This window comes from Myotis nattereri (genome assembly GCF_964212035.1).
Source record: "Myotis nattereri genome assembly, chromosome: 3".
Lineage (NCBI taxonomy): Eukaryota > Metazoa > Chordata > Mammalia > Chiroptera > Vespertilionidae > Myotis > Myotis nattereri.
Window position 1 is genome coordinate 828,955 of NC_138077.1, and position 70,121 is coordinate 899,075.

The 70,121-nt window shown below is 60.2% G+C and overlaps 4 protein-coding genes across 4 annotated transcripts; all 4 read right to left on the minus strand.

Annotated features, from left to right (window-relative positions):
- Positions 1-4,093: 4,093 nt before the first annotated feature.
- On the minus strand, positions 4,094-4,363 carry LOC308516592 (uncharacterized protein; the record flags this gene model as incomplete). Its single annotated transcript, XM_081087617.1, has 1 exon — positions 4,094-4,363. One exon carries the CDS (start codon positions 4,361-4,363, stop codon positions 4,094-4,096), a length of 270 nt encoding a protein of 89 aa, XP_080943743.1.
- Positions 4,364-37,987: 33,624 nt separating this feature from the next.
- Positions 37,988-38,182, minus strand: KRTAP8-1 (keratin associated protein 8-1; the record flags this gene model as incomplete). The annotated part of the gene is made up of 1 exon (XM_081086673.1): positions 37,988-38,182. One exon carries the CDS (start codon positions 38,180-38,182, stop codon positions 37,988-37,990), a length of 195 nt encoding a protein of 64 aa, XP_080942799.1.
- A 5,840-nt stretch (positions 38,183-44,022) lies between these two features.
- On the minus strand, positions 44,023-44,286 carry KRTAP7-1 (keratin associated protein 7-1; the record flags this gene model as incomplete). Its single annotated transcript, XM_081087616.1, has 1 exon — positions 44,023-44,286. One exon carries the CDS (start codon positions 44,284-44,286, stop codon positions 44,023-44,025), a length of 264 nt encoding a protein of 87 aa, XP_080943742.1.
- A 13,622-nt stretch (positions 44,287-57,908) lies between these two features.
- On the minus strand, positions 57,909-58,322 carry KRTAP11-1 (keratin associated protein 11-1; the record flags this gene model as incomplete). Its single annotated transcript, XM_081088342.1, has 1 exon — positions 57,909-58,322. One exon carries the CDS (start codon positions 58,320-58,322, stop codon positions 57,909-57,911), a length of 414 nt encoding a protein of 137 aa, XP_080944468.1.
- Between the last annotated feature and the right edge of the window lie 11,799 nt (positions 58,323-70,121).

Genomic DNA, 70,121 nt, shown 5'->3' on the forward strand with positions numbered 1-70,121 from the left:
TCTCTCTCTCTCCCTCTCCCTTCCTCTCTGGAATAAAAATATATTAAATATAGGAATACTAGTAGCCCGGTACACAAAATTCATGCGCATTAAAAGGGAATTAATTGCCCTAACCAGTTTGGCTCAGTGGATAGAGCATTGGCCTGTGGACTCAAGGGTCCCAGGTTCGATTCTGGTCAAGGGCATGTACTTTGGTTGCGGGCACATCCCCAGTGGGGAGTGTGCAGGAGGCAGCTAATGGATGTTTCTCTCTCATCAATGTTTCTAACTCTCTATCCCTCTCCCTTCCTCTCTGTAAAAAATCAATAAAATATATTTTTTTAAAAAGGGAATTAATTAGCAGAGATATTTTAATACTGCTATTTGCCCTTTCTCTATAATAGAAGTGTGAGAGATGAAAGGAAATTAGTAAAATATATATGAAAATAATATATAAATTTATTAATAAATAAACAGTAACAAAAGGAGCTGATTCCATGAGGAAAGGGGCTCCCTCCTCCCTCCTGTCAGGGTCCAGGGTGCAGGAGAATGGTGTTCCTGGCTGGCAGGCCACTAACAGCAAGCTATCCAACAGCGGACTCTGTGAGGAATGGGGTTCCCTCCTTTCTACTGTCAGGGTCTGGTTTGAAGGTTGGCCATGCCCCCTGTGGGGCCAGACCCAGAGTTCTACCACGCCGTGGCCTCCACCTCAGCAACCCAGGACTGACTGCTGTTGGGCGCTCCTAGCGCTCTGAGGGTGGGTTCTTCCCTCAGGCCACAGGGGAAACAGCTGGCGAGGGCAAAGCCCTTGGCAAAACGACCCAGGATTCAGTGGGTCCATGCTCCGAGGGCGGGTTCCTGCCTCAAACCCTACCCTCACCAGAAACAGCTCGGGGGAGGGCGCAGCCATTGCCAAGACAACCCCTGCAGGACTGACTTCCTTCCTCTTGGTCGCTGCGGTTCAGGTCGTGATGAACACCACCCATGGCTTTTATATAAGTAGATTTGTATTTTTGTATCTGAAATTCAAATGTATCCATCTTGTGTTTTGCCTGTCAGCCCTAAACATTCATAATCACAGAAGTAACATCCTATCATCACCTTTGCCAAGGTTAGAAGCAAGTTACAGGTCGCTCCCACCATAACGGGGAGGGACTCCGGGGAGGGGCTGTGTGCCCTCGGGGACCATCTTGGACTCTCATGCCCGCCCCTGAGCATTCGCTCCTTCAGCACCACGAACGATGGCATCGTCCAGGACAGGCGATGAGCTGCTGCCACCAGGCTCAGCACCTGGGCCCCCTCCACGTGCTCCCTCCTCCTCCCCTGCTCAGAGGCCATTTCTCTTCTGTGGTTGACCAGCTCCTGCCCATCGTGCATATTTAACCTGGAATGTTGTCCTTTTTCCAGAACCATTCCTGACCTTCCTCTCCACTTACTCTTAGTCCCGCCTCCTAGTCGTTTCCGCCCCTGCATTTCCCAAGCACCCCTGTGTGTGACTGTCTCCTCACGTCCTGGTCTGTGTGTCTGAGGGCTCCCTGCCTTTCCCCCACTCCAGGAGCAGGGGTGTGACATAGGTCAGCCCTCCGTTCACGGCTCGTAAGGTGCAGCAGCCACAGCATAGTCACATTACTTAATATCATGATTTATTACAACCCCGAAGTAAACCACCCGCGTCAGAAGCTCGGGCCACGTGTGCCGAACAGGATGACGCGCCCCTCTCGCTCACAGGAAGTGGTTCTATTTCTCCAGGAAGAGCTGTTAACTCCTCCTCTGCCCTTTCTCCTCCCAAGACAGCAGAGTCTCCGATCCCAGGGATCCCGGGAACGAGGGCCTTTAAGCTGTGGCTTCAGCGCCTGAAGTCTTTGCAGGTCCCTCACGGAGATGGGATTTCTAACGTCAGAACAGCCGTAGAGACGGGCCTCCCTCCCGGATGTGAGAGCCTCTGGTTCTGTGTTTCCCAGGGGCCAGCCTCGCCATCTGCCACCGGGCGACAAGCTCCGCTCCGTTTCTCACCTGGTGCACCGGGCGCAGGGTGGGGGCAGAGCGGATGCAGAACACCGTTCGCTCCACCCTCTCCCCTCAAACACCCTCGTGGTGGGGACCCTGCCTGGGCCCAGACACACCCAGTGAGGATGCCCCTGACGAGGGCATCGTCCTCATCGCAGGGGGTCGGGGACGAGAGAGAGCTCTGCGTGAAGGTTGTGTGTCCCCATCGTCCTCCCCGCCCGCTCAGAGTGCAGACAGACAGACACGCTGCAAAGCTGGCCGCCTTTCCGTCTGTAGCTGGGCAGACCCCCCGATGCCCGCACCCAACGTGCTGAGAATACAGACTTTTCGGAGATGATCTTCTCTAGGTTTCCTCCCTGCGATAAGGTCGGACAGGTCCCCCTTCGCCGAGTCCCCGATGCTCACCTGTCCCCTCCCATGACCTGCCCACACCCAGACCCGGGCTCCCCTGGCCGGTCTCCCGGCCACTCTCACACAAACTCGTGAGCCTGTGTGGGAAGCGCGCCGGGGTCCCCGGACAGTCCGGGCCAAGGGGAGCACAGAGCCTTGCTGTCAGGACACCGGAATGGCCAAGGCCGCTCGGAGCAGGAGCCTCATCGGGTTCCCGAGGCCAAGAGGCCACCAGCGGGAGCAAGGACACGGCAGACTGTGCCCTTCTCCGCCGATAGGATGGCCGTCGCTGTGGGCAGCTGGCCTTCCTGTCTAAGGAGTCATGTCCAGGCTCCTGACCGGAGGTGTGTGTGTGAATTCTGCCAGAGAGAGAGCAGCCGGGCAAAGCAGAAGAGAGAGAGCTCAGAGAAGAGCAGGGAGAGGCACAGAGAATGTAGCTCCTGTGTGTGCAGGAGGGGAGCTCAGGCGGAGCTGAGAGCTGGGACTGCTCTGCCGTAAGGCTGAGCTCACAGAGAGCTCAGGGACAGCTGCCATGTTCCCCAGCCAGGGAGGGGCAGGGAGGGGCAGGGCGCCGGGAGGAGCTGCTGAGCCGGAGCTCAGGGAGCTCAGGTGCAGCCACGATGTGAGGCAGCGAGTCTGGGGCAGTGTGCAGCTGCTCGGATCACAGCTGTGGGCACAGCGACGGAGCTGCTGGGCGGGGAGAGGCGCATGTTCACCAGTGGCGTCCGCTGCCTGCATGGACTTTGCTGTAAAGAACCATTTCGTCTTGATGGCCGTGTGGCCACCAGCTTCTGCCATCAAGACTCATCCTTCTTTACCTGCAGCCTCTCTGGCTTCTCCATCTGCCCACCGCCAAGTAGGGGCCGCTGTCTCTGAGGCCTGGCGCCTGGAGCTGGTGAGCAGGGGATGAAGCAGGAACTTGGACTAGTTGCCAGCCGTCGGTACAGGGGGCAGGGTTCGAGCAGGAACCAGCCCTGAGTGTCGGGGAGAACTGAGGAGAACACATGGACTCAGAGAGCCCAGAGCAGCCTCCCGTCTCCCCTCCAGCCCACTCCTCACCATTAGCGTTTTCTCAAAGCAGGTTTCCTGAGGCGCACACATGTGTGAGTGTGTGTGCATGTGTGTGTGTGTGCATGCACACACATGCATTACTGGGTGTGCTGAGTAATGTGGAGAGACATGGACAGACCCAGGGTCATGGGACACACGTGCTCAAGAACAAACCCTGAGGAAAATGAAGTAACAACACAATATGCAGCCAAGAAGCGGCCACCTTTTCCAAGATGAAACCCAGACGCGTCAGACTCCGTGTGTGCCAGGCACCGACCACGGGGATGGAAGACACGCAGCTGGGGTGACAGCGGGCCCCGGGTGGGCCCCTCCCTGAGGAGGTCACGGAGACAGAAGATAAAGAAGTGAGTCTGCCCGACACAGAGGATCACAGCCGTGTTAGGACCAAAGACACGTTTATTTGAAAAGTGCTGCAACATGGAAGCACCGGGCGGGCTGGTGGGCCTGCATGTGGCTTCCGAGCAACACCAGGCCCTCCACCTGCAGGAGCGTCACGGAGGGGCTGGGGCCCCTGAGAGCACCCAGACCTTCAGGGCGACCCCGTCTCCTTCAGCCTCGGACCACCCTCTGCTCAGTGGGTGGTGAGACACAAGCAGAGATGCCCAGAGAGATCGCTTCCGGGGAAAAGGTGAGGGGCAGGTACATCCTAGCAGCAAGAATAGCATCTTCTGTAGACAAACGGGCGGTACCCACAGCAGCCAGAGCCACAGCCGTAGCCACAGCCATAGCCAGATCCATAGCCACAGCCATAGCCAGATCCATAGCCACAGCCATAGCCAGATCCATAGCCACAGCCGTAGCCAGATCCATAGCCACAGCCGTAGCCACAGCCATAGCCAGGTCCATAGCCACAGCCATAGCCAGATCCATAGCCACAGCCGTAGCCACAGGAGTTGCTATAGTAACGGCCACACATGTTGTCAGGAGGAGAGAGCTCGGCTGTGCTTGGGGAGGTGGTTTTGGGGTGTGAGCCTCCCACTGCCCTGGCCTTTATATCCCATCAGGAGCTGGCACGCATGCCATTCCTCCCTGACTTAGCCAACAGCATTCCAACAACTGCACGCTACGCGCCAGGCACGCTGACAGTCCAGTCGCTTTGCTTGGGATGAGCTCATTACTTCGGAGACGGGTTTTGTGAAAGAGCATCATTCTCATTTGCTTTGTCTCCATGAGGCCCTGGACAGACCGGACGGAGCCCCTGGAAGGCACAGCCGCGGCGAGCTGCTTCGATGGAGCAGCCTTTCCACCGAAGGTCCAAGAGGCCCAAGGGGCAGGGAGAGAACCTGTTTGTTCGGGTCTTCAAATCCCCACTGCTCCCCGGAAATGTGTAAGCCGTTTAACTCACTTCTTTATTTTCTCTAAATACTTTCTAGTTTTATTTTTACAGCCCTAGCTGAACCATAGCAATCGGCAAGAAGATGCCTGTAAATTAGCGATAGATAGATGATAGATAGATAGATAGATAGATAGATAGATAGATAGATAGATAATAGGTAGATAGATAGATGGATAGATGATAGATAGATGTTAGATTGATGGATGGATAGATATATGGATAGGTAAATAGATGATAGATAGATACATAGATGAGATAGATGATTGTTAGATAAATTAGAGATAGAGATGATATAGAGATGATAGAGACAGAGATGATAGAGATGATAGAGACAGATACAAAAATAGAGACAGAGAAACAGAGACACATGATGGAAGCTCACGATTGAGTCCTTGCATGACCATATACTGACTCAGCTGCAAACTCCCACGTGGCCCTGGGATTCTAATCTAATCACGAGAACATCTTCTATCTTGGTTGCATTATTTCTCCTATGTCTGTTCAGATCTCGGGCACTGACCGGTCATGGCAAGACACAGTCGCTACTCTGCTCGTCCCTAAATCGGCTACTCCGAGTGCAGGGTCTGGCACACAGTTTGGATTCCATCAGTAACCCCTCCCCCGCCCCCAAAGAAAAGATGATGACGCTCACACACAGGTCGCTGCTTATCATCTATAAGATACACGGACACAAGCTTGAGTTCTCTGGGCACCGGGCTCAGCATTCTACATGACTGCCTCTGGTGAGCCTCATGCCTCGTCCATGCTGCTGGTGCAGAAACTGCTCAGGGCACGTGACTCCCGTCCTCTCATTGTTTCGCACGGTGGTTTCACCTCCTCACCTGACAACCATGTTCAGAACTCCACACTTTGCACTGAGACGCTGGTTGTGGTGGCCTTAACGTGACAACTTCGCAGCGTGGAGGTCGCTCCCAGCACATGTATGTGCTCCCCGCGTGGCCTCTTCATGCCCTGACGGAGCCCGTCTGTACACTGATCTGTTCCTAAGAACACAGCATCCACATGACACCCCTGGACACGTATTTCCAGTTCAGCAGTTAGAGGACGGCTTTGTGTTGTGCGTATAAAGCATCTTATTTGGGAGCCTCAGGTCCGTGTCCTGTAAGAAATCGGCTGATATTCCTGAAATTCCAGGAGCGGCGGAGGCCGGGCCACGGCAGAAGCAGATTTTACTTTGAGGACGACGTCTGTTTTGACACTTGATTAAGTCTCATCATATAATAGAGAGATTTTAGTCAAAGACCCACTAGGCAGTGAACTCTCACCGTGGGTGTGAAATGTCCTCTAGAATTCCCGCCATCTGGGACGTCATCATTCCCCTCACGCTGTAGCATTTTCCTAACCTCCAACCCAAACAGCGCTTCCCACACAGGCTCGGTCCGCACGGCTGCGGGACGCGGAGCAGACTCTTCAGACCAGAGTTTGGAGCGAGAAGCCGAGGCCGGAGCGAGGCGGCCACTCACCTGAAGTCACGGGGCTGCGGGTGGGAGCCAGGCCCTGTGTCTGCCCTCAGCTCCGCGCCCAGGCTCCCGGCCCCTCCCCTGCTCACCCCGCAGGGGGCGCTGCCCTCCACACTCCTGAGAGCAGGAGCCCCGAGTTCCTGGCAGGTCTGATTTGGGGTCCCAGCCCTCCCAGCCGTGATCACAAAGGCACGAGGCCTCCTGACTGATCCCCCATCTGACAGACACTCCCACTGACGCCTCAGCCTCAGCCAGCACCCCCTCTTGGCCTGGATCCCGACTCTCACCCCGTAAATCACCACCCTGCCTTTTACAGCCTCTGTGACACGCCCTGGGAAAGCAATGACCTCACTCCGTTTCCCATCTCACCCACTGCGCCCACAGGAGACCATGACTCCTCTGAGAACGGGGCTACGTGGAGAGAGAGGAGGTGGGCCAGACAGACAGACAGACAGAGAGGTGCGGGCCACACCTGCCACCACAGCTTTCCCTCCCTTTCCTCAGCCTCCACGTCGGATAGCCACCCCTTTCTTGCATGACTGAGCATCTGGAAGCCCCGGGTTCATTTGAAGAGAGAATGATGGAATTCACAGCAGCCACCATGTTCTCTCCTATTTTCCTACCACACTTTGCAGCATGAAGAGCGCCCTCCTCCCTTTACCCACGCTCCCGGCTCTTCCAATAAATTCAGGAGACAGCAAATGAGGGAGTGGGGGAGGGAGGGAAGGAGGGAGGGGGGGAGGAAGGGGGGGAGGCAGGGAGGGGGGTAGGAGGGGGAAGGAGCGCACAGGGGTAGCAACGCGTGGCATTTAGGACGTGACAATGAGTTGTGAGCTGGAGGGGGGGGGTGTCTGCAGGTCTGAGTGTTCCCCCAATTCCAGACCCTCCTGGGCAGTCGGAGGTGTGGGGACAGAGTCTGCCCGTTGGAGGAGGGCGTGTCCCTCTCCGGGTAACACTGAGCCTGGAATGGAACTGCCTTTTCCATCACCCGATTCTGGTGAGGACACCGCTCCAGTGACTCCTGGCTCCAGAGGCCCAGTGTGTGCTTTCTATCCGGGAAGCCTAGTGGCTTTGAAACCTAGGCGTACATGTGCATGTGTGTGTGTGTGTGCGCGCATGTGTGTGTGCATGTGCGTGTGTGTGCATGTGTGTGCATGTGTGTGTGTGCGTGTTCGTGTGTTTGTGTGTGATGTGTGTGGTATGTGCATGTGTGTGCACGCGCACATGTGCTCATGTGTGTGTGCATGTTCATGTGTAGGTGTGTGCATGCGTGGGTGTGCGTGGTGTGTGCATGTGTGTGCATGTTCATGTGTAGGTGTGTGCATGCGTGGTATGTGCATGTGTGTGCGTGGGTATGTGTGCGTGCATGTGCTCATGTGCGTGCTTGTGTGTGTGTGTGTGTGTCCTTGCTAGGCAAGCCTGGTATTGTTAGCATGGTTCTCATTTGGTGGAAATGGTACAGGATCCGTGGGGTGTGCTCCAAGGCCCCCTAGGATGCCTGGACTTGGGCTGGGACCACCCCGGGTGCGTATACGATGCTTCTCCCACGCGCACGCCTTTCCCCTGAAAGGGCGCATTCGGCTTCTCTGTGCTGCGCCTGCATTGCCGGCCGCGCGGCCCTTGCACTTTGGGGCCGTCATAGAGGGAAGCCAGGGTCCCCCCAGCACAGGCCTTGCCGACCCACCACGGCCGTCTGATGACCGAGGCAGCTGCTGGGAGACGCGGGGGTGGCCACAGCGTGGAGACGGGGGGGCGGGGGGGGGAGGGACACTTCACGCCCTGGTGGGGCGGAGTGGGATTGGGTCATGCTGCCCAGACCCGCACACGAGTTAGACCATGAATTGCCCATTTCTAGAATTTCCCGTCGATGTGCCTGGGCTGTGGTTGGTCAGGCGTCACTGAACCAGAGTGAAACTGCAGATGGCGGAGGGGGGTGGGGGGACGGAAGGCTGCAGCTGAGGCCGCAAACGCAGGCAGGTGACGTGGCCAGAGCCCACAGCCGCGCACAGGCAGGCGGGGCGATCACGGGACTCCCATGCGCGTTCCTCATGTCTGTCCCCATGAACGGCGGCCCAATAAGCCCGTCGTTAACACGTCACATGCCAGCTACACCTCACCAGCCCCCGCCCCCGCCGAGCTCTGCTGGCAGCTCACCCCACAGCTCACCTGGCCTCGTGTTCGCATAAACCCACGCAGGCGGCGGTCCTGCCCGCGGTCCCGTGCGTGCGTGTCCCGTAGGGAGCAGGTGCCTCCGGACCGGCCGCTCCCATCAGGCTGCCCAGGGCCGGCCGCCCGCTCAGGATGGCCCGCCGTTCTCTTCCCAAAAGGAAGGAGGGAGCAGCAAACGGCTGTTTACAGGGCTCTGCCGCTGATGTCAGCTGTGTAAAGGGCATTAACGTTATTTCACGATCCTATAAAATTAAGCCGTAAAGTGGAGGCCTGTTGAGGCTCAGAGCTCAGCGTCGCAGTCTGTGCCCCTCCCGTCACAGAAGGCCCGGCACCTGCAGGCCGTAAAGCCCCCGTTCCGTCTGCACAGCCCTCCCTCCTTCTCCCCAGCAAGGCTGCAGGGAGGGTATTTACTCACAGAGTTTAACTGGATTGTTCACAGGCAGCCGCTAAACAAATCAACTCCACGAACCGTGTCCCGAGTGCCCCTCAGACCAGGCACAACCAGGCCCAACGTCCCAGGTGTGACCAGCGGGCTGGCACTCAGAAGGGGCTGTGTACCTGGTTAAAGGGCCGTGTACCTGGGTTAAGGGGCCGTGTACCTGGTTAAGGGGTCGTGCACCTGGTTAAGGGGCCGTGTACCTGGTTAAGGGGCCGTGTACCTGGTTAAGGGGCCGTGCACCTGGTTTAGGGGCCGTGTACCTGGTTAAGGGGCCATGTAGCTGGTTTAGGGGCCATGTACCTGGTTAAGGGGCCGTGTACCTGGTTAAGGGGCCATGTAGCTGGTTTAGGGGCCATGTACCTGGTTAAGGGGCTGTGTACCTGGTTAAGGGGCTGTGTACCTGGTTTAGGGATGTGTACCTGGTTAAGGGGCCGTGCACCTGGTTAAGGGGCCGTGCACCTGGTTAAGGGGGGGTGTACCTGGTTAAGGGGTGTGTACCTGGTTAAGGGGCTGTGTACCTGGTTAAGGGGCCATGTACCTGGTTAAGGGGCCATGTACCTGGTTAAAGGGCCGTGTACCTGGTTAAGGGGTGTGTACCTGGTTAAAGGGCCATGTACCTGGGTTAAGGGACCGTGTTCCTGGTTAAGGGGCCATGTGCCTGGTTAAGGGGCCGTGTACCTGGTTAAGGGGCCATGTACCTGGTTAAGGGGCCGTGTACCTGGTTAAGGGGCCATGTAGCTGGTTTAGGGGCCATGTACCTGGTTAAGGGGCTGTGTACCTGGTTAAGGGGCCGTGCACCTGGTTAAGGGGCCGTGTACCTGGTTAAGGGGCCGTGCACCTGGTTAAGGGGCCGTGCACCTGGTTAAGGGGAGGTGTACCTGGTTAAGGGGTGTGTACCTGGTTTAGGGGCAGTGTACCTGGTTAAGGGGCCGTGTACCTGGTTAAGGGGCTGTGTACCTGGTTAAGGGGCCGTGCACCTGGTTAAGGGGCCGTGTACCTGGTTAAGGGGCCGTGTACCTGGTTAAGGGGCCGTGTACCTGGTTAAGGGGCCGTGTACCTGGTTAAGGGACCATGTACCTGGTGTGGGGGCCGTGTACCTGGTTTAGGGGCTGTGTACCTGGTTAAGGGGTGTGTACCTGGAGTGTACTGCTCTGCGCTCACCGTCTGTAAGTCCTGTCCCTTCATCTGTAAATTGTGTCTGTAATGACGTCTGCTGGACATGGTGACAGGAGCTGGGACTTGGGGTGTCTCTCCCCCTCCCAGGACGGCCCTCAGTTTCCCAGTGCCCCCCCACCCCTGCCCACTGCTGCCCCTCCTCTGCCCCAGGGCAGCCTGGGCACGGGCATCGGAAAGGCTGGGGTCCCGCCCCTGAGAGGGCCCAGCTCACTAGCAGGGGCCTCGGCCTGAGAGAACCTGACAGCAAACAGAAAACCCGGAGGCTCGAGGGAGAGACGGACGCAGGAACACGGCTTCTGGTTTCAACAAAGGCGCCAGCTTTTCCGGCCGCACGGGACCCAGCACCCTGCACAGCGGCCAGGACACGAGCCAAGGACCGGAGGATTGGGGGGGGGGGGGGGAGCTGTGGTCAGGCGCCGTCAGTATCTCAGAAATGTGCTCTCACCCAGCCCGGGCCCTGCTCTCGGCTCAGCTCCCGCCCAGCACGGCCCCCCACCCCCCCCATGAGCAGGCTGTGCCTGGCTTTCCCCTCACCCACTGCCGGCTGCGGCCCAGGACGCAGGTCAGGCGCCCCCAGGGCTCCTGTACTCACCCCACGGCTGGGACGGCTGCCCTACAGGGAGGCTGTGACATCCTTCCCAGGAGGAGACATGACAGGGAGGCGACATCACCCCCGGAGGACAGGACTTCCTGCGGAGAGGGCGGGGCTTTTGTGGGTGCCATTCCACTCCCTGATGGGCTTAATTCTAGCTCATCCAGAGGGAGGGGATCTCGGGTGGGCCTCGCCTAATCAGGCAGCGCCAGGCAGCGTTCTCTCTCTCTCTCTCTCTCTCTCTTTCTCCCTCCCCTTCCCCCTTCTCTCTCTCTCTCTATCTCTCTCTGTCTATCTCTCTGTCTATCTCTCTATCTCTAGCTCTCTCTCTCTCTCCCCCCTCCCCCCTTCACTGGCTTTAAGGAACACATAAACTCTGCAGCGCCAAGGACACGAACTCCGCCCCGAATCTGAGGGAAGTGGGAGCAGGTGTCCAGTTGGGCCTCCAGCTGGGATTCGGGCGCCGAGAGCCCGGGACTCGCCCTGGGGAGCCACACCAGGACCCAGGCAGGCCTCCCAGCCTCTGACCTGCTGGCTAGAGGCGAAGGCTGTTTAAAGCTCCTGGCTCGTGGCCGCGTGCTGCCCAGCAGTGGGTCCCTCATGCACGTGCAGAGCCCGGGCAGTGGACGTGGAGCACGTGTGCTCTGGTGTCGCGTGACAGACACGGCTTCTCGGAAGCTCCCCCTTCACCCGGCATCGCCGGCGACCACTCCGCCTCCTCCTCCTCCTCCTCCTCCCCCTCCTAACCACGGCGCGTCTCAGGGCGGCCGTGCTCTCCTGCTCACCCCTGCATGTCCTCCTTCCACGTCACCACTCTGCTCACACACCCAACCTTCCCATCACAGTCACAGGACAGCCCGGCCGGCGTGGCTCAGTGGTGAGCGTCAGCCCGTGAACCAGGAGGTCACGGTTCCATTCCCGGTCAGAGCACGGCCCTGGCTGTGGGCTCCATGCCCAGTAGGGGGCGTGCAGGAGGCAGCCGACCGATGTTTCTCTCGTCAATGCTCTCTCTATCTGTCTCCTTTCCTCGCTCTAAAATCAATAAGATATTTTTCAAAAAGGTCACCGTCATTGAACCGATCGTCAAACCCAACTGATGTGTTGAAATGATCGCTATTATTTTATGAAGAAGCAGAAAGCGAAAAGGGCCGAACCACGGAAACGTAAGCTCTCCTTCCACTCGCTGGCGTGCTCTGTGCACCGGTCCATGATGAAGACGCCATGACACCCGCCTGGCGTCACCCGGCGGCCCAGGAACGAGGCTGGGCACCTGTCCTCGGGCACCTGTCCTCGGGCGCAGCCGCGGGGGGCTCCTCGCGGGGGGGGGGGGTGCTCCTCCTGGGGAGGGGCGGGGGATGTGAGCAGCTGTGCTTCTTCCTTGAAACCCGTCACCACTGAGAGAGCGTGAGGACGGGCGGTGACAGGCTGAGGACCGTCAGCCCTGCTCTGCGAGCGCGTCTAACTCTCGCGCCCTCTTACAGGCGGGACGGTGACCACCCACCAGTTCTCTTCGAAAATACAGTTTGGGGAAGAAAGTGCATTTTTCAAGATCACAAATCAAATGAACGACAGAAAGACGATTAAAGCTTCGAGGTCGGCGTTTTCATGCCAGACCCTGGGAATCGCATCACTGCGATCCAGGCTGGAAGGTCCCCTCTCCGGGAACGGAAATCCCTGCTTCTTGGAACGGGAGATGCTGATGGTAATCGGGGTTTCCTGGATATTCCTCTCGGAGACAGAGGTGCCCGTGAGTCCTCGGACCACAAACACCTGCCCATAAACACGTGCTCCGCCTCCCACTCTCCTCCTCGCTGGCCAAGGACTGTTTTAATCCGCGTCAATGCCTATTTGATGTGAATAATTCCGCCATCAATCTCACGAAGCAAAACGAATCTTCCCTCTGCCCCCCGAAGGCTACCTCTCAAAGGTCCCACCGTTCACACTGCGGCGCGGTCACTGCCAGGCCCTCGGAGGAGGCGGGGGGGGGGCGGGGGGGGAGGGCTCATCTTCGGGACATGACGGCTCCGGGTCCGAGACGGGCCCGTGTGGGTTTTTATTGTTAGTGAGAAAGGGAAGGCCCTGGGGCCATGACCCCCGTGGCGGATGCAGAGAACCAGTGACTGCACAGTGAGGGAGGGGGAGGGAGGCTGTGGAGGTGGGGGCGGGCACAGAATGAACGGCGGTCAGAGAAGAGGGGGCTGGCCAGACAGAAGCCCCAGGCGCAGGCGGCGGGTGTGTGTAAGCCCTTCATGGCGTCGCAACACTCAGGCGCGTGCAGATGTGAGTGTGCTGCTCGGTGCGTCTGCCCAGGGAGCGCCTGTGTGAGCACCGTGAGGCGAAGAGATGAAGCATCGATTTCTCGGAGACGCCGCTGCCTCCTGGGCACACCCCAACCTCATTCTCTCCCCAGAAAGGAAGCCACGGTCCAGGCCATAGACTGACTCCCAGTGCTGTGCACCCGCTCTACCTGGTTGTTGTTTGTTTGTTTTTAAATATATGTTTATTGATTTCAGGGAGGAAGGGGGAGGGAGAGAGAGAGAAGCATCAATAATGAGAATCATGGACTGGCTGCCTCCTGCACGCCCCCACTGGGGATCGAGCCCACAATCCAGGCCTGTGCCCTGAACGGGAATCAAACCCAGAATCCTTCAGCCCACAGGTTGATGCTCTATCCACTGAGCAAAACGGGCCAGGGCTAGTTCTACCTGTTTTTAAATTTTACATAAACAGAATCATAGTCATCCATTTCTTTTGTTCGCTGTGATGTCTGTGTAATTCTTCCCCGTTTTGCATATATTGAGATGATACATGTGTGCTCATTGCTTCGTAGCATGTAAGTACTTTATAAAAATACGACGTTTTATTTATGCAGCTCACTGTTGATGAACACTTGAGTTGTTTCAGGCCTGGGCCATGAAAGATAACGCCACCAGGAATGTTCCTGTTTGCGTCCTTAAATAAGGACGTGGATTCATTTCTCTGGGGAATGGTCTTCAGAGTGTGAATTACTTGATCGTGGGATGTGCATGGGTTCGTTCTAAGAGACTCTGCCCCAAGATGTTTCCCTGAATGGTACCCTCAGAGGCCCCTCTGACAGGAGTGGACACGCGTGTACCCACATCGCTAACAGCCTCGACGCTGCTTTCACGCTCACTGTCCCGGTGGGTCCGGGACGGCCTCACACGGCAGTTCCCATGCGCATCTCCCTAAGGACTGAACGTCCGCTGGCTGTCGGAACACCCTGTCAGGTGAACTGTCCCAGACGTGGGTCCATTTGTCTACTGGGTTATCTTTTTTCTAACAAGTTTATCAATTTGTATATGGTTTGGACACAAGTCCTCATCAAACACAAATAGATATCGCAGGTACGTCCCATCAGCCTGCCACTTGCCTCTCGGTCCCTCCCTGTCAGCCTCTCTGAGGAGCACATGCAGGAACTTTCGCTTCTCTGTGGCCGCCAGACCCGGTGAGCGTTGGTTATGCAGGAAAGCAGGTGCCTGGATACTTGGTTTATCCTCCAGGCCTCGCCTGACGCCTGATTTAAAAAGGCCCTGAGATCCTATAACAGGCATCGGGTGCTGCATTTCAACAATGAGTCCTGCACTCTCGCTCGGTCTACATTCCTGTCTCAGGAGCTCCCCTGGGACCCCAAGGGCCGCCTGTCTGGCACTGAGGGGCACCCCTCTTTCTCGCGGTCACTTCCACTTCGCCACTCCGGCCCCTCCCACAGCGACTGCACCCTTAAATCTCCAGGAGCGACCCCTGGCCCCATTCTCAGCCATCCCCCCTTTCCTGCATCCTTTCCAGGGCCCCAGCCTCCTGCGCTGAAAAGTGTTCCTTTTTCATCGGCTCCTCCTCAGCTCTACTTCAGGGCAAATTCACTCCCTTGTTCCTCAACACAAATGCACTTCTATTTCTCAGGCCTCCTTCTCACGGAGTTCACTGGGGTGACACTGGTTCACAAATCAGACGGGTTTCAGGTGGACGGCGCAACCAAACACATCTGCACATGGCGCCTGTGCCTGCCTGTGCCCGCCTGTGCCCGCCTGTGCCTGCCTGTGCCCGCCTGTGCCCACCTGTGCCTGCCTGTGCCTGCCTGTGCCCGCCTGTGCCTGCCTGTGCCCGGCTATGCTCGCCTGTGCCCGCCGCCCCAGCACCGTCTCTTCCCATCCCCACCCCCCTCCTTTCGCTCACCTCTACCCCCCTCCTCTTTCCATCCCCACCCCCTCCACCTACCCTGGATAGAGACCCTGAATAATGTCAGAAATCTCGAGAAGAAAGAACGAAGTTGGAAGGATCACACCACCTGATATCAAACTGTGCTACAGGCCACAGCAATCAAACGGCCCGGACCTGGCACAAGGGCAGGCACGTAGATCCGCGGAACGGACGGAGAGCCCAGAAACAAGCCCACGTCTTCGTGGCCATTAATATTGGACAAGGGAGCCAGCACCTACCGCGGGCGAAGGACAGTCTCCTCAATGAACAGAGCTGGGGAAATCGGACAGGGACGTGCAGGAAAGCGAATCTCGTATCTTCCTTTATCAAAAACACACACCCTCCTTTTCCTGCATATGCAGACGCTGAGGTCACGATGCCCAGTAGCCTTGCCACAATATGACAGTGCTTAACCCCTAGGACCCTAAATTCCTAGTGAAAATAAGTAAACACGCGTAGACTGGCCAAGTTCGTTTCTGTGCAATAAAAAGCCGTAAGTAACCTATCTTTAGTAATCAATGTGTTAGCATTTTCTCCTGTTGGAGAATCATCCAAAGAGTCAATAAAATTCCATGACTTGATTTAACTTAGCAAAACTCTCCAGTTTTAAGTTACCCAAAAAGGTTTGGGGGTTCTGGGTTTTAAGCGCACACACCGTAAAACATAGGTATTGCACCTACGACTCTCCCCCCATTTGTATCGATTCTGAATCCTTCGTTTCGATTCTATTTAGATCAATCACAAAAGCTTTCCTGGACACCAAGCAGCCACCATCTCTCGAGAATTTCCTCGCCGACAAATGCTGTGACGTGACCGTGACCAGGGCGCCCAGATAGAACCTCATGTCACACGGACGCGGGGGAGTCCACAGGCACGCCTTCCGGTGCAGGTCCGGGTGGGGGCTGCGCTCTGCCGCGGGCCACACAGAATCGCCAGCTTCCCCGTGCGCCCGCTCCCCTCGGTCAAACACTGAATCAGCTCCCCCCACGGCCTCGGCAGGGCCAGCCCCAGTGACCCCCCGGGCCGTATGGGGCCCGCGGGCTGGACACTGCCCGCTCCTAATTAAACCGGCAAACGAACGCTCATCCTGAGTATTTCCTCGGGTCGCGTGCACCTGGAAAGCGTTTGGGTGAGTTTCCGTGATCTTTCTGCGGGGCTCAGGGACACCTGACGCTCACGGGCACTGACGCTCCTGGGGCCGGTGAAGTCACTCTCCTCGCAAACAGATGTGGGCACCGCACCCCAGAGGCAGGGGGACAGCGTGTCCCTGTAACGTGCACACGGACGTGCGGGACCCGCAGACAATCTCCCGGCTTCAGTGTAAAGACCCCAGTCACCCCTCAGGCCCGGACTCCAGAGACCAGTGGGAGCCGCACGGTCCTTCCAGTGCAGGGACGATGTGAGGTCACCTGCTCAGGCGGCCAAGGTTTTGGGCTGTGTGTATTTTTTAATAAAGGTTTTTTGTTTTTCATGTTGCACAAATCCATTTCGAGCTGTTTCTTAGTCATTTTATCTTTAAGTCTTTTCTGCATGGCATCAAAGAATGTATCCTTTGTCTCCGATAGGTCTGGGGCTCTCTCTCTCTCTTTTTAAAATATATTTTTATTGATTTCAGAGAGGAAGGGAGATGGAGAGCTAGAAACAGCCATGATCAGAGAGAATCATTTGATTGGCTGCCTCCTGCACGCCCCCTACTGGGGATCGAGCCCACACACAACCGGGAATCAAACCCTGACCTCCGGGTTCATAGGTCAACACTCAACCACTGAGCCCCGCCAGCTGGACAGGGGCTCTCTCTGAAGGGCGCACCTGCAGGTGGACCTAAAACCCAGCTTCCCAGGACGGCCATTGACCCTCAGATGCCCCCAAAGTCACCGCTTCCCGGACGCACACGAGATGCCGGGCCCCGGACCAGCTGGCCCATCGCACCCTGGGGGTCCCCGGAGCATCTTAACCACCAGGGGCCTGTCCCCCAACAGCTGCTCTGAGACGCCGGGACCGGGGTGCCTCCCTTCCAACCGAATGGTGCTCCAGAGGCTCCCACAAACACAGCCACACACAGGAAGCAAACGAGTACTCACCAGGAAGGGGGTGACTTCATGAAAAAACAAAACAAAATTCCAAATCAAGACAAAGCTCAAGACGCAACGGGAGTGGAGCCTGGGTCCCGGAGAGACGCCCCTCACACCCGGGACAGCAGAGCGGGAGCTCGGGGGCTCGGCCGCACCTGCACCCGTTCGCTCACCAGCCTCCCGTGTTCTCGGGCCTGAGCACCCCGTCACGTCGACTTTAACTGTAAAACGGCCAGTGATCTTACCAGCAAAATGGGTTTGTTCAGAAGTAGGAGAATCGCCGTTTGGGGACAAGCGAACTCTGGCCAAAGGCACAGGCAGGTCCGACAAGCAGGGAGAGGGACCTGCCTTTATAGAGAAAAGGGAGCAGCTGTTTTGCATGAAAGCCCATTGGAGGGAAGGAGAGTGTGGGGCTTCCGATTGGCCGGCTGTTGCTGGGCAGGGGGAGTGGGGCCTGTGGAAGTCTGCAAGCACCTTCCTGCTGGGTCTGTAACTGAGGCTTCCTGCTGGGTTTTGTGATTGGCCCAGAGAGGCCATGCTCGAGGGCTCCCCCTCCTGGCCTTCTGTACGTTTTTTATTAAATTTACGGGTTTCCCAGGCTCTCGGGGAACCCTTCCCTGGCATTATTTTCCTGCAGAGAGGTTAATGACGTGGTCAGCGTCCCCTGAGGCTGCTTTGCTGTGTTGTTTAGGTCCCTGCTGTGTGACACAGCCGCTCAGGGTTAGAGGGGCTTTATTTTTACAGCCGTGGGGATTATCGCTGTTATTGCTGCTGGTCGATATCGGCTGATTTCGGATTCCGGCCCTTCCTGTTAGGTTAACGAGAGCAAAAGCAGCTTCTGTGGGTCAGAAAATGAAAGACGTTCCACTCTGTGTTTGAGGAAACCGTCTCTTGGTTGCTTATGTTAAAAAAATAGATCTGTGCCAAAATCATTTTTATCCCCGGGAAAGAAGTATAGAAATCTTAAATGGAAAATAAACCATGCTTATGTGCCCCCCAAAAAATTATTGGGGTGACAGTGGTTAATAAAACCATAGGTTTCAAGTGTTCATCTCTATCCTCTGTATATTGGATTGTGTGCCCTCCACCCAAAGTCAAGTCATCCTTTGTCACCATATATTTGGACTCCATTTAACCTAAAATTTTAAAATATTTTTATTCATTTCGGAGAGAAAGCGAGAGATAGAAACATCAATGATGAGAATCATTGATCGGCTGCCTCTTGCGTTCCCCACACTGGGATGGAGCCCGAAACCCGGGCATGTGCCCTGACCGGGAATCAAACCGTGACCTCCTGGTTCATAGGTCGACACTCAGCCACTGAGCCACCTGGGCCTGGCGTGGACTCATGAGTTTCCTTTATTCTGTGTCACACGCCCAAGCCCCACCTTTGAGAGTCCTGCTTCACAGTAACATCCCATCGGCCACCAGCATCCACGCCATCATCAGGCCTGGACCTGCCTCCTCCATGGACCTCTGGGCTCTGCACCATCCCCTCGGGCCATGCTCAGTGGATAGAGCATCAGCCTGTGGAATGAAGGGTCCTGGGTTCGATTCCAGACAAGGGGGCGTGCAGGAGGCAGCCAATCCATGATGCTCTCTCATCACTGGCGTGTCTCTCTCTCTCCCTCTCCCTTCCTCTCTGAAAACAATGAAAATATATTTTTTAAAAGGGGGGGAATGAAAGGGAATGGATTGGATTGGAATGGATTCGAAGGGAAGGGAAGAGGAAGGGAGGGAAGGGAACAGACTTAAGGGCGGAGATGGAATGTGGTTGAATTTGACTTTGCAGTGATGTCTGGTGTGAAGTTGGTAAGAGAAACACTGAAGTCACCGAGCTTCATGAGGTTGTGGCACCAGATGGGAGGCAGGGGTTTCTGGCCTGGAGCAGGGGGAGGGCCGCTGGAGAGGGCAACACTAGAGAAATACAAACGCTGTGGAAGGGGCTGGCCCCAGGGGTGAGGGAAAGGAGAAACGGGCCAGGAGGTGAGCGCCCGGCCGCGGCAACGGGGCGACGACGGCATCAGGCCCGTGTTTGTTATGTTTGCTTTACAGCGAGGACGGCTGTCGCTCTGTTTGCGAGCCCTTGGGAATGAAGGAGGGTTCCCACGGACAGAGTGGGAGCAGGGCCCAGGGACGCGCCCGGGCAGTCCCAGGGCTCCCGTGAGGGACGGAGACCGATGTTTATCTCACTGGCCGTCCCCGCCCCGGAGACGCTCGTAAAAAGGAGGATCCAGTTATTGACGTTACACCTCTGGCTGCGGTGGCGGCCATTACAGCCCCTCACTATCCGCACAGTCGGCCGGCGTTGTGTCACTGACTCTGTTATCCTGGTGCAGCCGCGCGTGGGGTGGGCGTGCACACGTGGGCGCCATCTCCTGCGGGGACACTCCCACCGGCTCAGCATCGGACGGTCCCCCCAGGAGCTCGGGATCAGCCGACACCTGCAAAGCCTCCGTGTCAGGAGGACCCAGATTCCAATGGAAACTGGAAATTACTTTCTTTTTAATGTTGTTATTGGTTTCAGAGACAGGGAGAGGGAGAGGGGGATGGAAACATCAGTGATGAGAGAGAAATGGATCGGCTGCCTCCTGCTCGCCCCACACGGGGTCCAGCCTGCAGCCCGGGCCTGTGCCCTGACGGGGAAGCGAACCCTGACCTCCTGGTTCAGGGGTTGGTGCTTCACCACGGAGCCACGTGGCCGGGCTGGGAATGACTTTTGCAGGATCACAGGCCGTCCCGGGAAGCCGGCGCTTGGCTGGGTTCCTGACCCGTGCAGCGCGGAGCCCGGGGCAGGGTGGCGGGGGGGGGGCCTGCCGAGGCCGTGCCAGGCTGGCGCTGACGCTGGGCACACAAGACGCGCCTTGTCCACAGACCGAGATGGTCCACACCGCCGTCCCCGGGCGAGGGGCGAACGGGGCGCCTGCCAGCCCCTGCCTGTGCCCACGGCGCCATCCGCAGGTGCTCCCAGAGACGAGAGCAACAGCCTGCGTGTGATGCTGGGAAAAAGGAAATTATCTCGTTTGAGGATTAACAAAACAAAACAAAAGGCAGACCCTTGGGAGAGGATTAAAGAAAAAATCAGAACAATCGTTTCTGGGGGTGGGATCTGGGGAAGCGAGAACAGAGTCCCGCTGTCCAGGCCCCGGAGCCCTGGTCCCGGAGGTAGACGGCTCCGCGCACGGAAAACGCCAGAAATCGCTGCATCGGGACCGGCCACGGGACGCTACGGACTCGGCCGTTTTCGCTTCTGCGGAGTCGGAGTCGCATGCTCTCCGGCGTCGCTCTGGGCGGCGACGGCTCGGTCTCTCACCCCCTCTCCCTCTCCGTCCACCGCCGCCTCCGCCCCATAAAGAACCGACCCCGTCCCAGCGGGGAGCCCACCCTCACACTGTTTCTCCACCTCCCCTGCGACGGGGCGAGGCTGCCCCTCCCCGCCCCTCCCTGCCTTCGCTTACACTTACCCGTGGAACTGATACCGGGTCACAGGTATCCCGCAGTCAGGGCTCCGTCACATAAAGAGCAACTGACGTAGATGCCGATGTGACTCCCCCGGCCCTTCCATCCCCCGCGTGGGGGCCCGGCGTGTCTCCAGTGTGACCAGGACACGCCCAGCCCTCGTGTTCACGTGATCGAACGTCTTAACTGAAACCTGAAGGAAAGAAAGACAGTATCCGAGCTACTTCAAATATCTGAATGTGTAGCTCTTACACACCAGCGCCTACATTTGCAGAAGTTTCAGACGTTTGTTTTTTAAAATCATTGTGGTCGTGTGACGGGAAGCTGCGTGTTTCTAAGGCCCCCTCGGCCTCCGTGACCACAGGCAGCTGCGAGGGAAGCCACGCGGGGCCTCTCTGGGGTCAGTGCCAATGTAAGCGCCAGCCGGGTGCCGAGGAGGCGTCTACGAGAATTAGATCTCCCCACCTTCCTCAGGAGGGAGGACGATACTCGGTCCTCGGTCCCACTAGCCAGGGGGCAGTCCACGGGGACGGGCATCTGGAACAGGCGCACGGAAGATGGCAAATAGAGGGACAATCGCCCACAAACACGGAGGTTAACCGGGGTCTCGCTGTGGGGCGACCCCTTTGGAACTCAAATGCCAGTGATGCCAACATACCTCAACCCAGGCTGCTGCTCTCGGGACCCTGGCAGCTGTTTCAGAGTCTCCCCTGATGGTCCCTGTGCCCTGTGCGGGGGAAGCGCGAGCTACAGCAAGAAAGCGCCCGAGACCCAAGAAACATGTGACAGGAGGGGACACGGAGGACGGGGAGGGCTGGGCTGGGGGAACCACCCAGGGGTTGAGGAGTCAACTCCTGTAAAACGGAGTCATCCTATTAGCCGAGAGCCTGCCATGGCGAGGTCGAGTGAAACAGGGACGATGCAGGGGGAGCCCCTGGACCCCGGCTGCCCATCCACGTCCAGCTCCTCGCGAGGCTCCTGCGGGGACGCGGCGCCCAGGCCGTGCGCGATGCTCCCTGCGGCTGTGAACACGGGTCCAGCTGCCTGTCACTCCTGGCGCCCGGGAAGCAACGGGGTTGCCTCCTAGATGAGCTTTGGTTCGGATCCTGCCGGCAGCAGGGGGAGCAGCGGGTCATCCGCGAGCATCTGCTCCGACCCCCTCCCAGTGGCCGGTTCTCTGCGCACGAGGGAGAGACAGCCTCGTGCAGCTACAAGTGCAGCGTGGACAGGGCAGGGGGGCCCGCAGCCCGGCCTTCAGGAGCTCAGAGTCGGAGATCGAGGGGCTAATCATCTGTGATGTTACACTCAGCTCAGCCCGCGCCTGGGCCCAGAGGACGGTCAGCGTTCCTGAGAGAAACCCCCGGAGGGGGTCAGGGTCCGGCACAGCCACCAAGTCAAAGCGTGTCCCGACCTTGTTCTGCTCTCAGATGCCTTTCTTCTCTGAGGCATGGACCCACCGAGGCATTTTATCTTTTCACAGCCTCGTTTCCTCCTCCCGTGCCCCCGGGTCTGTCAGAGAACCTCTCGTCTCTGGTTAGTACGGTGGATATTATTAGACAGCCGTGGCTCTATGCCTATTACCTGCCCCGCCCACTGTCACCAGGGCATGTGGTGTCGTCTTGGGTTCCCACTTCACTCCTTCTACAGTCAGTGGTGTTTTTTACAAGGACACACCTCGTTTATTTAGCCACTAGAGGCCCGGTGCACAAATTCGTGCATCGATGGGGTCCCTCAGCCTGGCCTGCGCACTCTCGCAATCCGGGACCCCTTGCGGGATGTCGGAGAGCCGGTTTTGGCCCGATCCCTGGAAGAATCCAAGCACCAGGCATCTGGTATGCATATAAGATCTTTGGTTAATCTCTTCCCACCCTCCCCACTTCCCTCTGAGATTTATCAGTCTGTTCCATGTTTCCATGCCTGTGCATTGAGCGTCTGCCCCCTGGTGGTCAGTGTGCATCATGGCTACTGATCGAACAGTTGAATGGTGACTTAGGCTTTTATATATAGAGACTAGAGGCCCGGTGCACAAAAATTTGTGCACTCGGTGGGGGGGGGGGGGGAGGGGGGGTCCCTCAGCCCGGCCTGTGCCCTCTCGCAGTCTGGGACCCCTCGAGAGATAATGACCTGCTGGCTTAGGCCTGCTCCCAGGTGGCAGAGGGCAGGCCCAATCCCTAGGTGCAGCCCCTGGTCGGGCTCAGAGCAGGGCCGATAGGGAGGTTGTGGTGCCACCCCCTGTCACGCACAGAGCAGGGCGGATCAGGGGGTTGGGGAGCTCCCCCCTGTTACCCACAGAGTAGGGGCGATAGGGGAGTTGGGGCACCACCCCCTGTCACACACAGAGCAGGGCGGATCAGGGGGTTGGGCACCGCCCTCTATCACCCACAGAGCAGGGCCGATCAGGGGGTTGGGGTGCCGCCACTGTCACACTCAAGGCAGGGCCGATGGGGAGGTTATGGCTCTACCCCGTCACACACAGAGCAGGGCCCATGGGGGGGTGGGAGGGTTGGGGCGCCGCACCCTGTCACACACAGAGCCACAGGGCAATCAGGGGGTTTGGGCACTGCCCCCTGTCATGCTGATCCCGGTGCCGGGAGGCCTCGCGGCTCCGCTGATCCCGGTGCTGGGAGGCATATTACCCTTTTACTATATAGGGTAGAGGCCTGGTGCACGTGTGGGGGCCGGCTGGTTTGCCCTGAAGGGTGTCCTGGATCAGGGTGGGGGTCCCCACTGGGATGCCTGGCCAGCCTGGGTGAGGGGATGATGGCTGTTTGCAGCTGGTCACACCCCCTTCAGGGTGGGGGTCCCCACTGGGGTGCCTGGCCAGTCTGGGTGAGGGGCTGAGGGATGTTTTCAGGCTGGCGGGTGACAGAAGCTCCCAACCACTCCTTTTTTTCTTTTTCTTTTTAATTCGGGGCCAGCTTTAGCTCTGAGGCTCCAGCTCTTAGGCCTCCGCTCCTGAAAGCAGGTATCTGGTTTGTTTTAGTTCTATAATCGAAACTCTGTATCAACTCCAGCTCTGAGATCCTGGCTCGCTGAAAGCTGGTTTCTGGGGTTTTGTTTAGCTTCTATATTTGTTACTATGTTTCTTAAACTGCAAGCTCAGAGGCCGGCAAAGCAGGCGGGAATGTTGGAGTCCTCCGTCACTGAAGCAAGCAAGCCTCATGTTAGTTTCAAGCTGCCTGGCTGCCGGCCGCCATCTTGGCTGGCAGTTAATTTGCATATTGCCCTGATTAGCCAATGGGAAGGGTAGCGGTCGTACGCCAATTACCATGTTTCTCATTTATTAGATAGGATGCCTCGGCTGCCAGACATTGGTTTGCCTTCATGGTTTGGCTGATGTGAATCCTGCTCTGTAGATTCAAGTACATGGTTTTGTGTGGACATGTTCTGACTCCTTTTGGCTCTATACCTAAGAACTGAACTTCTGGGTTGGAGGGTACCTCAGCTTTAAGATGTTTGAGAAACTACCAGAAGGTTTTCCGAAGCACCTGCCCCATTTTAGGTTCCCACCCGCTCTGCGTGCGGGCCCAGCGCCTCCCGGACAGGGTGGGTGTCTGGCCCGCGGAGACAGCCACGGCCGTGGGTGTGAGGTGGCAGCTTGCTGGGTGTGCCTGGCATTTCTCAGAGCTCGAGAGGCCAGCCTCTTGGCCAGGGAGGACTGGCCACTCACTTACCGTCTTCAGAGAAATGTCCACGTGCTCAGATCGATGCCCGTTTTCATTGGGCTGTTTGTCTTTGCGGACGGGGTGGCCAGCGTTCCGCTCAGATATTCCGGGTAAGGTCCCTCGATGACACGTGAGGTGCCCGTGTTCCTCCCTCCGGCTCAGGGGCTGTGTTTCCCCTGCTGATGGCTTCCCTGTGTGCAGAGGCCTTGTGTTCGAGGTGCTCCCGGCTGTTTTCTGCTTTTGCTGCTTTTGCTTTTGGTAGAAATAGAAACACACACATTCGCGGCCCCGGGTGCGGCGTCGTGCGTACACACGTTTGGTGCCTGAGTGACTCAGCTGTGAGACCCATTGCTTACCGAACGGAGAGTGTGAAGCACCAAGAGAACTCCCTCTGGCGTTTTGCCTTTAATATGCTTTTTTTTTTCATTCACACGCAGAATCTCACTTTATCTTTTCCAAGATCTGGGCTCACTCGCCCGAAGCGTTTCCTGTCCAGGTTCCCCGAAGGGTGAGCTTCATTTCAAGTGTGAAAACCGGCATGAGTCAGGGAAGCGGTGAGAACAGACGTCCTCGGGTACGAGGGAGCCTCGCAGTTTGTCTCCTAAGGGACTCGCCACACTACCAGCCACAGCCCTGCTCACACGGTAACTGGGCTCCAGGGCAGGGCAGGTGACAGGACTTGATGAGCGCAGTCATGGTTTTATTTTTTTAAATATGTTTTCATTGATTTCAGAGAGGAAGGGAGAGAGATAGAAGCATCCACGACAAGAGAGAATCACTGATCGGCCGCCTCCTGCACGCCCCACACTGGGGATCGAACTCACAACCCGGGCACATGCCCTGACCGGGAATCGAATCCTGACCTCCTGGTTCATAGGTCAACACCCAACCACTGAGCTGCGCTGGCTGGGCCACAGCCGTATCTTCGTGTGTTACAGGAGAGCAACGCCTGTGATTCTTACGAACACTGTGGTAGCGAGGAAGCAATCATTGTTCCACACTGTAACCCAGGCCAAGCGGATTTCTCAGGTAACACTGCTCTCTAGCGCCTGGGACGTAGAATTGAGCACCTGAAACGCTGAAGACTCAGAGCAGAGACCCAAACCAGGCGAGCCCCGCTGTCTGGCCTGGGCCCCCGGGGCTTCTGTGTCCCGCTCCCCAGGACACAGGGCAGTTCTGCGGGAACACACGGCTCTATGAGGCCAGGCCCCTACGTGGTGCGAAGGACCACAACCTCTTTCGCAAACACCAGCACAGGAATGTCTTGGGAGGTGGTTTCAATGCCGCTGCTGAAACAGGCTGGTCTGTGAGATCAGCAAGCAGGGGCGTGGCTGCCGCAGCTGACAGAGCAGAACAGATGCATAAATGCTGACGTGCCCAAGTGTTGGAGACTCTGCCCTGAGGCTGAGAATAAGCTGCAATGTCAGGGGACTGCCCCCGCTCCCTACCCCTGTGATGAAGGAAACCGGCAGGAAAACACCCCTGTCTCCTTGAAACCCATCCCGGTACAAGGAGAGGCATCAACGCTTTGAACGCCAGAAATTAGCAGCAGGATGGCCAACAGCTATGGGAATAAGATGGTCCATAGAGAGCAACCACAGCCATTGCTGGACCCACAGCCACGGGATGGCCCACGGCCACAGGATGGACCACAGCCACGGGGGTGGGCCACGGCCACGGGATGGCCCACGGCCACAGGATGGACCACGACCACGGGATGGACCATGGCCACAGGATGCATCTCACGTGTGCTGTTTCGGCAGCGATGGCGGGATCATGGTGCGGCCACAGCGGGACCTCCAGGGAGCATGTGCTCAGCTGGCTGGTGTGATGCTAACATGGCCACTGCTTGCTCCCCGGTGGGGCACTTGGCATAATAAATCAGATCAGTGTCCTATTATCCATGACTTGAGGGCCAGCCTGCAGGTCAAAGCCAGGCTCAGGCATGACCGCTTGGCTGAATGTGGACAAGGCCCCTCTCTCCCAGCTGCTTCCTCTGTCCTGGGGACAGTGATGTGAGGCCAGGACTGAGTGCGCTGATACGCAGGGAGCATGAGAACAGTGCCTGGAGGTGGGGTGATCGCATTAAGTGTTAACTCTGGCTGGGAGGGCACATGTTAAATTGTGCATTCAGAGGGAGAGTGGGAGAGGGTGAGAAGGAGGGAGGGAGAGAGAGGGGGAGGGGGAGGGGGGGAGAAGAAAAACGCGGCCTCATGGCCGCAGGCACTTCAGTGTAAAACAAATATGAAACCGAGAACCGACTGAGCAGCTGTTGGAGCGTCCGTGGCGTTGGGGGCAGAGATGCCTGCAGCGGGCCTGGGGCTGCAGACCTTCCAGGAGGAAACGGTTATTAGCTTCGCTCCTGTTCCCGGAGGCGACGTGCAGGCTAGTATTTCACACAAATGCTCACGGGTGGACTTGCCTGTTAGCTTAGCCGCCATGGGCGGACGGACAGGTGCCCCTAGAGCGCTCTGGGGTGAGACAGATAGAAATACGTTTCTGTAAATATTGGGTCGTTTTCAATTAAGGGCTTCGCGCATTATTTTATTTCTGAAAGAGAAAAGCAGAAACTGAAAGACACTTTCCCCGGGATTGCAAAGGCCCTCAGGAAATGGGAGATGAACTGAATCCTTTCCCAGCAGCGTCCCCTCGCGGATACAGCCGCCTGCTCAGCCCCGGGCGGCAGCGCTCAGGCGTGTCTGTCCCACGGCCTGGCACGGGCTGCCCTGCCATAAGCGTGACAGGCTGAGCATGAGCAGAGCGTGGGCTTGAGCCACTCGCTCTAAAGGCAACAGAGGGCTGGGAACAGTTCACCCATGTGGGTCTCCTGTGAGGATGGCCGCGGGCAGGTGAGAGCGCATGACCCTGACCGCCAGCCACGTGTGACCATCAAACACATCACACGCGTCTTCCCACACGAGAGCCGGGCCGGGCCTGCATCCGGGGCCACGGGCAGGAGGCCCCAGGGACCAGGCGTCTCCTACGCTCAGTGGCTCCCTGGGGTTCAGTTCCCGGCAGAGAAGTCAGCTGTGCCAGGAAACAGCCAAGTCACAGTCCTTAGAGCAGCGGTTCTCAACCTGTGGGTCACGACCCCTTTGGGGGTCAAACGACCCTTTCACAGGGGTCGCCTAAGACCATCAGGAAACACATCTATAATTACATGTTGTTTTTGTGATTCATCACTATGCTTTCATTATGTTCAATTTGTCACAGTGAAGTTGGGGGCCACCACAGCATGAGGAACGGTATTAAAGGGTCGCGGCATTAGGAAGGTTGAGAACCACTGCACTAGAGCAAACGTTTCAGAAATCGCACCCCCTTAGCAGATGCTCCCCAGACTGTGAGGCAGCGGTGAGGAGATGCCTGGGCCGTCCTTGGAGATCGAGCCCCAGCCTGTGTGGCTCAGTGGGTAGAGCGTCGGCTCAGGGACTGAAGGGCCCCGGGTTCGATTCCAGTCAAGGGCATGTGCATGGTTTGCGGGCTCATCCCCAGTGGGGGGCGTGCAGGAGGCAGCCGATCCATGGTTCTCTCTCATGGATGGTTCTGACTCTCATCTCTCTCCCTTCCTCTCTGAAAAAAAAAGAAAAAAAAATCAATAAAATATTTTTTTAAAAAAACGCAGGAGATTGGAAAGCGCTTCCCGGAGGCCATGTCACAGCAGACGGGCCTGGAGGAGACCCGGGTCCGCTGCAGCGCGTCCAGGGAGCAGGGACCCCGGGGAGGCCGGAAGCCGGGGTGCTCCCGCCCGAAGGCCACGCTGCCCCAGGCCCAGCGGGTCACAAGGACCTCGGGACAATCCCTGTGCTTCCCTGAGAGAGAGGCGGCCCGACTCCCCGACTCCCTGACTCCCCAACTCTCCCGACTCTTTGCAGCCCAGGGAGCGAAGGCCAAGCCACCTCCACCCCCAGCGCCAACCAGGCTCCAACCCCAGCGTCCAACTCCTGAGCGTCCCCCCTTCATCCAGAGCCCATCCTGCACCTCCAGAGCCTTGGCATCACCAAGGCAGGGATGGGGGAGGCGGGGGCGGGGGTTGCTGAAGGTCTGAAGGTTAGGGGTGGCGGGCAGAGGGGAGGGACAAGGGCTGCTCCCGGCTGATTGAGCGATGGTCCCCACCAGGGACCTGTCCCCCCACAAAGCACTGCCCTGGGCAAGTCCCAACAGGAACCCCAACCCCAACCGCCCTTATCTCAGCGCCAGGCCCCAGGCAAGCCCGGCTCCGGCTCCTGTGAAGTCTTTGCAGACAAACCAGCGGCACTTCCCGTTTTTCAGGATTTCACAGCGAGCGAACCTGTGCCCTCCGCCAGGCAATTGAAACTATGGGTTCCACATCACAGAGAGAGTCATTGATCACTGCCTCCTGCACGCCCCCTACTGGGGATTGAGCCCACAACCCAGACACGTGCCCTTGACCAGAATGGAACCAGGACCCTTCAGTCCACAAGCCGACGCTCTATCCACTGAGCAACACCCGCGAGGGCCGCTGCCCATCTATGGAACATGCCAGCTCCTCCCTGGGCTCCATCCCAGGAACTGTCCTTGTTTTCTTCAAAGTTCCTTCACCACGTGACCAGGCATCTTATGTATTATACCCCTTCCCCTCCCAGCTGAACGTAAGCTCAGCCAGGGCTGCGATTGTTTTACTTATCATTTTATTTTAACCTTTATCCTGAAAGGGATTACATGCCCCCATTTGCCCTCTGACTCTCCCAGTTTCGTCATTGTCTGGGGAATAGCCATGAGCACGTTTCCAATTGTAGGCGTGGAAATAATGGCTCCTGGGTGACCAAGGTGAGGGGTGGGCCTGAAACCTGAGCCTTAAGCACAGGAGGGACAGGACGACAGGTGAGGGAGCGTGTGCACAGGAGGGACGACAGGTGAGGGAGCGTGTGCACAGGGGGGACGACAGGTGAGGGAGCGTGTGCACAGGGGGGACGACAGGTGAGGGAGCGTGTGCACAGGGGGGACTACAGGTGAGGGAGCGTGTGTACAGGGGGGACTACAGGTGAGGGAGCGTGTGCACAGGAGGGACTGCAGGTGAGGGAGCGTGTGCACAGGAGGGAATACAGGTGAGGGAGCGTGTGCACAGGAGGGACGACAGGTGAGGGAGCGTGTGCACAGGAGGGACGACAGCTGAGGGAGCGTGTGCACAGGGGGGACTACAGGTGAGGGAGCGTGTGCACAGGAGGGACGACAGGTGAGGGAGCGTGTGTACAGGAGGGACTGCAGGTGACGGAGCGTGTGCACAGGAGGGAATACAGGTGAGGGAGCGTGTGTACAGGGGGGACTACAGGTGAGGGAGCGTGTGCACAGGGGGGACTACAGGTGAGGGAGCGTGTGTACAGGGGGGACTACAGGTGAGGGAGCGTGTGCACAGGAGGGACTGCAGGTGAGGGAGCGTGTGCACAGGAGGGACTACAGGTGAGGGAGCGTGTGTACAGGGGGGACTACAGGTGAGGGAGCGTGTGCACAGGGGGGACTACAGGTGAGGGAGCGTGTGCACAGGGGGGACTACAGGTGAGGGAGCGTGTGCACAGGGGGGACTACAGGTGAGGGAGCGTGTGTACAGGGGGGACTACAGGTGAGGGAGCGTGTGTACAGGGGGGACTACAGCTGAGGGAGCGTGTGCACAGGAGGGAATACAGGTGAGGGAGCGTGTGCACAGGAGGGAATACAGGTGAGGGAGCGTGTGCACAGGAGGGAATACAGGTGAGGGAGCGTGTGCACAGGAGGGAATACAGGTGAGGGAGCGTGTGCACAGGAGGGAGGACAGGTGAGGGCCCTCTCACCTGGGACGTCTGGAGGCGCCGCGAGGGCTGTATAGGGACGCGCCTCCTTCGACCTCTAAAGACGGAATTGTCTCCTCGACTCCCGGGTCTCATGGAAGGAAGACTCCTGGCCATGGCTGCAGGAGCCGGAGCCTGACTGCCTGCCGGTCACAGAGGACCCTCCTGTCGGCCGGTCCCCGGGATGAGGAGCTCCTGTCCATCTTCAAAGTCTTTGGTGACATCAGACTCCTGTTCAGACTTCGCAACAACACAAACCTGGCTGGTGGCGACACCAAACTACGAATTTACTGAACTCCCCACCCTCCTCACGCCCTCACCTGGGCTGCAGGGTGAGATATTAAAGAGCTCGCAGATCTAACAAACCTTTAAAACGAGGAGCAGAGGCAGAGCAAGCCTCAATCAGCAGCAATGCAGGCAGCCGCCCGCCATAATTACAGAGCTGAGAGGACGCGGTCCGGGCAGGGGGGCGGGATTCCGGCGGGGCTCAGGCATCGGGCTCAGGCATCGGACGGGGCGGGTCGGAGAACTAAACTGCACGGTGGGTGTTAGGACCAAGCAGAGTGCAGCTCAGCACCGGTGGCAAAGGAAAGTCCTCTTTACAATATAAATTACAGAACAAACGTGGACGCAGCAGGAACACCGAGTGCTGAGATGGGTTCAAGCATCACCCAGGACGCTGGTTAAGACAGAGGCTGCCTGGGCTCAGGGCGGGGCCACTGCAGGGCAGTCGGTGGACCCTGGACGGGTGGGGAGATGGGGCTCAATTCCGAGCACAAGGAGACGTGGGCACGGACAGCCAAGGAGCAGGTGGGAGCCGGTGGGTGGGCAATGGCTAAGAGGAGGCCTCGGGGGAAGGGCTGGGTTCAGGCTAAACCAGTGGCGCCCAGCCTGCTTCTGGCCACGCCCCCCGAGCATCTCTAACATCCTGGTGCCCCTGTGACGCAGAGTCCTTACTGTTCAAAAGTGACTCCTGCTCACATGGAGGGAGCCTAAAAGGCCATGAACTTGGTCTAGACAAGCTTCCAAAGAAGCTGGCAGCCATGAAAGAGAAATAAAAGAACGAAAGGACAGTGGGAGGACTGAGGAAGAAGTCACTAAGGACTTGTTTAAAAAATAATAATATGCAGTGACATGAAAAAAATAGCAAATTAAGTTTCAAAACATATAATACAGAACTAAAATGCATAAATATGTCACAATATCTACAATAATAAAAGCATAATGTGCTACTTAGACCGGAAGTCCTTCTGGACGACCTTCCGGACAAAGCCGGGGCTGCAAGGGAAGCCGGGGCCCCGGGTGCCTGTCAGCAGCCAGAGGGAAGCCGGTGCCGGCAGCCGGGGAAGGGAGGCCTACTCTTGCACGGATTTCGTGCATCGGGCCTCTGGTACATTTATATGCGGTATGTGAGGCCCCTAGAACCATAAGAAATGCAAAAAATGTACAGTTAATAACGCATTCTCCAACTGCCCCCCTCAAACAGCACATTGCCCCCCGGTGGGTGCCCCACATTGGGAACCACTGGGCTAAACCAGCGTAACAGGAATCTCATGGAGGCATCGGCATCACCTGGGAGACGGTGGAGGAGGAAGAACCTGACCGGATGGGTGGCAGGGATGGGAGTCCCGGTGGAGCTGCCTCAGCGGGTTTCTCACCACATTAGACGACGCGGAGACACGTGGACGCACAGCCTGGCTGGGCAGAGTCGGAGCGGGACTGGGTGAGGTCAGGGGAGCAAGCCTCTCTCCCTCCCGTTCCCCCTCCTTCGCCAGCTCTGCCGCTGCCCTGGGTGGGCCTTCCTCCTCCTCCTGAGGCAAGTATGCGAGTCATTCTGGACACGGATGGAGACGTGTGCTGAGCACGCCCTCCACTGCCCACTGAGCACAGCGCAGGAGTGTCCCTGGGCTGGAGCGATGGCATCACGGCGGGGCTGCTGGAATCCTGCCCAAGGCCCCTCGGCCCCTCCCCCACCGCGGGACTGTGTCTGGGCTCAGCGTCCACGCAGTCAGACTCTCCCGGGGCCACAAAAACCCAAACCACAGAGTGCAAGGCGCGCACTGCCGTCTTTGTTTTAATTTGAAAAAACATGACATTGTCTTTTCCTTTATGACATGTTCACTGGGGGCTCCGTGTCAGCCCGATGCTGTGCTTTATTGTGGGGACAAGAGGTGAGCAGGAAGGCTGGGGTCCCCTCATGCTGCACATGGACCTCGGGGGTGAGGCGGAGTCACCCTGCTTGGCAGCAGGCGGCACGGGCTCAGTGTCAGACCCGCCGGGATTGTAAACCCTCCCTCTCCTGCTTCGCGACCACGACTGTCTTTGAACTTCCCAGTTCCAGCTTCCTTGTGTGTAAAATGAGGTCATAGAACCTGGAATAGAACCAACCTCATGAGGCTGTTAAGAGGATTAATGACCTACGACAAGCCCAGAAACACATTAAATATTAGTTCTTGGGCATAATTAAGTTTATTGTTGAAATGACTGAAAAATCGCGCTGGGATGCGATGGAAATGATGGCCGACTTAGGCTCTCAAGGACAGCTGCTGCGGGAGGTGTTGAGGGTCACAGAGGAGCCACGGGAAGAAAACACATGTTTGCCAAACATTTGGCTCCAAAGTTTGGGGAGTTGGTTGGTCGGTTAGTTGGTTGGTTGGTGGGTCGTTGGGACAGTCAGTCGGTCGGTCCGTCAGTCGGTTTTAAGTGCGATTTACTTGTACCTAAGCCACCAGGAAGCCGTGAGTTGGACAGTCCACTGGGCAGTCCACGCTTTGGGTGGTTCTGAGAAAAGCCACCCATTCGCTGAAAGAGGATTATGGGAAATCAAACATCACAGCCACGGATATGATGCATTTCCGGGTTCTGCTCTGCTTCCTCCTGGCAACAGAGGGAGCCAACCTTCTCTGAGTAAATAAATATGTGGTTTTTAATTGATTGTAGAGAGCAAGGGAGAGGGGGAGAGAGAAACACCGACGTGAGAGAGAATTGCAGATGGGTTGCCTCCTGCACGCCCTCCACTGGGGATCAAACCGGCAACCTCCCATGTATGGAACGATGCTCAAACGACTGAGCCACACCGGCAGGGCCAACCGTCTTTGAATGAGAAGAAATACCTTTTCCGTTGTCACCGAAAGCTCTTCCAGGTGTGGAAGGCAGGGCCCGTGTACGTCTCTGGAAAGGAAGGCCTATTGCAACGGGGATTTCTCCTGCTGGGCTGCACGGCTCTTGAACACTCTTCTTGCTGAGAAAAGACTCATTAATCTACCTGGGATTGACCCGGCCTCAGCCAGGCCTGTGGGGACGGAAGGACAGCTGTGGTCCTCTAGGGAGTAGGAAACTCCAGGGCAGGGATACAGAAGCAAAAGAGAAGAAAGTGCAGGCAGAGGCGAAGGGGCAGGAGGCCCTGGCCCGGTGGCTCCGTTGGTTGGAGCATCATCTGTTCACCAAAAGGGCTGTTGGTTCAATTCCCGGTCGGTATGTACAGGAGGCAACCAGCCTCTCCCTCTCTCTGTCTTCCTCAAAAAAAAAAAAAAAAAAAAAAAATCAATAAACATGTCACATATCCTCAGGTGAGGATAAATTTTTTTAAAAGAAAATGGGAAGGAGGACACTCATTTCACCATTTCCTGTGGCAAGAACGGTGTGAGGATGGCATAGTCCTTCTCATGCGTTAGACTCGCGCGGCTCTGCGTCTTCCCATGCGATTTCCACGATTGCATGGCCAGAAACTTCACTGGGAAATGGCATCACACCCCCGGTGACACATTTCCCAGCCGACCCTGTGGCAGAGGGCAGAGGGCAGAGGGCAGAGGCCTTCAAACGCCTTAGGGGAACTTGGGGGACGTTCCAGGGCGGCACAAACACGGTTTCTGGTGAGTTCTCCTTGAGAAAGTCTTTGTCGTTAAACCTCTGCTGTGAGCCAAACGGGCAAATGGAATTAGCATCCGTGCATTCGGCCGTGATGGTGAGTCATCAGGCACTGGGACGCCCGGCAATTAGAGAGGCTCGAGAGTGGCCGAACGCCAGGCAGTGAGCGTGAGTGAAGGGCAGCGCGTTGCTGACACCCGGGACGGGGAACGTTAAAATAAACTCATCAGGAACCTCGCAGCCCGAGGTCCCTCCTCTACTCGGGGATGTTGGTTATGGAAGCAAGTCTTTCAGAGACGAGCAAGCAGAGCAGACCTAGCACTGCCCCCTGGATCCAGGGGAGGCTGGGCAAGTGAGGGGAGGCTGGGAAGATGAGGCTGGGCAGGTGAGAGGAGGCTGGGCAGGTGAAGCTGAGAAGGGGAGGTTGAGAGGGGGAGGCTGGGCGTGTGATTCTGTCTGGCACCAGGTGGTCACAGACCCATAGCTCAGGAAGGTACTCAGAACATCCCCAGCCAGGCCTTTCTCACAGGAAACCCCCCTGAGCCACCCAACATGGAGGAAGAACACATCTCTCCGTCGCTCTCCTTCTCTCTAAGACGCCTTTACTCTTCAAATCACCTTTCTCAGCTCCAGGGCTCTATCCACGGGAGAGCTTAAATATGCAGCTTCCTGTTCAGGTGACGAGAAGACATGAGCAATGAACGAGAAAGGAGGGAAGAAAGACAACACTTCTCTTCGTGCCTGACCTTCGGAGCTGCATCCAAGTCAGACGGTGCGGGCACCTGGCTCCCACCCAAGACGGCTGAGGCCCAGGAGAGTGACGACAGGTCGGCAAAGGGCTGCTCACCCGCCTCTCCTGCCGACTGAGCAGTCGGATGCCCGCCATGATGTCTGAGTGTCTAGGAAGGCGGACCTGCCATTACACACGGATGCCTGGCCCCGCCCCATGCAGCACCGACTGCTCTTCCTCTTCCGTCGTCCTTTCATCCATCACATGTGTCCGTTCTGGTTTCATTTCTCGGAATCCTCTCCAAGTCAGACGATCTCTGTTCCGAGGTTCGGAATGAACGAGGAAGCTGGGAAGGACGGGAACGGAACCCCGTGCATCAAGGACCAGTAATTGCTAAATCGGTGGCGCGTGGGCACATGACTCACGGAGATTTGTTGCTGCTCTTAATCCTCACCTGAGGGTGTAGTTCCTATTGACTTTTAGAGAGAGTGGACGGGAGGGAGGGAGGGAGGGAGAGGGAGAGAACATCCGTGCGAGGCTGACGCAGCCATGGGTTGCCTGCGGCAAGCACCCCGACCGGGGCCAGGGATTGAACCTGCAACCCAGGTGTGTGTCCTTGACCAGGAGTCAAGCCCGGGACCCTTAGGTGTGCGGGCCAGGGCTCTAAGCACTGAGCCACCAGCCAGGGCCAGGTTGGTTGGTTTGTTTGCACACAAATCCCAGACCCCAGAGAAAACCTCCTCCTCAGCATTCCCCAGGTGCATGGGGTTAAAGGTCGCCGAATGGCACCACGTGGCGTGGGAGAACGTGAGTTCATGAATAACACGCTGCTTCCTCCGAGTAGAGCCCGGCGACCCCTCCAGCTGGTGTCGGGGAGGGAGGCCCAGCACAGGGTCGCCCCTCGGACATCTCTGCGGGGGACGTCCCCTCCTCTGCCGGCCTTGCTGAGACGCCAGCCATTTTCCTTCCGGGACTCAGTGTCCTGGGAAACGCATGAATACATAATAATTAAGTGTGCGTGTGGAACCCTGGGCTTCTTCTGAAACTTAGGTTTCTCGTGTCTCCATGCGAGTGACAAGATGTCCTTCTTTTTAAAATAATCATAAGTGAAATTATTATAAAATAAAATACTCTCTGAATCTTTTATTGTGAGTTTTTATGACTGAATGATAGTCCATGGTGGGTCTACACGTCTTTCTCACCCGCTCACCTGCCTGTGGACACGCTTCTGCAAGTCGCGCTGAGCCTGGGGCGCAGACGCCCTCGCGTGTGACTTCAGTCCTTTGGGCAAGTCCTCGGAGGAGGGGCAGCCGGTCATCGGACAGACCTTTCCTTCACGTTTCGAGAAACCTCCGTCCCGGCTTCTGTCTGCGTCTGAGCCCATTCACGTTCCCACCAACCGCGGAGGAGGGTCCTGGCCGGCACTGACGTCTGTCGGTCGGGTGGGTGGCGCCTCACTGAGGCTGCGGTTGGCATTCCCGGGACTCGGGTGGCGAGCGCCTCTTCATGGGCCTGGAAAGGGTCCTCGGCGAGGTGACGGTGTGCCCAGGAGCGTGGCCGTGGGAGTCACTCACGGTGTCTACGCACCTCACGTCATCCTGGCGTCCTAAGTGCGTGCGATCCTTATTTGGCAATCAGGCCGCAGCGGAGCTGGGAAGACATGCGGGTCTCTGGACCGTGTTCACACGTGCCCGCCAGAATTCCCGGGGGGAGGGGGCATGAGCGTGGGCACATTCAGCTGCCGCCGGCTGACCTCCTGCCGCCACGGCTGCGGGCAGGGAGGGCGGCTAGACGCCCTCTGGGGGCTGTTCAAGCACAAACGGTCGGGCGTGGTTGTGGCTCGGGCACCGTCAACCACACGCCTGCCAGGCCCGGCCCCCGTCCGTCCTGCCCCGCTCCGGCCGCACGCTGACGGGGCCGCGTTCTCACAGCAGGGAGCCCGCCGGAGGGTCAAGCCGGAGACTGGCTGTGCCGACCGCCTCCTGGGGAAGGATCTGAGCAGATCCGTGAGCAGACGCTCTAACAGTCCGACCCCCACTGGCTGGGAGGAGGAGAAAGCACCTTCCACCAGGACGCCCCAAGTCCCCTTCGCACTTTCAGCTGCGAGGAGATGGCGGAGTCTAGCCCCGGGCAGACGCCATAGAGGCGCGAGCCGATCCCCCATCACCGTGCATAACGCCCCCCCCGCCCCCCCCGTCGCTGTGCGCACAATGTTTTCCACAGGCGGACGGCGACCTCCTTACTTGGCTCATGAAGACATGTTGCTCTCGTCTCTGAAATCACGCACAGAAGGGCTGAGCAGCTGCAGAATCTGTCGTGGGGGCCGCCTTCCTCCTCGGGCCTGTGAGAGGTGCTCCCGTCCGGTAAGGGGCAAAGCTCACCCCCTGGAGGGGTCCGCAGAGATGAAGGGCACCCACCTGGTGCGCAGCCTGAGGCGAACGGGTAGGTGGTGTGACACGGGGTTGCCCTTCCCCCATGACCCGCAGACCCCCCACCTGCCCATGCTGGTCTGTGGCTGAGGCCCGAACGCTTACGCGGAAGACACGGTCCTTCCCGGGCAGGGCCCCTGGTGGGGACGCTGAGATCGGTCGTCTGAGGTCATCACCTGTCCTCCGCCCGCCTGCACGCACGTGGAAATGACTGAAAAGGCGGGGGGTGGGGGGGGCGGGGGGAGATCAGCCGATGAACGTGTGTGCATATGCACAACCCGTGGACACAGGCAGTGGGGAGGTGAGGGCCTGGGGGGGGCGGGGACTGGAAGAGGTCAATTGGGAAAGGGGGGCCTATGCCCCCCATCGGGTCCTCCTGGGAGGAGGGGGTGCGAGGGAGGAGGGTCGCCTGGCGGTGGGCGCTGTGCCCTGGCGCCCCGTTGGCAGGATCCACCGCCTTCAGGGCAGGGAAACACGAGCCCCTCCTCCTGCTGGTCACTCAGGGTCGGGGAGTCTTTGCTTTCTCGCTGCTTTTTTTAAAAATGTGTTGTTTATATTTTTTTAAATATATTTTTACTGATTTCAGAGAGGAAGGGAGAGGGGGAGAGGGAGAAACATCAGTGATGAGAGAGAATCATTTCATCGGCTGCCTCCTGCACACCCCACACTGGGGATCGAGCCCACAACCCGGGCCTGTGCCCTTGACCCAGAATCAAACCCAGACCCTTCAGCCCACAGACTGACGCTCTATCCACTGGGCCACCGGCCAGGGCTCTGGCTGCTTCTACCACGGCATCGCGTGCCTCCCCACCCCACCGACAGAAGGCGTGCACCCCCAGAAACGAAATCCACTCGGGGAGGGTGCTCTGCGGAGTCAGACAAGTTTATTGAGGCTGTGACGGGCCCACCCACACCCTGAGACGGCAGGCGGGGCGGGGCTGGGGGGACACCCGGAGGGAAGACAGGTGTGGGGGTCAGGCTTCTGGAAAGGTCCGGACAGGCCCCCCCGGGCGGGGAGCTGCCGGCAGCCCCTGGCGTTCATCTCCGTCCCGGGGTCCTGGTCGGCGGGCGGGCGAGGGGACGGGAGCCGGTGTCGGGGCGGGAGCCGGAGGCCGGCCGGGCCCTCAGTACAGGCCGTAGGGCCAGTACCGCCGGTAGCTGAGGCAGCCGCCGTAGCCGTAGCCGCAGCCGTAGCCCACGGGCGAGTAGGTGCTGCCGTAGCCGCAGCCCACGCTGTAGCCCAGGGGGTACCCGTAGCTGCCCCAGTAGCAGCCAGGGAAGACGGCGCCCGAGAAGTTGCCGAAGTTGCCGCAGTGCATGCTGTCCGTCTGGCTGGCCGTCTGGCTGTCTGTCGGTGGAGCTGGGAGAGGAGGCTGTGCTGTGTGCCGGCTGCGGCTGCCTCCCTTATATCCCCCGCGGGCGGGCGGGGCGGGCGCCAGCCGCTCGTTTTCACGCTGACACCAATTTGCGTCCAGGAAGCTCGTTAACTGCTTTGCTCCTGCTCAGATGTCCTTCCAGCTGCGGGACACTCCTGGCGCGTGTCTCCCAGGTCCCTTCCCTGGAGCAGGCCTGGCAGGGCCCGCGGGGTCCTGGGCGGAGATGAGGCACAGACACGTGGCATCGAGGCGCCCTGTGGGCAGCGCTGACCCCCGAGGTCGTACCTGTTCCCAGCCTCCTGCTCCAGAAAGTCCACAGCGACACGCAGAGGAATTCCACGAGCAGGTGCTGAATAAACTGTCCATGAAGTCAGACACCCACAGGGCGTCCGTCTCAGACCCGGGTCTCGGGGTCACTGGGTGAAACATTCCCTGCCGGGAGAGGGTCCTCACGGACGGGGACGGGAGATGTGACTGGGTGGGGGGCACACGGGGCCGCATCCAGACCTCGTAACACAGAAACCCACGCCTGACCCCTGTCAGGTCCTGTTGGCCGGCGTCACCCCGAAACATTTAATAAACAAGAATTAAGAATTCTCTGGGGGCAGCGGACGGGGCCAAGGCCACGGGCTCATCAGAAAGACGCCTTTTATTTTATTTTTGTTTTCTCTGCTTACCGTCACCCTGTTCGGGAAACTGGTTAAACGTTCCTTCGTTACCAACCTCCCTGATGACCTCCGGCATCACCCTTCCACCCACTGCCCAGACGAGCAAGCTCATCATTGTAAAGAAATTAAAAATGTTTTAAATGCAATTTGCAAACTGATCCTAGACATGAATTATCAAACAACTATGATTTGTTGGTCTGATACACATTTTGAAGTAAATATTGAAAATAATGACATAAAAACACATGTGAAATTTTACCCTAAAACATATATATATATATGTATATATATCCTATATAATATATATATCCTATATAATAAAGAGGTAATATGCACATTAACCCTCACACCCTCACAAGATGACTGCCTACGACCAGGCTGGCAGGGGGGTTAGTGAGGGGCCATCAGGCTGGGGGGGGCAGTTGGGGTGACCAGGCTAGCAGGGGGGCAGTAAGAGGCAACCAGGCCAGTGGGGGCTGCAGTTGGGGGCAACAAGGCCAGCAGGGGGGCAGTTGGGGGCGATTAGGCTGGTAGGAGGGGCCATGAGGGGCAACTAGGCCAGTGTGGGGGAGGGCAGTTGGAGGCAGCCAGGCTGGCAGGGGGCAGTGAGGGGCCATCAGGCTGGCGGGGGGGGGGGGGGGGCCAGTGAGGGGAGACCAGGCAGGTAGGTAAGTGAGCGATTAGGAGCCAGCGGTCCAGGATTGTGAGAGGGATGTCTGACTGCTGGTCTAGGCCCGATCTCGGGGATCGGCAGTCGGACATCCCCCAAGGGGTCCCGGATTGGAGAGGGTGCAGGCTGGGCTGAGGGCGCCACCCCCTGCACAAATTTCGTGCACTGAGCCTCTAGTACATATACATTAGGCTAATAAAACCATCTGGCCTGTCAAATCTGAGGGTTCCACGAAGTAATTATTTACTCCCCAAAGGACCACGCACCCAGGATAGGGAACAAAAGTTGTTCCTCTCTAAACAGACATTTAGTCCCAAATGTGAAGTCATGGAGCAGCACGGCCCATGAATGCTAATTGGGGTCCGGCGAGCCCTGGTCATTATCCTGGGACCCCCAGCAGCGCCTTACAGAGGGGACCCCGGGCAGCGCCTTACAGAGGGGACCCGCGGCAGCGCCTTACAGAGGGGACCCCGGGCAGCGCCTTACAGAGGGGACCCCGGGCAGCGCCTTACAGAGGGGACCCCCGGCAGCGCCTTATAGAGGGGACCCCAGGCAGCGCCTTACAGAGGGGACCCCCGGCAGCGCCTTATAGAGGGGACCCGCGTGGAAGCGCAAGGCGGAGTCTGAGGAACCGCCCGGAAGGCAGGGTGCACGGGGCGGCTGTGTGAGCCACTAGCCCCCAAACCTGCCTCAGGTCTCGGGGGTCACTTTCCTCCAGCGACAGCGGCCGAGACGTAAATTTCGGGGAGCACCTGGCGACCGCGGGGTGAGCCCAAGGTCACGGGGAGACGCTCGGAACAACGCAAAGCTGTGCGGCGTCCTCACCTCTAATGGCCGGTGGCAGCAGAGGTGTGTCTGCAGGCGGGCGGCCCCTCCTCCCCCACAGCCGAGGGCACAGGTGACTCAGCACCTAGGATCCCAGCACCCCCGTGGCCACAGCTCAGCCACGCCAGGGAACCCCAGTCCGCGTCACCCCTAAACGGCAACAAACCCGCAGCCGGCCCTGCCCTGGAAGGCAGGGGGAGTGACATTGCATTCCTACGTCGCCGCGCCGCTCGGCCTGGTCACGGGGGCGGGTAGGCTGGGGGAGAACAGCTGAGCGGGAGGCAGCCCTCACCAGGCAACGGCGAGAAGGTTTGAACGGATGCCAGCGTTCATTTACGAGGCTCGGTTTAAACGCGTTTCCCAATCTAAGATGCTGGCTTTGCCCCCAGGCAAAACACCAGCTCGGCGTCTGAGCAGCAGCGGTGAATAAAAATTAAAATATGCTGTCTTCTCCTGGCCGGCGTGGCTCCGTGGTTAGCGTCGACCTATGAACCAGGAGGTCATGGTTTGACTCTGGTCAAGGGCACAGGCCCGAGCTGCAGGCTCCATCCCCAGGGGGGGGCATGCAGGAGGCAGCCCATCCAGGGTTCCCGCTCATCACTGATGTTTCTTCTCTCCCTCCCCCTTCCTCTCTGACATCAATAAAAATGCTGATCTAAAGTCAAGATCACCTGCCGCCAACGGGGATTGCAGGCCTCGCCCAGGCGTGTCACAGGCCAGACCCGCGGACCCGTCTGGGGCTCCTTGAGACTCGGTTCCAATCACTCGCCTTCTCGGCGCTTTGGGGGCTCAGCCACGTTGGGGAGGCTTCTTGGGTGATGACCAGAGCAAGCCCCTAACTACTGACGTTGGCGCTTTGATGCGGACCCACGTGGTGTCCTGGAAAGATAACAGGAAACCACCGCTGCCCTGTGCGCACCTCGGGCTCGCGGCCTCCGGTCGGGGAGGCCTCCCGCGTGTTTCACGAGCGACATGGAAAGCACGCCCGGGCAGGCACGCTCCTGCTGCAGCTCTGAGCCCGGTGGCGGGGGGGGGAGGCGACACTACGTCTCGCCTCTGCTCTTGGCGATGGCGATGGGGGAGCTCATGGCCACAGGTCTGCCGGGAGTGACAGGGGAGAGCCACACGCTGGGCATGTGTGTGCATTAAAGCACAGCGCCGCCTGCCCGCGCTCTGGAAGGAGGGAGGACGAGAAGGGCCGGCTCGGCTTCCTCCGTGCCGGACAGACGCAGCCGCGAGTCTCCCTCCCCCTGGGGTTGCCCTTTGGAAGGCCTGAGGGCGTGTCCTTCGGATGACCTTGGAAGTGATGTCTCCCATTGCTGCCGAATGAGACAGGACGGCACGCTCAGCCCACGGGAAGCGTCATGTCATCAAAGTCCTTGCTGACCATGAACTCCACATAAAGGTAATTGGGTTTAAACATGAGGACCTGTGTCGCCAAGGTGTTTGTTAATTGATGTCAGAGAGGAAGGGAGAGGGAGAGAGATAGAAACATCCATGACGAGGGAGAACCATAGACCGGCTGCCTCCTGCGCGCCCCCCACTGGGCATTGAGCCTCCAACCGGGGCCTGTGCCCTGACCGGGAATCGAACCCTGACCTCCTGGTTCAGAGGTTGACGCTCAGCCCCTGAGCCGCGCTGGCCGGGCACCTTTGAGGGAAGGACTATTTCTCTCTCTGTCCCCAAACCTGAGGACAGTGCTGAGCGCTGTGCTGTGGGCGTGTCTGGGGAGGGAGCCCCTCGGGCAGCAGCCGGCTCCCCGGCGGAGCCTCCATCCAGGTGATCACAGGCCCCACGGCGTGACCTGGCGGCCAGAGCCCAGCCACACCCCACACACAGGTGCATGGGCTCCCTGGGCCAGTGGTCTGCAAACCGCGGCTCGCGAGCCACATGCGGCTCTTTGGCCCCTTGAGTGTGGCTCTTCCACAAAGTACCACGTGCAAGGCACACACATACGGTGCAAAGTTGACTTAAAACTTTAAGTAAAGTTTATTAAGTTAATTTTAGGGAACGTTGTGGAGTGAAAGAAGATGCAGTGTCGAGGATGGAGAAAGGTATGTTGAGATGGTTTGCACGTATAGAGAGGATGAACGAAAGGAGATAGACGAAACAAGTAGACAAGACAAGTGTGGATGGGAGAGTTGGAAGGGGTTGACCTCAGAGAACGTACCTCCATCAGATTGAGGACGTTTCCAGCTTAGGAGCACCCTAATGAAGTTAATAACAATGTACCTACCTATGTAGTTTAAGTTTAAAAAATTTGGCCCTCGAAAGAAATTTCAATCGTTGTCCTGTTGACATTTGGCTCTGTTGACTGAGGAGTTTGCCGACCACTGGCCTGGGCCGACAAGGTACTCAGGGCCCGGGAAGCAGCGAGCACGTCAGCGAACAGTCACTGCGCATCTTCCATGAAACAGGCAGGTGCGATGAGCATCTAACCCAGGAACCAACGAGCCTTCACTCTAACGGGGTGTTTGGCTTCGACAAAGCGGAGTCCCAGCCGGCGAGACAAGAGGTGCTTCCACGTGCCGACTCCGTAACACCACAGGGGCTTTCGATGCCACTGTCCTTCCAAGAATAAGAGGCTCCTGTCAACACAGCGCACGTGTCCCCGAGGGGAAGAAGGCGGGAACACCCCTTCTATCAAAGGGGGAAACGCTGTGTGTTTTAGCTGCTGCTTCTCTCTGTGGCCAGATCTTAGGGACGCCTAAGAACCAGACTCATGGCCAAGTCCATCCACTGGGAACTCTTCCAACAGCCAGAGGTTCAAACCTCTCAGGCTGAGCTCTGAGCAGGGGCGGGGGAGGACGACGGGGACGGTCAGTGATGAAGGCGGGGCCGTCTCCTGGCGCCCGGCAGCTGGGAGATGTTCCTACTTATAACCAGCCCAGAAGCACACGGACACTGTCAGCATCTGTGGGTTCGATCTAGGAGTTCTTTTTAAGATGCATTTGTATTGATTTCAGAGAGGAAGGGAGAGGGAGAGGCATCCATGATGAGAGAGAATCATGGATCAGCTGCCTCCTGCACACCCCCTACTGGGGATGGAGCCTGCAACACGGGCCTGTGCCCTGGCCCGGGATCGAACTGGTTCATAGGTCGATGCCACACTAGCCGGGCATATTTAGGACATTTTAATGACATTTTTAAAAATTGAAATCTTAAAAATAAAGAGACAAAATGTGAGGCGTCCCCCGTCCCCATGCACGGCCTGAAGTGAGAAGAAGACCTGGGTGGAGGCGCCCCGACAGGCGGGAACTGGTTACGGGCTAACGCGTGAGAGCAGGAGAGGAACCACCAGGACACAGGGGTCATGCGGAAAGAGTGAGGTTTATTAGAGACGACAGTGCAACCCTCCTACCCGCCCGGGTGCCAGCAGGGACGCCGGGGAAGTCACCCAAGAGCCAAGCCCGTGCTTCGCTGCCCCGCTCCCGGCCGGGAGGGCGCCCGGCGGCCTCGGCTGCAGGGACCGGTCCAGCGCCTGTGGCTGCGGCTCAGCCTCCTCGGAGACCAGACCTCGGCGCGGTCAGCACGTCCGGAGGCGGGACAGGCGTTGCTCTGCGGGCGGCTCTGTGTCCCGGGGTGTCCCAGGGCGTCCGGGGTGCCCCCGGCCCTGGGCCTCAGTAGGTGCTGTAGCCGAAGCCGGAGCCGGAGCCCCAGGGCCGCCAGCAGCTGCCGCCGTAGCCGCAGCCCAGGTTCCCGAAGTTGCTGCCGCCGAAGCTGTAGCCCAGGGAGCCGTAGCCGGTGCAGCCCTGCCCGTAGTTGAGGGGCGAGCCCAGGGGCACCACGCAGTTCAGGGGGGTGGCGCGGTAGGTCCCGTGCCAGTTGGTGCCGTAGCAGGGGTAGCCGGGGAAGTAGCTGCCGCAGCAGAAGAAGCGTGTCATGGTGGCGAGAGCAGGTCCGGTGGACGTGGGCGGCGGAGAGCGGGTGCCGGTGGGATGCGGCTGGTGGCGGCCCGGGGCCTTTTATACCCCGGGCCGGGGCGGGCACGCCGGCTGGACAGCAGCCACTGATCTGCACAAACAGCTCCCGGTTTGCTAGTAAAACGCACATCAAGCAGCCGCGACTCCGCGCCCGCATTCCTGTGGCTTCGTCCGCAGAGGAATGTGCCGTGTCATCAGCGGGGCGTCGGCCACGGCAGCGCTGTCCACGGAGTCTGCCCGCGGGTCCCCTGGGCTCGCCTGCCCGACGGCGAGCCCTGCCCCCGACAGAGCCGGACCCGGGGCGCTTGGCACAGGCCTGAGCCTCCACAGCTTCTCCACACTCTGCCCGCGAGTCACACAAAGCCCGCGGGCCGCCCGCGTGTGCACGGAGCTCCTGGGGGGAGGACTCTCCTCTCCGACCGCGGGAGGAGGGATGGAGGCTGCGGGGGTGCCCAGGGCTGGGTGGGGGGAGCCCGCCTGCTGCGGGGGTGCCCAGGGCTGGGTGGCGGGAGCCGGCTGCTGCTCACGCTCCCAGGAGCACAGGCCTGGACCCTGACTCACTGCGACATCCCAGCTCCCATCAGAAGGCGGCACCCGCCCTGCGCCCCCGGCCCCTGTGGCCACGTCTCCCCGGAGGCGAGGCGGACGGAGCGGAGCTCAGCAAAGCTAAGAGCTTCCGCTCAAACGCCCAGAGGGCAGCCGCGGTGCAGAAGCACCCAGACCTCTGGAGGGGGAGAAGGAACATTCCGGATGCCGTTGCCTTCTGCTTGCCGTCCCCTCGGGGCGGCCACAGCGCCCAACAGGCAAAGAATTATTCCCGGTGGGTGTGCCCCTGCCGCAGGCCCGCCCCCTCGGCTCCCGCGAGGACCCTCCGGCCGGTCGGCTTATGGACGAGGTGGCTTCTCTTCCTCCACCAACGGCTGCTGTGGTGAGTCCACAGCTGGAGAAAACCAACAGATAGGTCTGTTCTCAACAGGACAAGAGGCTGTGTCCTCGAGGGCCCGAAGCCGACGGGCCTAACAGGCCGACCCGGAAACTCAGAAGAGGCCTGTGCTAGCAGCGGGCGGGCCCCTGGCCTCGTGTGATGGCCGCTCGGACGGTCCCTGGGAAGACTTCCCGTCCGGGCCACTGCGGCCGGCACTGGAACCTGTACTTTGGCTGGGCTGCCAGCAGGGGGCGGTGGTGATCGGCTAGTCTGGACTCTGACTGATTCTCAAACGCAGGCAGGAGGCGCCTCCCGGGAGAAGCTGAAAACGAGTCAAGACCTTGTTTGAAATTCAGACTCTTCCCCCCACCCCCCAACACACACCCCCATCTGTCCCCTCCGACGACCCCATGACATCTGGGATTTGGCATTTCTCACTGGGATCTCGGGTGATTCTCCGGAATAATTCACCCCGATATCGGGCCGTCCTTTACGGGAGTTCAAGGGCCTTGTCTGTGCCGAGGAGCGGCCGAGCCTCGCGTCTCCTCACATCGCCCATCGCCGGGCGCGCTCTGGGGAGTCCCAGGGGCGTCTCTGTGGCCTCGGGACAGGGACAAGCTGCCGGCGCGCTCTGTGGTGTTTCCAGAACATTCCTGAAGGAGCAGGGATTGACACCAAGGTGCCCCGGCGACTCCCCAGAGGCAAAGCCCCCCTGCACGGGCCTGCAGATTTGTTCGCCCCAAATAAGAAAAAAAAATGTATGAATTTAAAAATACAAACATACGTATATACAGGGTGTCCCCGTAAATGCACACACACGTTAACAGCTGATGCTCCATTGAAACTGAAATGTATTCCAACAAACACGGCCTTTGGAATGAGTCCGTGTGTGTATACAGTGGTTGCTGCTGGTGGTGGTGGTTGGTTAGTTGGTTGCCTGTATTTTCCCATCTCCTGTTAGCCTTTCCCAGAGAAAATGTGGGCCTGGGATTGGACTGTTATGCAATCCCTGCTTTTCCTCTAAATATGACGAATAACACGCATTCACGCAGGGCGTGTCCTGGGCCGGTCTGCTCTGAACACCCGCAGGTGCTGCGGACACGTGTTCCTAACACGGGTGACAGGAAGATGATGTGCACCCTCCCAAGCGCTTGAGAACCTTCGTTTCACCTCGCAGTGAGCCGTGATGTGGGCGCTACGGCCTGTTCCTCAGGAAACTGGCGCCGCGGAGCTGGAGCCGCTGCCCAGGGCCACGTGCTGACGAATCAGCAGAATCCACCGCCACGTCCTCCCGCCGCTGCAGAGCCGCCCTCCCGGCCGCTGCCACGCTGCCTTCGGTGTCGTCGCGGTTAAAGGGCTTCGGTTAAAGGGCCCGGCCGCGTGGCCCAGGGGCTGAGCCCCGACCTAGGAACCAGCCGGTCAGGGCACAGGCCCGGGTTGTGTGCTCCATCCCCAGTGTGGGGCGTGCAGGAGGCGGCCAGTCCATGATTCTCTCTCATCATTGATGTTTCTCTCTCTCCCTCTCCCTTCCTCTATGAAATCAATGAAAAATATTTTTTAAAAAACATTATCACTTTTCACTAATTACTGGGGTGACGCGGGTTAGCGGTGAGTCTGGCGTGGGCGGTTCCACGGCACATCCCTGCGTGTGGCACCCGGTGCTCGCCACCCAGCGTCGGTTCCTTTTCCTGCCGTTTCCCGGCGGTGCGGGAGCGGGAGGCCCGTGCAGAGTCCATGGCGCCGATCCAGTGCTGTTTCCAGGGGAGCTCCCTGTGCTCTGCTGCCTCCCAGACCCACTCCGACATTTTTCCTGGGACTGAATTCTGGCGCGGCCTTTCCTAATGGCCTTGGAAGCGCTATTCGGGTGCTGCACGTTGTATTTATGAAGAGTATGGACCGGCGCAGGCACACACACACATGTACACATGCACACAAACACGCACACACACACAAACACACACACACACGCACACATGCATGCACATACACGCGCACACACATACCCATGCACATACACGCACATCCACTCGTATGTGCGTACATACACACACGCATGCACACATATGCACATGCACGCACATACGCACATATGCACACACATACACACACGCATGCACACGCACACAGGCTGTACTGAGGAGCCATGATGCAGTGGAAACCGTGCATATTGGTTCTCGTCCTCCTGGCGGCAACACCGTCAGCCACGCTAACGAGGGGCTTTCACAGGAAAACAGAACGGGACTGAGCGCCGCCTGGGAAGCCCAGAGGCCGGAGGGAGACTGGGAAGCTCGAGGGAATGCGAGTCAGGAAGGCTGCCTGGAGGAGGAGGGAGGGAGCTGCCGCATCGAGGTGAGTAGGGGGCGTGGAAGGATCGAGGCGGGAAAGGAAGGAGGTGAGAAGAGCTTTTCAGATTTGGGGCTTAGACCCCACCTGGCTGTGGGCTCGCCGACGCTCCCATGGACGAGGGTGACACACCTTGGAAGGCAGCCCCTCGGCTGAACTCTAAAAGCCGGTGCCCCTGCCCCAGCCGGTGGGGCTCAGGGGCTGGAGATCGCCCCGTGACCAAAAGGTCCAGGTCCAATTCCTGGGCCGGGCACTTGCCTAGGTTGTGGGTTGGATCCCGGGCCGCTCTGCACACAGAGGCAACCGATCGATGTTTCTCTCTCTCTCCCTCTCCCTTCTTCTCTCTCTAAAAAGAAAGAAAGAATAAAAGCCGATGCCCTGTGTGATTGCTGCTTTGCTGAGCTGAGTGAGGGGGGTGTGTGTAATGATGGGAAGCTGAGAGGGGCCTAAATTAACGTAAAACAGCCTAACACAGTGGTTCTCAACCTTGGCTGCACATTAGAATCACTCGGAAATCTTTTTAAAATCCTGATTTCTGGGCCTCATCCTCCGAGATTTTAAAAAGATTCCCAGGGGAGGATGAGGCCCAGAAATCAAGATTTTATAAAGATTCCCAGGTGATTCTAATGTGCAGCCACGGTTGAAACCACGGGCCTAACAGGGCATGTGATGGGAAAGGCCGGGGAGAAGGGGGCCTCGGAGCGATGGCCGGGAGGGGGCAGGGTGGGAGGCAGAGGGAGGAGACCAGGTGAGGAGGGGCCTCCGCACGAGGGGACGCGAGAGGCAGGCCAAGGACTGGACTCCGGAGACGCCAGCGATGGAAAGAGGAAGTCGGGCCGGGAGGAAGGCAGTGTCCCCTCCTCTTCATTCCCATCACACGCCTTGTCCTTGAAATGTGTGCTTTGTAGTCATGACGTCTTACAAGACCCGCCCTGGCCGAGCCCTGGAAGGAACAGAGCAACAAGGGGCGTCCAGCGAGGAGGTGGCCCGGCTCCAGCCAGGCCCACTGCACACAGGGGTGTTCACACCCAGCTCCCCCTGACCCACTGCACATGGGGGTGTTCACACCCAGCTCCCCCTGACCCACTGCACATGGGGGTGTTCACACCCAGCTCCCCCTGACCCACTGCACATGGGGGTGTTCACGCCCAGCTCCCCCCGACCCACTGCACACAGGGGGTGTTCACGCCCAGCTCCAGCCAGGCCCACTGCACACAGGGGTGTTCACACCCAGCTCCCCCTGATCCACTGCACATGGGGGGTGTTCACACCCAGCTCCCCCTGACCCACTGCACACGGGGGTGTTCACACCCAGCTCCCCCTGACCCACTGCACATGGGGGTGTTCACGCCCAGCTCCCCCCGACCCACTGCACACAGGGGGTGTTCACGCCCAGCTCCAGCCAGGCCCACTGCACACAGGGGTGTTCACACCCAGCTCCCCCTGACCCACTGCACATGGGGGTGTTCACGCCCAGCTCCAGCCAGGCCCACTGCACACAGGGGTGTTCACACCCAGCTCCCCCTGACCCACTGCACATGGGGGTGTTCACGCCCAGCTCCCCCCGACCCACTGCACACAGGGGGTGTTCACGCCCAGCTCCAGCCAGGCCCACTGCACACAGGGGTGTTCACACCCAGCTCCCCCTGATCCACTGCACATGGGGGGTGTTCACGCCCAGCTCCCCCTGACCCACTGCACATGGGGGGTGTTCACGCCCAGCTCCAGCCAGGCCCACTGCACACAGGGGTGTTCACACCCAGCTCCCCCGACCCACTGCACACGGGAGTGTTCACACCCAGCTCCCCCTGACCCACTGCACACAGGGGGTGTTCACGCCCAGCTCCCCGACCCACTGCACACAGGGGGTGTTCATGCCCAGCTCCCCCGACCCACTGCACACAGGGGGTGTTCACGCCCAGCTCCCCCTGACCCACTGCACACAGGGGGTGTTCACACCCAGCTCCCCCGACCCACTGCACACAGGGGGTGTTCATGCCCATCTCCCCCGACCCACTGCACACAGGGGGTGTTCACGCCCAGCTCCCCCTGACCCACTGTACACGGGAGTGTTCACACCCAGCTCCCCCGACCCACTGCACACAGGGGGTGTTCACACCCAGCTCCCCCTGACCCACTGCACATGGGGGGTGTTCACGCCCAGCTCCAGCCAGGCCCACTGCACACGGGGGTGTTCACACCCAGCTCCCCCGACCCACTGCACATGGGAGTGTTCACACCCAGCTCCCCCTGACCCACTGCACACAGGGGGTGTTCACGCCCAGCTCCCCGACCCACTGCACACAGGGGGTGTTCATGCCCAGCTCCCCCGACCCACTGCACACAGGGGGTGTTCACGCCCAGCTCCCCCGACCCACTTCACACGGGGGGTGTTCACACCCAGCTCCCCCGACCCACTGCACACGGGGGTGTTCACGCCGAGCTCCCCCTGACCCACTGCACACAGGGGGTGTTCACACCCAGCTCCCCCGACCCACTTCACACGGGGGGTGTTCACGCCCAGCTCCCCGACCCACTGCACACAGGGGGTGTTCATGCCCAGCTCCCCCGACCCACTGCACACAGGGGGTGTTCACGCCCAGCTCCCCCTGACCCACTGCACACGGGAGTGTTCACACCCAGCTCCCCCTGACCCACTGCACACAGGGGGTGTTCACACCCAGCTCCCCCGACCCACTGCACACGGGAGTGTTCACACCCAGCTCCCCCTGACCCACTGCACACAGGGGGTGTTCACGCCCAGCTCCCCGACCCACTGCACACAGGGGGTGTTCATGCCCAGGTCCCCCGACCCACTGCACACAGGGGGTGTTCACACCCAGCTCCCCCGACCCACTTCACATGGGGGGTGTTCACACCCAGCTCCCCCGACCCACTGCACACGGGGGGTGTTCACGCCCAGCTCCCCCGACCCACTGCACACTGGGGTGTTCACACCCAGCTCCCCCAACCCACTGCACACGGGGGTGTTCACACCCAGCTCCCCCGACCCACTGCACATGGGGGGTGTTCACACCCAGCTCCCCCTGACCCATTGCACACGGGGGTGTTCACACCCAGCTCCCCCTGACCCACTGCACACAGGGGGTGTTCATGCCCAGCTCCCCCTGACCCACTGCACACAGGGGTGTTCACACCCATCTCCCCTGACCCACTGCACATGGGGGGTGTTCACGCCCAGCTCCCGGACCCACTGCACACAGGGGGTGCTCACACAGGTCCCCCACCCACTGCACACGGGGGTGTTCACACCCAGCTCCCCCTGACCCACTGCACATGGGGGGTGTTCACGCCCAGCTCCCTGACCCACTGCACACGGGGGTGTTCACGCCCAGCTCCCCCTGACCCACTGCACATGGGGGGTGCTCACACCCAGCTCCCCGACCCACTGCACATGGGGGTGCTCACACAGGTCCCCCAGGCCCACTGCTCACAGGCGGTGCTGGTTGTTGGGTTGTGGTCACGCAGGACTGTGCTAAGCTGCGCCGTAGCCAGCCCCACACCGCGGTGGGATTCGCTCAGTCCCTCCTGTCAGTGTCTCGTCTTCACGGGGTTCCTGTGGACACGAGGCCTTGGCGGTCATTACAGAGACAAAGACGGTGCCTGGGCTGCAGGCCTGACTGACAGGTGCAGACCGTGTTCCCTCCACGGCGGAGACTTCCGGCAGCAAACCCCCTGCCGGGCAGGCCCGGCCACGTCCCGTTCCATCAGGTGATGTGTCCTCACCCTGACAAGGGCACCACTTTCTGACGCCCTGACTCCCTGAGGGAGAAAGAAACGGATCGGGCAATTCCTCCGCCACCTCCATTCAGAGCCACAGCTGAGACGGGCCGAGGTGCGTAGCCAGCCCTCCGGTTCCCACGGCAGCAAACGCCTGCGTCCCCGTGAGTCCCCACGGCCAGTCCTGTTCCTGCCGAACACGAGCCCAAAGCCGCCTCTTCCTCATCAAGGGCCCGTCCTCTTGCCCAGCAGCTCCCGCGGGCCTGAGCAGCCTGGGCCGGAGGCGTCGGGAAAGTCCACAGAAGTCAGTCCCATTGGACGAGCGTGACCATAAGGGGGTTGCCGTCAGGAAGGAGTGGGTTGATGGATGGAACTGCATTGCGAGGCCCACGACGAGGGCCATAAATCACATCCCACGTCCTGACCCCGGCCTCGCAGGAGAGAAACCACCAGCTCCCACCCCCACCCACGGTCGCATCCATGGAGACTGAATCTCCGGCCGGAGGCCCGGCTCATGAGCAGTGACCTGTAAACAGGGATGCGCTGGCACACGTCGGAGACTGAATACAAGAGACAGATCCGAGCTCCCACCAAAGGCGCTGGGAACCACTACCATCGCCCCTTCCAGCAAAGCCCCGTCATTCACAGAAAGTCTGTGCTGTCACCACACGGCTCCTCACCCTCATCCACTGTGGGTGCTTCGGAGAAGCCAGGACAGGAGTGATCCCTGCAGCTGGACAGCCTGGCTCAGTGGATAGAGCGTCGGCCTGCAGACCGAAGGGTCCCAGGTTCGATTCCGGCCAAGGGCACGTACCTTGATTGCAGGCTTGTCCCCGGCCCGGGCCCTGGTCAGGCACATGCGGGAGGCAGCCCATCGATGTGTCTCTCTCACATCGATGTTTCTGTCTGTCTTTCCCTCTCCCTTCCACGCTCCCTAAAATCAATGGGAAAACATCCTCGTGGGAGGATTTAAAAAAAAAGGAAGAAAGATTCTTCGAGCCGGCCTGGGACCTGCGTCTCACAACAAGTGAAACATGGGAGGAGGTGGGCGGACGTGGACGCACAGCAGAGGGCACCTGCTAGAAGCCAAAACCAGAAATGCTGCCCTTTACACAGAGACTGCGCGTGGGAGAGCCTCCGGTCTCGGTGCTCAGGGAGGCCGTTCCGCACGGAGAGGGCTGGGTTCTGAGGAGGAGCCGACGGCACAGGGAACCGAGTCGCACCGGCTCTGCCCGGTGACCACAGCTCGCTGGCGAGTTCTGGGAATTGCACTGTAAGAGGAACGCCAACGACGTCCGCTGTGAAGGAGGGGGAGGATTGAAGCTCATGGCGAGCAGGAGGGGTGAGAGGAGGGGGCTGGGGAGGGGAGGTTTCTAACACCAGGAGGAGTGACAGGTCCACTAACACCAGGAGGAGTGACAGGTCCACTAACACCAGGAAGAGTGACAGGTCCATTAACACCAGGAGGAGTGACAGGTCCACTAACACCAGGAGGAGTGACAGGTCCACTAACACCAGGAGGAGTGACAGGTCCACTAACACCAGGAGGAGCGACAGGTCCACTAACACCAGGAAGAGTGACAGGTCCATTAACACCAGGAGGAGTGACAGGTCCATTAACACCAGGAAGAGTGACAGGTCCATTAACACCAGGAGGAGTGACAGGTCCACTAACACCAGGAGGAGTGACAGGTCCACTAACACCAGGAGGAGTGACAGGTCCACTAACACCAGGAGGAGTGACAGGTCCACTAACACCAGGAAGAGTGACAGGTCCATTAACACCAGGAGGAGTGACAGGTCCATTAACACCAGGAAGAGTGACAGGTCCATTAACACCAGGAGGAGTGACAGGTCCACTAACACCAGGAGGAGTGACAGGTCCACTAACACCAGGAGGAGTGACAGGTCCACTAACACCAGGAGGAGTGACAGGTCCACTAACACCAGGAGGAGCGACAGGTCCACTAACACCAGGAAGAGTGACAGGTCCATTAACACCAGGAGGAGTGACAGGTCCATTAACACCAGGAAGAGTGACAGGTCCATTAACACCAGGAGGAGTGACAGGTCCACTAACACCAGGAAGGGCGACAGTTCCTGTAACTGTCTGAATAGGGGGAGATCCATGGGGCCTCTTCTGCCCTTCCTCAGAGCTCATGTCTCCTCTGATCCCAGCACCCCTTGAAGGAGGGGATTTGGCAGGAGATGGGCAGGAAATGGGCACAGAGCTCGGGGTGACAGCCCGAGCACCCCCGGTGCCCTTCTGTCGGGATGTTCAGCCATGTGTGCGAGCCAGTGGTTGGTACAGACGCAGGAAGACGGACTGCCAGCCTCAGGAATGTTTCATTTCAAAGGTTACAGAAGCCCTTCGTGGGCACTGAAATCCGTGCGCAAACTTATGAGTTTATAGCACTTTCATGGTGGGAACAGTTCACCTGCTCAGGGGAATCGCTCAGGAGCAGCTGCCGAAATGTGACCTTTCACAGCAGGTGATTTTAATGCCCGATTAGGAGCGCGGGCAGTGTGGCCATGAGGTAAGAAAAGCACAGGGCGAATACCAGTTTGGATGAGAGGTTATGATCAGGGGTGTCTGTTAACTATTACAATGGCCAGGGCTGCGAGCAGAGCCAGGTCCGGGGGGGTCGGGGTGCACGGGGGGACGCTGAGGAGAACCAGCCTGTTCTAAACCAACGTGCAGGGCGGCCCACGTTCTGTCAGGTTCCCCTAAAGCCTGTCCCCCTTCGGCTTTCATTTAGACACTAGAGGATCGATGCACGAAATTCGTGCAAGAGTAGGCCTTCCTCCCCCAGCTTCCGGCACCAGCTTCCCTCTGGCACCCGGGACCCAGCTTCGTCCGGAAGGTCGTCCGGCCTCATTAGCACATCACGCTTTTATTATTGTGGATTAGTTGCATTCGTGTCTACTGAGCTGTGTCACGCTTCTTCCTGCTTGTCCAGTCACGTCATTCCCAGGCCATCTGGTTCACCTTTCCCCAGAGACCCGCATAGCGCCTCATCTTTCCACAGGTAGGATCCAGCCCATGGAATCTAACCAAACGGGCCTAGGATTAAAATCGGTTCACACACACACACGCACGCACACACGCACATGCACGCACACCCGCACATGCACACGCACACACGCGCACACACATGCACACATGCACACACGCACATACACGCGCGTACACACGCGCGCACGCACGCACGCACATACACGCACACATGCACACACATGCACGCACACACATACACATTATGTCAGTCCCTACACCTGTTGCTCTTGGTGAGCTCCGGTGAAACACCTTGAGGACACACGGTGTGCGCCCTGAAGGGGAGCGTAGGAAACCGCTATTGGCTGAGTGGGGGAGGGGCAGGCTAGGAATGACCCCTGGAACTGGACAAACCTTCTTGATCCAATAACCATTTGGAACATCGCGATTATGTGCACCTTGGAAACTAAGAACACAGCGAGACAGCCGGCATAGAAAGCCACACTTCAAAACGAGTCACCCCCGTCCATCGGGCGTCCAGACCCTGACCGTGGGTTAGGGGGTGAGCTTACCGTGACTGGCCCTCCAGACCCTCAAGGGGGACACGGGTTGAGGGTGGGTGCCGAGTCCATACCAGAGACTCCCAGTGGAGAGTGAACGCTAGGTGGACGACATACAGAACCCAGTTTACCTTCTACCCACCCAGCAGCTTCCACCTCTATGCACCTGGTTATTCCTGAGGGTGGAGGGGAGTTGTTTCTTGCTGATAATCATGGAACTAAAGCACCCATAATGCTCTTCTCACGGGTCGTCAGCATCTCCTGTGCAAAGTAGCTATTTTGGGCTTTAAAAACACCCGCTTCCCTGCGAGCCAGCGGCAGGCGGCAGGCGCACAATGTGAAACGACGCAGGTAAACGCCACGCAGCGTCCACCGTGCCCGCTGCACGAGCGCCCTCCCTTCATCCAGAACCAGAACCACAGGCACAGATGCTGCAGAGCAGTGAGATGAGAAGAGAAGAGAAAATGCTGAACTTTAAACGCTCCTGGGAAGCCGCTCTGCCGTTCGGTCTCGTGCAGCCGCGGCCCTGGGTGCCTGGGTGCCCGGGTCTCCCCGGCTGGGAGCACAGGGCAGGGAAACCACGTTGCAGGCCCCAGAAGCCCGGCCCCGCCGAGGAGACCCTGACGGCTCGGGATCTGCTCGCAAACGGTTCGACGGCCACTGGCTTCGCGGAAGTGCCACGGCCGGTGGACACGGCGGCAGCCCGGGGTCGGACCCAGAGTCCCCAGGGCCCCCCATGGACCCCAGACACTGAGCCCCAAACGCAAAACCTGTGCAAGCCTCTGCACCACCGGGCTCCGCTGCCCAGCGTCCAGCACCGGCTCCTGTGGCCACAGGCCCCTCAGACCCGAGGGCGGGTGCCCAGAGCAAGACGAGCCGCTGGTCGCAGAGGAGGGGCCGCGAGGGCGGGACGCCTTCCTGGGGCACCGTCACCCTCTGCCGGGGACACGGAGCCCTTTCCCGCATAGAAGGTGTGACCTGGCCAGGGACCCTCTTCTCAGCACGAGGCTGGTTCCGGGAAAGTTCTCTTTCCAATCTTACTATTTCCTGCTTATTTTTTTAATATATATATATTTATTGATTTCAGAGAGAGGAAGGGAGATGGAGAGAAATATCAATGATGAGAATCATTGACTGGCTGCCTCCTGCACGCCCCACACTGGGGATGGAGCCCGCAACCCGGGCCGGTGCCCTGACCGGGAATCGAACCGTGACCTCCTGGCTCATAGGTCGATGCTCAACCACGGAGCCACGCGGCCGGGCAATTAATGACACTTAAAAAAAAAGTACAAATAGAAGAGCTTTAATAGCAAAACAGATGATCCCCCAACAGAAACGAAGTCCAGGGCATAGCGGGCGGGGCAGCCGCGACACCCTCACCGCTCCCACCGTCAGGACGAGCAGCCTGAGCAAAGGTGGGGTCACACAGCCCGAGCCCCGCCGCCGAGATCGCCGGGACACGCCCTGTGTGTGGAGGCGGCCGGTCGTCTACATAAAGGACGGAGCAGGCCCGGCCAGTCGGCTCCGCGGACACAGTGTCGGCCTGCGGACCAGAGGGTCCGGGTTCGATGCCGGTCACGGGCACCTGCCTCAGCTGCAGGCTCCTCCCCGGCCCGGGCCCTGGATGGGGCGCGTGCAGGAGGCGACCCATCGATGCGTTCCTCTCACAGCGATGTTTCTCTCTGCCTTTCCCTCTCTTACACTCTCTCCCTAAAAATCAACGGGAAATGTCCTGGGGAAGGATTCACAGCAACGAAAGCAGAGCAGGCCTCTCTGGCCTCGGACATTTCTTGTTGAAACCTGGGGAGTCACAGGTTAAAAAGACAAAAACATCTTTTGAAGAATGGCTGGTCCGCCTCTGAGGCCCTTCAGGTCCCTGATGACACGGACTGAGTGGACTAAACAGCAAGTGAGTCGTGTAAACAGCAGCTTTGCGGGCGCCCAGGGCTCCCCAGAACCCGGTCTCTAGAATAAGCCTCCCGCCTCTGAGAGGCAGCGCGTGGACGCCGGGAGGGGGGGGCGGCGTCCTGCCCGGGGAGCGTCCTGAGCCCCCCCGTCCTCGCCTTCCCCTGACGAGAGGGACCGCGGACGCTGCGGGGGGGCGGGCAGCAGAAGCTGCACCCGCTCCAACGCCGCCCCCAGGGAGCGGACAGGACCCCCCCAGGCGCCGGCCCCGCCGTGAGGAAGGGGGCGCCCCGCTCGCCTGCACGCCGCCTCCATCCCCGGGAAACTCCATCCTGAGCCACATCAACGCGGCCCCCCGCCGTGTCTCTGACGGGAGGGCAAGGACGAAGCAGGCCCCGCCGTGGCGGGTCTCACGTCCCAGAACAGTCCAGGGGGCTGGCAGGCTGACCGCCACGGACGGTCCACGCCCTGAGCGCAGGTCCCTGAGGGGCAGGGGCAGAGCGGGCTCCGGAGCTAAAGTGCACGCGTGTCTTCGAGGCGTGTTTGTGGGTCTCCCCGGGCTCACCAGCCCCGAGCTCGCTCCCCGCAGCTGCGGCAGGTGAGGGGCCTGAGGCCGGGCCGGACACGACCCCCCCTGCTCCTCGCAGGACATCTGGGACCCCACCGCCCACTGCCCGCCACGCTGTCCACCGCCCACACCCCGCCTCCTCCTCCACGGAAATGACTGCGCCCAGCCCCACGGAGGGGACACCAGGGCACCCTGTCCCTAACGATCCGTCCACTCCTGCCGACGCCTCCTGCCCGTCCCCCTCCCCGAGGCCGACCCCGTCCCCGTCCCAGGAGGGGACATCAGGCCTGGTCGGCGAGGCCCTGAGGATAAGGAAGTCTACGGACACGGGCGAGGCGAGTGATGCGGGTTTATTGAAAGGCACCGAGCAAGACAAGCTCCTTCGCTCAGAAGCAGGAAATCAGCAGCCGGGAGACGCAGCCGCGGAGCCGGGACACGTCCAGGAAGCACGGGCCGTCGGCGAGGGCAGGACGGGGCCGGGCGGCAGCGAGGGGGCCGGGCGGCGGGCAGGTCGCGGGGTCTTGCTCGCTCACCAGCGCCCGCGGCTCAGCAGGTCCTCCGGCAGCTGGACACGCAGGGCCGCTTGTAGGTCCTGGGGGCGCCGCCCGGCTGGCACACGGCGGAGCCGCCCGCGGGCTTGCAGCTGCTGGACACGAAGGTGAGCGGCCGGCTGCAGGCGGTGGAGCAGGGGCTGGCCACGCGGGCCGGCTGTCGCGAGCAGGCCACCCGCCCGGGGCTGGCGACGCGAGACGCCGGGGGGCAGGCCGGGGGCTCGCCGCTGGGCTCCTGGGCGCAGTGGTCCAGCAGCCAGGAGCCCGTCTGGAAGGAGCTGGGCAGGCAGATGCCGCTCAGGTAGTCGACGTCGTGCGTGGAGCCCGGGGCCCCTGGGACCCCCGGGACGGGGCAGGCTCCTGCCAGGGGCCTGGCTGAGCCGGTCCTCGGGGAGCAGTGGTAGGACATGGTGCGGGCGGAGCGGAGAGGCGAGCGGAGAGGCGAGCGGAGAGGCGAGCCACCTGCTGAGGCTGCTGCAGCTGTGCGTGTCCCCGGGGCCCGGCTGCTTTTATGCGTCCCTGCCGGTGGGCGGGGCCCACCTGCTCCCCCGGCGGCTGAGCCCCGACCTGCCGGCCTCAGAACATCCTGGGAACCTCAGGGTTGACTGTCTCCTGAGCGGCTGCGTCCTCGTAAAGCAAGTTTAGTGGCTGCGTCGCAGCCTCTGTTCTGTGCTCAGACCCGGGATGCGAAGGCGGGTTGGCGGCTTCAAAGGCATCGGCCCTCGGCCCACACCCCGCCCGCCCTCCGCGTGGGCACGGGCGCGTCCACCCAGCAGGGGCACCGCCAACACCCCATCCACGTCCACTCTCTCCCCCTGACCAGCACCGATGACCCTCCCCGCCCACCCCGCCTCCCGGGTGCGCCGCTGGCTTTGATGATGTTTCCCGCACAACTTCATCGGCCGCGCTCCCGCTAACGGGCGTCCCACGGAAGCAAAGGCCACGGTGACGTCACCTGTGCGGGGAGAGGCACGGGCTTGGAGCAGAGCTGGCTCGGGAGACTCGCCGAGGGGCGGCCGGCGCCCGCAGGAGGCCAGAGGGCCGCGGGCGCACCTTCCCGTCCAGGCGCCGGGGCCGCGGGGGCCGCGGGAGCTAACGAAGGACGGTGTTTGCGGCCACGTCCCTTCTCAGTGAAGCGGACGAGCTTGACTCCTGAAAATCGTCACCGAGTGGCAACGGGTACGAGTGACTCATCGGACGCGTCCCTGCGCCGGAGCGGGCCAGGCGGATCCGCATTATGTCGTGTTCCTTCGAGGGCAACAGCCTCTCTCTCCAGAGATGCCCCTCGAGGCGGAGATACTTATTTTCACACAAACATCTGCAGGTGGATGTGTTTCACCCGCCAGGTGTGGCTCAGTGGACAGAGCGTCAGCCTGCGCACTGAAGGGTCCCGGGTTCGATTCTGACCAAGGGCACAGGCCCGGGTTGTGGGCCCGGTCCCCAGTGTGGGGCGTGCAGGAGGCGGCCGATCCATGATTCTCTCTCATCACTGATGTTTCTATCTCTCTCTCTCCCCTCCCTTCCTCTCTGACATCAATAAAAATGTATTTTTGAAAACAGGATGTGTTTCTGTCATGGACACGCCAGGGCTCTTCAAGGTCACGCCTCCACCAGGGGTCAGGGGTCGGGGAGGCAGACACGGGCCTTGGTAAGGAGGGGCTGTGAGCAGCGAGCTGTGACAGGTAACCCACGTCCCTTCTGGGGAAACAGATGAGATGACGTCTCCGGGACGTCGCCCGCTGCAGCCCCAACAGCTCCGGCCGCCCCACACGAGGCCTTGCCCACGGCACACACGCATCTCAGCCGGGAACCGCGTCCGTCACCACGGCGAGTGGCAGTCGCCGTCATTTCCACATCACAACATGGCGAGCCCGGCTCTCTCTCCAGCTGGCTCTCGGGCGGGTGAGGGGCGTCGTGGGGTCCACGCATCTGAGGGCCCTGGGGGACGCATGTGGGGCAGGCGCACGGCACCCAGGGCTGTGAGAACGCGTCAGAGGTCCCCGCGCCACGCCTCACCCGTCGCTGCTCGGCCCGAAGCCGCTGCGGAGCCCAGGCCTGTAATCGGAGGCTAATGACAGGCCCCCGAGGCCGCCGGGACCGGGTCCTGGTTCCCAGGGACCAGCCGTCTCTCCCGCGGGACCCAGGTGCCCTCGGGCGTCGGGTCACGGGCGATGACGACGGCCGCGATGCGGTGACGAGGCTCCCGCGTGGGTGAGGGCGGTGTTTGCAGGGCAGGGCCGGCCACGGGCGGGCTCCTCCCTAAGTGGCCGCGGCGCCTGCAGGCTCCTTCCAGCCGCGGAGTCACGGCTGCTGTGGGAGGGGCTTCGCCTCGTAAAGGAATCGGGCCCACGCGGACGCGGGCAGCGGTGAGGTCACAGGGGGCGTCTTCCCGCCCGTGATCCCTTCTGGTCCCTCGCTCTGTCTTCACTCCCCTTTCCCACTGAGTGTCCAAAATTGCAAAGGACGGGACCCTGGGCGGACCTTCCGGCAGCTTCCGGAGCACACGGCCGTCTCCCAGGCGTGGACCCGGCGGCCCCACGGCGCCACGCTCCCTGCGCCCGCCAGGCTGTCCTGCCACGGGAAGCAGCGAAGTTCACGGAGGTCGAAGGGCTCACCAAGGTCAAATGCAACACGATCCTTTCCCCCCTTTTCACTGAATTTATTGGGGTGACACTGGTTAACACACGTACCCAGGTTTCGGGGGCACAGTCCCACACACCTCGTCTGTGCCCTGCACACGTGTGTTCCCCACCCAAGTCCAGTTCCCTCCATCACCACTCACCCCCTTCACCCTCCCCCCCTCCCCCTCCTCGGCCCGGCATCACCACCTGTTGTCCGTGTCCATGAGTTTTTCTCTTTTCTCTCAACCCCCCACCTCCATCCCCCGCCCGCCACTGTGGAAAGCAGCACGGGGTTACCTCAGATCATTGAAAACAGCACTGCCCCTATTCTTCATCCCCCCACCCACCCCCGCCTTTTCTACTTTGCAGTTTCAATATCTTCCTCGCTGGTTACCTGCATGACGTATCAGAAGCCGCCGAAAATTACCCTGCGAGGAGTCCTGCACCCTCCCATCTACGATAATAAAAGCCTAATATGCTAATTGGACCATCCGTCCTTCCGGAGGTCCTTCCAGACAACCTTCTGGACAAAGTTGGGGCTGCAAGGGACGCCTGAGTCCCGGGTGCCTGCCAGAGGCCAGGGGGAAGCCCGGGTCCTGGGTGCCAGAGGGAAGCCGGTGCCGGCAGCCGGGGGAAGGAAGGCCGACTCTTGCACGAAATTCGTGCATCAGGCCTCTAGTTTATATATAAATCTAAATGCTAAATGCAAAGGTCAATTTACCCAAAAAATCGTCTGCCATCATGACCTGCCAGGAAGAAATAGCCTGCGATTTCGGGGTCATTTTAGCAAAGACACAACGTAAGTCATTTATCAGAACAAGGGCTGCTCCTTGCAAAACAGCTTTCCCACGGCCTCCGAGCCTCTCGCCCCCATTAACCCCTCGCCCTCCTGCCGGCGTCCGACTCCCGCGCACGTCACGGGTTCAGGCGCGTCCCGGCCTTCCCACTGTTCCCACTGACTCACGGCCGGAGCTCGGCTGCTCGTTAAACTCCTGGCCTGTTGGGCCCCGTAAAACAGACCGACTCCCAGGGCAGCTGTGAGCCCTGAGCCCGGGTTCGAGGGAGCCTCTGTGAGTCACACATGAAAGGCAGGTTCCCTCCCACTCGAGCTTCCTGACAACATGCGAGTCGCACAAGGTGCCAGGGGGTGTTCAAAGCTACAGAGGCCCTTCTAGGAACGGGGGCGCCGCTCCAGGCAGAAGCAGGGCAGGTGGGGAGCCGGCCGGGAGCCAGCGCTGGGGCCTGCTGGTCTCAGGCACCCCAGCCTCAGGCGCCCCTTAAACCTCCTGAAATCGGACCAATGAGTTCACCCCAATCTGATGCTGACCTTAAACTTCCTGAAATCGGAGCACTGATTCCCACGCCCCACGGGTAAGTAGATTAAGGGTGAGCCTGTTGGGTTCGTGCTTAGACTAGAGGACATTGAAACGGAAAAACTAAGTTCTGAGCCATACGGAGCGGCGCTGGGGCGTCCATGCTGCCCTGAAAGTTCCCCGCACGCCCCCGGGGCCGGCTGTGGGCGACGTCCGTCCGCGCGGCCTGTGCAGGGACGGGTCTGCCGCCCGCCGACGGTCTGGGGGCTGCACAGCGCTCACCTCACCTGTGCGCGACCACCGTCCAGCCAAGAGTCATTTTCTCTGCCGCCGTCGGCTGGTTTCCGCGTTAAAAGCCCCCGGGCGCTTGGCACCGAAGACACCACGGCAACAGCGAACGTGACCAACATTCGCCCCCTCCCCACGACAAGGGCTTCCCGCAGGGCCGCGCCCGCGGTGCGTGTCCGTGTCACGTGGTAACAGGCGTCACGGGACAAGGGGTCAGCAACCAGCGAAGCATCAAAACACGAGGGGGAGCAGTAAAGCAGCCGCCATCGTTATAAAACCCAAGAAAACCTGTACAGCAGGGAGGACCGCGGCGGAGGGGCCCAAGGGCCTCCTGGAGAAATGCGTTCTCGCCAGCCCGGCCAGACGCCATGGCCGGAGACCCCGTGGCCCCCGTGGTTCGGGTCATCCAGGGAAGGCAAGCCCAGCCGTGGTCTGTGTCAAGTCTCCCCGCTCCCGGTGGCGGTGACAGGCGGAAGCTGGGCTGTGGGCGTCCCAGCGACGGGCCCTGCGCTGAGCGTCCACCCCCGAGCCTCGGTCGTCACGGGTGAGCGGGATACGTAGCGACAGGAGCCGCCACACGGTCTCTCTCTGCTTCGGTCCACGCCCGCGAGGCCCTCTCACCCCCTCGGACCTCCCGCTGCTGCTGGGGCGTCGGGCAGGGCAGGACGGTGCCGGGGGGACCCCGCTCGCGTGAGGGATCCCTTCTGCTCCAGGCGGGCCTTCCACCAGCTCCGAGGTCTCCTACCACCGCGGCTTCACTGCCGCTGACCCGCGTCCACGCACGGGGCCTGAGGGGACGGTCGGCCTTCCCTGGGCCCCGTGGCCGCGGGCGCCCCCTCCCCCCGTGAGTCTCCAGGGAACTTCCCGAGGTCCCGGCGCCGTCTCCTCTTTGCCTGGCTTCACGTTGGGCGAATCTGCATTTGATTATAAAGGACACGATTCTCTGCCCCGGCTTTTCAGAGTCTCCGTTCCCTAGTTGTTGGGGTGACGTCTGCTTTCTGACATCCTCACCCATCTCCTCGGCTATTTCTAAGGGGACTCGAGATGGTGCAAACCAGCACAGGCCGCGGCGTCCGCAGGCCGAGATACACACTCGTTTAAACCAAGAAGAGCCGGACACTCGCACTGCCCACGGGTCGGCGCGAAGAAGACGCGTGGGCGAGGTGGGGGACCCGCTCCCCTTGCTGAGCCCCCAGTCCCCCCTCCCGCCCGATGAGCTCCTCATTCCGCCCCTGTAGCTCCATTTCCAGGCAAGCCCCCCGACACTCCCAGCCTCGCAGGCCCAGGGAGAGAGCGGGGGCGATGAAGCTTCCGCAACTTCATGGACTGAGACGACCCGTGAGCCGTCAGCCACGCAGCATCGGCGGGTTATGTCCGGCTTCGCTCGCCCTCCTCCCTGATACGCAGACGAGCACCCGGGCTCCGTCCTGCTGCCCAGACGGGAAACGAGGTGGTGCTCCTGTGACCAAGTCAGAGCCACGTAGAGATCCCTGCTCCTCTGGGGAAACCTCCGGACGGAGTGCCCGTCGGAGTCGGAACATGCAGTGCGAGGCCCGAGCTCCTGAGCCCCGAGCAGGCGGCAGTGGCTGCCCAGCTGCTGGAAGGCGGTGCGCTGCGTCCCGGGCTCCCGCGCCCTGGGCTCCCGCGTCCCGGGCTCCCGCGCCCCAGGCTCCTGTGCACAGTGCCCTCGGGGCTCCTCCTCCAGGAGCGAGGCCCGGGGGGCCTGTTAGTGGCAGCACGAGGGACAGGAGGAGTGACCACTTCCAGCGTGGACATCCGTGGGCTGCGGGGAGTCCCAGCTTCAGGAGGAGCCCGCGTCCCCTCGTCCCTGCCTGCACCCACCGACCCCAAATGCAGGGCTCAGCTGCAGGGCAGGGACCACGCAAACTCCCCCCACCTCCCTGTACGTCTCCGTGACTGACTGTCAGAGGTGTCTCAGGTCCCTGACCACCAGCCCTGACCATCCATCCAGTGAGGGACAGGCCCTGACCATCGGCCCTGACCGCCGAGTGAGGGATGGTCCCTGACCATCAGTTCGTCTGGTCCTGCAGCTGCCCAGCCAGGCACCTCCCATCAATCACAGAGCCGCAGAGAATGAGCAAAAATACGCAAAACCTCATCCAGCCCTCGCCTGGGGTGTCACACCCGCCAATAGGCCCTGCCCCAGGCCAGTCCCGAGCTGAGGCCCGAGCGTTAGGATGTGCAGCCTGGAGGCACGGCCAGGGATGGGGACGAGGATGGGGCACGGTCAGGCCAGCAGCCACTGCCAATGCCGCCCGTCCACGTGGGAGCCATGGCGCCCCGAGTAGCCCGTCACTTTACAACATACCCGACCCCTGGCCCGGGGCCCCCAAATCTAGATCCACTTGCTGGTGGGAGCATCTAGTCCACGAACCCCCAACAGTGAAATTCAGTCACCGGGTAATTATGATCGTAAACAGGTGACATCGAACCACCATGGGTCCTGGGAAGACGTGAGACAGCGGGAAACCCATCTTCGTTCAGAGAAGAGAAAATGCAGGGTTTTTCTCCAACAAGACAGCAGGCCTGCAGAGGGGGTGGAGTGAAGCCAGGGCTGCGCCTTAGGAGACACACACACACACACACACACACACACACACACAGGCGGTGCTGTATGGAGCCACCGGACAGTGCAGCGCGAACGCCCGGGCTCTCTAAGTGACGCTGCACAGAAACGACCGGGAGCCCGGCCCGCCCTCAGCGGTTGAGTGTTGACCTATGAACCAGAAGGTCACGGCTCGATTCCCGGTCAGGGCTCATGTGGGGGTGCCCGGTGGGGGGCATGCAGGAGGCAGTCAGTCGATCAGTGATTCTCTCCCATCATTGATGTTCTTTCCCTTCCTCTCTGAAATCAATAAAAATATATTTTAAAAATAAACGGGAAATTAGACGCAGCCCCTCAGAATAATGATGGCCAGTGTGTCGCCCACTCAGGTTGGCTCGGTGCTGAGCTCTGGCTCGGCTGGATCTGCCCCGGGCTGTGGGACTGCGCCCCCCCCCCCGGGTGCCGAGTGGGACGCCCACGCTGCTCTGGCTGCTCAGCGGCGCCATGTGTATGGGACCCGGCGCTGACTCCAGTCCGGGTTAGAGCAGCTGCTGGGTGACGGTTCCGGGCAGGTTTCCCACTTCCCTCTGACGCGGCGGGAGCCCGAGCTCCTCTGGTGGGACCCGCCTTCCTGCCAGGAGACGATGGCTGAATCCGACCCTAACGTCCCCGCTCTCGGAATAACCCGCGGGAATCTGGCCTGCCCACGGGCACAGTTCACCACCCGTCACGCGACAGGGCCGCTGGGGGGTGAGATCCACGGGAAGGGTCACCGCCTCGCTGATGGGGCGTCACCCTCAGATTCCCGACTCGGGGACCCGCACGGCGGCGGCGCCCCAGCTGCGACAGCTGCTCCCGGAAAGCCCTGCGTGAGGGAATCTCTGGGGCGGGAGGCCGCGCGGCCCTGGCCGTCCCCTCTGCCTGGTTCTCTGGGACCTTCCTCTGCTCTGTCTCCATCCCCTGTTGTCATCTCCGCGACGATGGGACCTTTTCTCTACGAAACTGCTGCGCCGCCAACTCTCTCTCATTTCCCTTTTTTCTCCTTTTTCTGAGACTGAACTGGGCGCAGAGCCCAGGGCGCCTGTGATGAGGTCCTTCCTCCAGCTTCCCTCCTGTCGGACCGGCGTCCCCGAGGCGGGGAGGGGCGGGGAGGGGAGCTCGGGGCCTGGGATAAGCAGGCTCCTCGCCCCGAGGGGGATCCCTCTGTAGGAAGCTGGGCGTCCCTGCCTCCCTCCACCCCCAGTCCTCGGGCCGTAGGGACGAGCAGAACTACAGAGGCAGCTCTTGAGAAGGAGGGTCTGTCTCTTCCAAAATCTAACCTCAGTGCAAGGTGATGGGCGTTCAAGTCAGACACACCCTGAGGGTCCATGGGAAAGTGTCAGGAAGTAAGAGGGCGACGTGCGTCCTCCTCACTTGGACAACAAGGAGAGGCTGGACTGGAGTGGAATTGCCACCATCGTAACAGTGACAGCCTTTCTTTTCTGGCCACACACCCGCGAAATGCCCGCTCACTGCAGGCTGCCCAGCCTCCTGCTCTGACTGCCTCGGCGACTTCGTCGACACTGTTCCCCTGAAGTTCCCACGTGTCCTTATCTATCTATAGAAAAGCCTAAGCGACCGAGCCACCAGCCGGCCGGTCGCTATGACGCACACTGACCACCAGGGTGCAGATGCTCAACGCAGGAGCTGCCCCCGGGTGCTCAGTGTGCCTCACAGGGGGAGCACCGCTCAGCTGGCCGAGGGGCACCAGATGCAGGGCTCCTGGCTGGTGAGCGCCACTGCAGCAGGCGCAGCGGGGCTGGGATGAGCGGGAGCGGCAGGCAGTGTTGGATGGCCAGGTTCAGCCCGACCCCCACAGGCCACACCGAGGGACCCCCCCACTGGTGCACGAATCCGTACACCGGCCTCTAGTTTGATTATAAACTACGACACACAAACAAAACCAAACATCAATAATGTGTCACAAAGAAGCACCTGCGTGCCACCTTCCAGACCAGGAGACAGACGTCGGCGGCCGCCCCGAAGCCTCCCCTCGGCCCCTCAGTCCCGGAGCCCCTCCCCCCCGCCCCCCGGAACCCCCAGCCTTCCCGCCGTCTGTTGCCTTCGTGGGATGGAGTCACACCTGCCTGAAGGTGCAACCGCCTGGCCCATGTCACTCAACACTCTCCCGGTGAGTCAGCAGCCGATGGCCCTCACCCCAAGTCCAGGGGGACCCACCCGAGCCCCCGTCCTGGGAGGGAGCGTGGAGGGGCCCCTGTCCTCAGGGGGGAGCGCCCACAGGTCAGCAGGCCTCCAGTTTGCTGCTGCTCCTGTCACTCCCAGTGTGATCCGCAGTGCGACCGGGTGAGGGCGCCCTGCCCTCCAGGGGCTCCTGGAGACACGAGAGGAATAAATACGAACCCGTATCTCCAGGGCCCTCCAAGGACACAGACCGGTGAGGAGCGTGCAGGCGCAGCCAGGGGCCAAGTCAGGGGCAAGGTCAGGGGCAAGGTCAGGGGCCAAGGTCAGGGTGGCCATATAAGTGCGTGCAGGGGTGTCTGTGTCCACAGGGAGTGAGGTCAGATGCCCGCCCTACCCTCCACCCCCTGCAGAGAGGAGGAGAGGCGCTACCCAGCTCTGGGTGAGGCCTGGTTCCCCCAGCGCTTTCCGGCCCCCCCGCCCCCCGCCCCCCAGGGAGCTGCCCCAGAGTCTCCCCTCCGCACTGTCTCCAGTGGGACCTGGCCCGGTGCCCCCATCAGCCTCCGGGCCCTGCAGTCACCGCCGGGAACAGACGCTCAGCCCCGGCCCCGGCCCCGGCCCAGACCCGGTTCAGTTCTCCACCGTCCCCATCGTGGCATCTCAATGATTTTTTTAATTTATTTTTATTGATTTCAGAGAAAGGAAGGGCTCAGCGTCACTTTGCGAGTGAAGTATTGGCGCTGGAGGGGGAAAGGAACTCGCCGAGAGCCAGTCAGCGCCGAGGGGTCAGACCCGGGAGACCCGCCGGCCTCGGTCCGCACCCCGTCCTCCCGTAGCCGACGGGCGTGGCCTTCACAAACCCCAGACGGACACGCGGACGTCTTGTCCCCGAGACTCACGGCTGTGGCGGTGCCTCCGAGACGGCCTCACGGGCCTGGGCCTCCGACGACCGAGGTTCCGTCCGGCCCACGGCCTCGTGCGGCTGCTGAGGGAACGTTAAGCCTCAGGCGGGCGGTGGGGGCTCCGAGGGCCCTGCACCCCCAGGTCCCCGGTGGCTCCGTGAGCCCCACTTCACTAACCAAACGACACGCAGAGCCGCGCACCCTGCCTGCCTCCAGGATCGAGTCAGTGCCAATAAAATACATTTTAAATAAAAAATTTAAAAACCCAATGCACTCGCCCAGAGGAAAGCAGGTCATGGGGCGGCCAACCCCCGGGCGTTCCTTGGGGTTAAAAGAAAGGTCTTTTCTCTATTTTCCTCTTCCTTGTAAGTGACTGTCCCCAGGGACGTCTGCCCCGTCAGGGAAGGTGGGCCCCCCCGCCCCCCCCCCCCCCCCCGGCCCGGGCACTTCCCCAGGAGAACGGGGAGAAGCCGTGTAAAGGGTGAGGCCGCGTGGGAGGGCTTCCACCGCGAGTCACGTCTGTGTCACCCTAACAGCCGCCGTCTCTCCCACAGGCAGGCGAGGGCGTGTGCGTTCACAGGGTCAGAGTCACAGGGTCAGAGTCAGTAGCTGGACGCGGGCGGATCAGGGAGGAGCAGCCGAGAGGCCGAGAGAGAAGCGGGACTCAGATTTCACCGGCCCAGACGCCAGCCCGCAGACACCGGCCCCCAGTCAGGACGCCCCGGGCGTGTGTTCCTTTAAGACTCTGCCCAGCGACCTCCGGGATTGCCCCCTTTCTCCCACCCCGGGGGCCCGGGACCCAGGACAGGGGTCTGAGCGCCCACACAGCTGGTTCTGGGACAGACGAACGTGTCTGCCCGTGCAGACCCCCGAGCCACAAATCCTGGAGGGGGCTGTCCCTTCCCCGGATGCCGGGAGGGTGCGGCCGGGACAGGGTGAACTCGGGCGTGAGGCCCCCCGGCGGCGTCCCGGCCTCGCTCCGTCCGCTGGCGAGGGATCTGAGAAGAGGCCCCCACGCCTGCCTCGGCCGGTGACACATCATCGGGGGCTGGAGCCAGGAGAGGGCTGGGCCTCGAGGTGCCCGCCCCCAGGGCTGACTCGGCCGCTCCCGCCGGGCACAGACGTGCACGGGGCCCAGCACTGGCGCCCGGGGGCCGTCTGTGGGAGCAGCACCGTCCTGGGCGGAGAAATAAAGACAAATTGGGGGGACGAGGACAATCGGGGGCGTTCCGGCAGCTCCCGCCCTCGGCCCCGCGTCTGGAAGGTTCTGGAGGTCGAGGTCTTTCACTGTCCACGGCTCCGTCCACGGCTCCATCCACGGCTCCATCCACGGCTCGGTCCACGGGAGGGAGTCACCACTCGCCTCCAGTAGGAATGCGGGGAGGGAACGCCCACTGAACACGGGACACGAACGGGGCCGCGCCCTCTCCCCGCGGGGCCCACGATCGCGGCCTCGGGAAGAAAGAATGTGAGACAACAGAAGCCAGAGGGTTTCATCTGGGAGGGTCCAGCCGGGTGTCGGGGCGCTCACCCCGCAGCCGCCTCTGTCTGAGCACACGGCGCAGACCGCTCCCAGCTCCCTGCGCTCCTGCGGCTCGGAGCCAGGCCCCGGGGAAGGTCTGCTCGGCCCACGGGAGCCGGGCTGGGATGTGTGTCTGGCACTCAGGAGGCTTCGCACTGTCCACCCCTCCCCGCCCCTTAAATTAGAGTCTCAGAGTACATGCCAATTTTTAAAGTATTTTTTATTGATTTCAGAGAGGAAGGGAGAGGGAGAGGGAGAGAGAAACATCAGTGATGAGAGAGAATCATGGATCGGCTGCCCCCTGCACGCCCCCCACGGGGGATCGAGCCGCAACCTGGGCCTGTGCCCTGTCTGGGAATCGAACCCAGGACCCTTCAGTTCACAGGCCAACGCTCTATCCACTGAGCCACACTGGCTAGAGCCACCAAAAAAAATGTTTTTTAAAGAAAAGCAACTTCCCGAGAGGGTCCTGGGAGGGGGGCCGAGCCCCGCGGTGCCTTCAGGGACTTGGAGACGTGGCCTCGGAGCCCCAAGACCCCTGATGCCACCACAGACAGGGCCTGGGGCCAAACGCAGGGCCCGGGCAGGGACGCCCGTGTGCAGCCCTTCACCATGGAGGAGAGCGAAGGGGGTACAGGGAGGGGGAGCCACTGGCTCCTGAACGCGGGAGGTTAACACACCAGAGAGGCAGGAAGGGCCTGCGCTGGGCGGTGAGTTAGCCCCCACCCGCCTGCTCCGCCCTCACCCCGACTCACCTCCCACCGCCCTCGGGGCTCACCTCCCAGCGCAGGGGGCGTATCGCAGGGAAGACGCCGCCC